The sequence below is a fragment of the Micropterus salmoides genome, unplaced genomic scaffold (genome assembly GCF_014851395.1).
Source record: "Micropterus salmoides isolate LMB-PRFRI ecotype aquatic unplaced genomic scaffold, ASM1485139v1 Ms_hic_scaffold_1, whole genome shotgun sequence".
Classification (NCBI taxonomy): domain Eukaryota; kingdom Metazoa; phylum Chordata; class Actinopteri; order Centrarchiformes; family Centrarchidae; genus Micropterus; species Micropterus salmoides.
This window is the reverse complement of record NW_024040040.1, coordinates 56,478,800-56,550,888: the sequence shown is the minus strand read 5'-3', so window position 1 is coordinate 56,550,888 and position 72,089 is coordinate 56,478,800. Positions and strand designations below refer to the sequence as shown.

At 42.3% G+C, this 72,089-nt stretch overlaps 2 protein-coding genes across 2 annotated transcripts in view; both read right to left on the bottom strand.

Moving 5' to 3' along the window:
• The window catches only part of LOC119897289 (NACHT, LRR and PYD domains-containing protein 12-like), a 118,428-nt gene extending 104,264 nt beyond the window's left edge, over positions 1–14,164 (bottom strand). The window contains exons 1-2 of the mRNA XM_038710895.1: positions 14,035–14,164; positions 10,434–10,722 (exon numbers count right to left, since the gene is read on the bottom strand). Of these exons, the coding sequence (XP_038566823.1) occupies positions 10,434–10,710 (277 nt within the window). The 5' untranslated portion in view covers positions 10,711–10,722; positions 14,035–14,164. The remainder of the gene's footprint in view (positions 1–10,433; positions 10,723–14,034) is intronic.
• Positions 14,165–28,024: 13,860 nt separating this feature from the next.
• On the bottom strand, positions 28,025–56,587 carry LOC119897296 (NLR family CARD domain-containing protein 3-like). The gene is made up of 11 exons (XM_038710909.1): positions 56,302–56,587; positions 56,077–56,214; positions 55,304–55,420; positions 54,900–55,001; positions 40,200–40,278; positions 39,815–40,043; positions 37,866–39,651; positions 37,276–37,449; positions 36,671–36,844; positions 30,659–30,705; positions 28,025–28,846 (listed from the first exon to the last, which is right to left on the bottom strand). The coding sequence occupies exons 1-11, from the start codon at positions 56,436–56,438 to the stop codon at positions 28,299–28,301; spliced, it is 3,531 nt and encodes a 1,176-aa protein (XP_038566837.1). The 5' UTR covers positions 56,439–56,587; the 3' UTR covers positions 28,025–28,298.
• Positions 56,588–72,089: the final 15,502 nt, after the last annotated feature.

The following is a 72,089-nucleotide window of genomic DNA, read 5'->3' as shown; positions in this document are numbered from 1 at the left end:
AGTGCTTTAACAAGTGTATAGACAATGTATGAGCAATTTTCATTCTGTATTATTTTATGTAATTCTTGTCTTGTGCCACTAGGGGGCTGTATGTGCTTTGCAGTTCAGCTGATCTCGAGTCATGGAGGGGTGGGTTATTTAACATAGAGGAAACCCAGACACAGGTGTTGCTGATTTGGGAAGCAAACTTTTTGACTGTGCTAACGTCTAGCCTGGGGGTGAGCAAGGCACGACGGTGTTTGGTTACATGTATTACGAGTTAAGATATTGCCACTGTAAGATATAAGGAGGAAAATAAACTTGCTAGATAATAGTAACATTACTGAAGTCCCCATTTGATATTTAAGACACTGCACGGGCACACGTCTAAACTTAATTCGCTGTATTAGCAACCAGTTACTAGACTATGTTTAGGACTTAGTCAGTACAGACAATAATACCCAAAAGACAATAATACAAAAACAATACAAGATAAAAGCATGAAAACATTGAAAAGACTAAAATATACATTTAAGATAAATATAAAATAAGTAAAATAGAATAAAATAAAAGGGATAAAATAAAGTCAAATAAGATCGGGAAAAGCTCTCCTATAAAAGTATGTTTTAAGAAGGGACTTAAAAGAGTTCACTGACTCAGCCGACCTGATTTCCTCGGGCAGGCTGTTCCAGAGCCTCGGGGCCCTGACAGCAAACGCTCTGTCCCCTTTAGTTTTCAGTCGAGACTCTGGAACAGACAACAGACCTCTGCCCGAGGATCTCAAGGTACGTGCTGGTGCGTATGGGACTAAAAGGTCAGAAATATAACAAGGCGAGAGGCCATGAAGAGCTTTAAAAGTGATCAATAGAATTTTAAAGTCAATTCTAAAACATACTGGGAGCCAGTGTAATGAAGCTAAAATAGGAGTGATGTGGTCATATTTCTTTGTTCTGGTTAAAAGCCTGGCAGCTGAGTTCTGGACAGTCTGGAATCGATCAGTAGATTTTTGGGTTAAACAAGTGAAAAGGCTGTTGCAATAATCCAGGCGTGATGAGATGAAGGCGTGTAAAATGGTCTTGGTGTCCTTAAAAGTTAACATAGGTCGAATTTTTGCTATATTTCTAAGTTGATATAAACATGATTGAACAAGCTTTGTGGTGTGCTGCTCGAAATTTAAATTACTATCAAACCAAACACCAAGGTTCTTTGCCACAGGCTTAATGTGATTTACTAGGGAACCAGCAGATGGCAGTATTTGATTGTTTGAAATACTGCCATCTGCAGGGACCCGATGACCAGGATTTCTGTTTTGTCTGAGTTCAGCTGGAGGAAATTATTTGACATCCATTTTTTAACTTCACAAAGGCAGTTGTTAAGTGAACTCAGCATTCCTGGGTCTGAGGAGCCGACGGGCAAGTACATTTGTGTGTCATCAGCATAAATATGAAAAGAAATACCATGTTTATGGATAATATGTCCAAGGGGAAGCAGATACGAGGAAAACAAAATGGGTCCTAAAACCGACCCCTGAGGGACACCATATTTAACTGGACAGAACGAACAGACATAGTTTAGACATAGTTTACAGACACGCAAAACTTCCCATTTGACAGGTAGGATGAAAACCATTCTAGGGCAGTACCAGAGATCCCCACCCAGTGCCTCAGTCTGTCTAACATGATGTTGTGATCAATGGTGTCAAAAGCAGCGCTAAGGTCCAGGAGTACCAGGACTGAGCACATGCCTTCATCAGCAGACATTAAAAGGTCATTGGTGACTTTAAGCAGGGCAGTCTCAGTGCTGTGGTACTTCCTAAAACCAGACTGAAACTTTTCAAATAAATTGTTATTTTCCAGTACAGTGAGCAGCTGTTTGGACACAATTCTTTCTAGAATCTTTGCAATAAAAGGCAGTTTTGAAATTGGTCTAAAATTATGTGGGAGGGAGGGATCTAAACCAGGTTTCTTTAAAAGTGGGTTCACGCAAGCCGTTTTAAAATAATCAGGGACACAACCAGTAGATAGGGAGCTGTTGAAAACAGAGATCAAATGGGGCCCAACAGAATCTATTACTTTCAGTAAAAACTTTGTAGGTATTACATCAAGTGGGCTGGAGGACACTCTCATTTGTGACACTGTTTTTAAAAGCTCAAACAAGTCGATGGGATAAAACTGGTTAAAACTCTCTTGTTGCTGGTGAGGAACCTCTGAGTAAGAGGCCGCGGGGGTAATAGAGGCTCTGATTGACACCACCTTATTGGTAAAATAAGATAAAAACAATTCACAGTCATCATTACTTCCAGCTGAGGCACAAGGAGGGGTTGGGTTTACCAGCTGATCCACAGTCTTAAACAGAAACCTGGGATTGTGTTTATGTGTAGTAATCAGTTCAGAGAAATAGTGTGTTCTCGCATCCCTAACCATGTTATTATAGTTAATTAATAAATCCTTCAGACTGAGGTAATGGACTTGGAGACTGGATTTTTTTCCATCTGCGCTCTGCTTTCCTGCATTCCCTTTTTAGGCTGCGAATGCTGTCATTTATCCAGGGTTGCTTACTAGCTTTAGACGTAGGCCTAACCTTTAGAGGAGCAGTAATATTTAGTGACGACAAGCAGATATGATTGAAGTGATCCACCAGATTGTTGGTGTTGGAATCAGACAGGTGTTGGCTTATTTAAAAGAAGTGGCCATATTTAAAAAGTCAGTTGCATTAACATTGGTGGGATCATCAACATGAATATTAAAATCGCCACAAAGAACAATTCTTTCATGGTTTTGGGGGGCAATAAATTATAAAAAATATGTATATATAACTTTAAGAGTGAGAACTTCAAAGGAGTTAAATTCATCACAGCGTACTTGATGACATTTAAAATCTTTCCTATACATGCTCACTATATTGTGTAGGCTGCCTCTCTCTCTCTCTCTCTCTCTCTCTCTCTCTCGGCCGCCCACGCCCATGGTTCTGCTCGAGGTTTCTGCCTCTTAAAGGAAGTTCTTCCTTGCCTCTGTCGCCTAGTGCTGCTCTTGGTGGGAACTGTTGGGCTCCTGTAAATAACATCATAGAGTACGGTCTAGACCTGCTCTTTATGAAAAGCGCTGTGAGATAACGGTTTCTGATTTGGTGCTATATAAATAAAATTGAATTGAATAAGCTACTGTTTCATACTGTAAATATCCACATTTATTATCATTTATTATTATAATCTTAGATTTGTATACTTTATTATATTCTCTACTCACTAACTTCAACTACCTAGTATTTCTATTCCTTTTATGCCTTGCGAGTACCTGCAACAAAGAATTCACCGTTGGATCAATAAAGCATTCAGATTCTGAACATTAATGAGTTGTCTCTATGGGGTAGTGGTTAAGACATATACCTTTGGTGTGAAAAACCTGGGTTCAATTCCCATTGTGATACATGTGTCCCTAAACACAACACTTAACTCCTAGTTGCTCCAAAGGTGTGCCCTCAGCAATTGCAATTGTAATTTGCTTTTGAGAAAAGTGTCACAGAAACAACACACAGATGTATTTTATTTAAACACACTTTTATTGCAATCTCTGCAGTCTCTGACATTTCTCCGAAATCCTGCTGGTCATGTATTGATAAGACGTTTAGAATTGTAAGCGCGGTTCAATCATTGTTTCAATGAAACCCCTACCAAGATGTGTCGATATCAAAAGTGACCAGTAGGTGTCATTGTGGAGACGGGTGTCGAAGTGTTTCGAAGCCTCGACCCAGTTCCGGCACAATTGCTTTAAACGTGTCAATGTACATTGCCGCATTCATCTTTTCCTAGATCCTGACTAGTCTCCCAGTTCCTGCTGCTGAAATACATCCCCTCAGCATGATGCTGCCACTACCTGGTTTCCTCCAGACATGACACTTGCAGTGTGTGGCCATGTGTTTTCCCAGTATGCTAAGCAGGCTGTGCAATCCCCGGCTGAGGATTGGCTGGTGTCGGTGAGGATCTGTCTGCTCCTGCCTATATCTATCCAGATTGGAGCAGTCCCAAGACCGTCCACCAATCTGTGAGCTGTGGTTGAGGCCTGCTGCAATAAAAGGCACCATACAGCCGTGCAAGAGGCGCTCACTGTCATTAACTGTTTTGCCTCTGTGCTCACTACTGTTTGTATTGAGCCTAACATATGTATATTGTTTGCTGGTTGCAGCAGCGTCACTTCTGTGGCCTGCTTGTGTTTATTACTGCTATTACTGAGAGTCAGTATTTATTTAGTTGAGAGTAGTCTTTGTGTTAGCTGTTTAGCTAAAGACTCTGTTGCAGCAGTTTATTTCACTACTGATAGTCAGTAAGTGTTTATTTTTGTTAAGAGACACACTTGAGTTAGTTTGTGTTTAACTGTGTGTCTGCAGAGCTGGGCTAGGCTTTGGAGTAAGTACTGACACCCACTCTACATATAGGATTTTCCCTTGTTTAGTACATTAGGTTTAGGGGTGCTGAGCTCCCTGTGTTTTGTTTTGAGACAGCCAAAATAGAGAGGTTTTGTTTTCACTTTGGTCTTTGAGTTAGTAATCCCTGTTTAAAGCCTTGTCAACTCTCTTGTATAAATAAATAACTTTTCCACCATACCAAGTACATTTGGTTTATGCGTACATCCCCTTTCCCCTAGTGAGCTGGGACGTAACAAGGCCAGATAGTTAAATCTATGTTTCATCAGACTAGAGAATGCGCCTCATGGCCTGAGAGTCCTTCGGGTGCCTTTTGGCAAACTCCAGATCGGCCGTCATGTGCCTTTTACTGAGGAGTGGCTTCCGTCTGGCCGCTATACTATACAGACCTGATTGGTGGAGTGCTGCAGAGATGTTTCTTCTTCTGGAAGGTTCTCTTCTCTCCACAGAGACAAGCTGGAGCTCTATCAGAGTGACCAACGGGTTCTTGGCCCTATGATTTGCTGGGCAGCCAGCTCTAGGAAGAGTCCTGGTGGTTCCAAACTTCTTTCATTTACAGATAATTAAGGCGACTGTGCTCATTGGGATCTTCAACGTGTTATACATTTTTCTGTACCCCTCCCCACATCTGTGCCTCAATACCATTCTGTCTACAGACAATTCCTTGGACTGCATGCACTGTTAACTGTGGGATCTTATATAGACAGGTGTGTAGCTTTCCACATCATGTCCAATCAACTGAATTTACCACAGGTGGACTCCAGTCGAGTTGTAGGATGATCCGTGGAAACGGGACTCACCTGAACTCAATTTTGAGGGTCATGGCAAAGGCTGTGAATACTTGTACATGTTTTTTAGGTTTTTAATTTTTAATAATTTTGGAAAGATTTCAAACAAACTTCTTTTATCTTGTCATGGTATTTTGTTTGTAGAATTTTGATGAACATAATAAATTTTGTACCCCGCCTTTTGCCACAATGTCAGCTGGGATTGGCTCCAGCCCCCCGCAACCCTGTATGCATGATAAGCAGTTGACGATGGATGGATGGATAATGAATTTCATCCATTTTGGAATAAGGCTGTAACATAACAAAATGTGGGAAAAGTAAAGAGCTGTGAATTCCTTCCGGATGCACAGTAACTTTTGTTAAGAATTTGTGCTAAATAAAAATGAATCGAAATGAATAAGTAGAGGACATTTATTTATTGACATAAATAAATGGTAAGTAGTGACTGTCAGTCCTTACCAGCTATGACAATAATTCCTTGTAATATAATTAATTACAATTAACATGACCTGGACCCAGATGAACTGCAAGGCAAGTTTATTTGTATAGCACATTTCAACAACAAGGTAATTCAAAGTGCTTTACATCAAACATAAAAGCAACAGGGAAATATAAAAAGGTTTAAAAGCAACATAAAATATAAAAAGTTACAGTGCAGTGTACAATCAGGGTTAAAAAGAGTTAAATGGAAAATAAAAACAGGCTGAGGGGTTGAGCAAATAATTGAGTTACAATAATTCTGAAAAAAAAGAGTAAACAGAGGAGTACACTTATTCCACTCTCTCTCTCTCTAGTCTGTACTTGGGTCCACAGCAATCTTTGGGTCCACTGAAACTCCAAAAACCCTCGGACACTACAGAGAAACCAGGACATGTCTGTCCGCAGGCCACTTTAATCCAGTTATACTCTAGACCTGCGCGTTAACAGGTGGACAGAGGTTCCTGCAAATCACTCGGGCGCGAGATTTAAGATCACTTCCTTCACTCTGTTCAATCTCACTCCCACAATTCCCCAACTCAATTAGCTACTAATTTCTCACTGTGTATATATTAATTAAAAGCAATGATAAAAAGCTAAAAAGAAAACAGGACAGTAAAAGTTACAGTGCAGTGTAAGTTATCAATAAAAAGACAAATCGTAAATATTTAATTAAAAGCAATGGTAAAAAGAACTGAATCAGCTGCAGCTGATAGTTTCTTAGGGAGCCCTGTAAGGACACTGTTACAGTAGTCAAGTCGACTGAAGATAAATGCATGGATAAGCTTTTCCAGGTCCTGCTGAGACATAAGTCCTTTAATCCTTGATATATTCTTCAGGTGATAGTAGGCTGACTTTGTAATTGTCTTAATGTGGCTCCTCAAATTCAGGTCTGAGTCCATGACTACACCAAGATTTCTGGCTTGATTTGTGGTTCTAAACACTACAGATTGAAGTCGAGCGCTGACTTTCAATCGTTCCTCCCTGGCTGGTGAAATGGTTATGTAAAGTCGAATGCAGCACTGAGATCCAATGAGACTGAAATTCTGCCACTGTCAGTGTTTAAGTGGATGTCATTGAAGACCTTAACAAGAGCCGTCTCAGTGCTGTGGTGTGGTCGAAAACCTGACTGGAAGACCTCAAAACAGTTATTTAGTGCCAAGAAAGCACTAAGCTGTTGAAAAAATAGCCTTTTCAATGATTTTACTTAAAAATGGGAGATTTGATATGGGCCTATAATTGCTCATTAGTGACCTGTCTAGATTGCTCTTTTTTAAGAGTGGCTGAATGACTGCAGTTTTCAGGGCCTGTGGGAAAAAACCTGAGAGGAGAGACAATTTGTAGTAGATCTGAGGCCATGCATTTAGACACATTTTTGAAAAAACCTGTTGGCAAAATATGATGGCAGCATGAGGAGGATTTCATGTTATGTTATGTCCTCCAGGTTTTTATGGTTAATATAATCAAATTGTCTCATGCTATATGAATTGTTTTTATGTGGACACAGGGACAAGACATATCCTGTTACTGACATGGAGGCACTGATTTCTTGTCTAATTGTTTGAATTTTGTCTGTGAAGAAGGAAGCAAATTCATTGCAGGCCCTGGTGGATAGAAGGTCAGAGGCTACAGACACAGGAGGGTTGGTTAGCCTGTCGACAGCAGCAAACAGGACACGTGCATTATTAGTGTTTTTGGTGATGATGTCAGAGAAGATTAACCACCAATTTCTCAGCTCTAAATTATAAATGCGAAGTCTCTCTTTATAGATGTCATAATGAACCTGAAGATTTGTTTTCCGCCACCTGCGTTCAGCTTTTCGACACTATCTTTTTTGAGTTCTAACCAGCGTGGCATTTCTCCATGGAGATCTTCTCTTACCAGAGACCACCTTCACCTTGGCTGGTGCAATGGCATCAATAACATTTGTAATTTTAGAACTGAAATTATCTACAAGCTCATTGACTGAGACCCGTGAGAGGGCGGGTGTTGAGGGCAAAGCCTCAATAAATTTTTCACTAGTGTTTTCAGTGATATGCCGTTATGTGATCACCTCTGTTTGTACATTTGCACTGTTATCTTGGTCCAACCAAGTTTCAGTTAAAAACATGAAATTAAGATTGTGAGTGATTATTAAAACATTGATTAAAAATGTTTTTTCCTGCCAAAGACCTAACATTTAACAAAGCTAATTTTAGTGTGTGAAAAACATTATCTGGCCCACTTTTTTCTACAGGCTGCGGCTGACGAGGAATTAATACTAAACTTGTAGGATATGTTGAGTCACCGTGCTTTTTCTGTTACCTGTGAAGACGGGGATGGAGAAGACTACCAGCACACTGGGCCCCGGCTTGTCCTGGGAAGAGTCATGAGTGCTATTTTCCTTGTAGCCTGGACCCAGCACATATCAGACAGAGCTTACTTGGCGTTTTCGCCATTGCAGAGCGGGATGGCGGGTTTCTACTGCCTCTATGGTGGGGATGCAGGTGAACAAAGAAGTCACGTCATAGGATACCATGGTTTTATCTGGATCCAGTTTTAGTCCTCGAACTTTGTTTACAAAGTCAATAGAGTTTTGGACGTGGTGAGGCGTGTTTCCCACCAATGGAGCTAAGATGGTGGAAATGTGTTTGGCAATGTTGTAGGTGACCGAGTTAATGCTGCTGATAATCGGCCTGAGTGGGGCTCCTTCTTTGTGTATCTTGGGTAGTCCATAAATGCATGGAATGGCTTCTCCAGGATACAAACGGTAATATTGTTCACGGGTGATGGTGTTGTCCTTCTGTAACTGTTGTAGACATTCTATGGCCTTTTTCTTGTATCCGCTGGTTGGGTCTCTGTGATGAGGTCTACTATCGGTAGTTGCTGTGGTGTAATGGCAAAGTTTAATCCTTTGGCCAGAACGTCTTTCTCTAGTTGGGTGAGTTCCCTATCTGACAAGTTTTTCACCCATCTGTTGTCTGGTTCTTGTCCTTTCTCCTCCAAGACAATTCTCCTGTTTTGTTAGTGCAGCTCGCTCTGGACTGTAGGTTTTGGAATTTCCGGGTCTGTCTTTCTTTGCTCTTGTTGTGCTGAGATAGCTGTGCTTTCTTGATGAAGTCCATGACCTTTCCCAGTGCTGTACTGGTCAGATATGTTTCTGTTTGTGGTGTATGTTGTCCATTTCTTTGTTCAGGGCTTCAATTGTGAAGTGTTTCTGTCTCACTCTCTCGTTCAGTAGCTGGTGTTGTGCTTTCTCCAGGATTATTCCGGCTCTGTGTCCTTTTACCGTGGAGCCTAAGTGTAGGCTGTTGGGAATGAGTTTGTGTTGTCTGCATCTCAGGTTGAATCGTAGATGGTTCCTGTAGTCTGCAATTTTCCTGGCTGTCCTTTCATACTCCCGTACCAATCTGAGGGTGTTCATCCCAAAATGATTAGCAAGATGTCTATGAAGATTCTCAGTCATCCAGGTCATAGTTATCCAACGAAGGATGTCTTCTTCTTGTTTAGATTCCTCTTGTATTTTGTCCTTGGAAGAGGGAACAGATGAGTGACGCAGAAAGTAAAACAGGTTTTACTCCTGACTTGTTAAGGCGAAGTCCATCTGCCTTAAAAAGATGTCTGCGGTCCCACAGAAAGTAAAAGTTTTCAATGAAATGCACTGAGTGGACAGTACATGCTGTTGAGAGCCACGTGTTCAAAGCCATCAATCTGCTGAATCTCTCAGCTCCTCTTCGGATTGGCGGTATAGGGCCACTGATAAACACCTGAGCATTCAAAGAGCTGACTGTGTTCAACAGATTATTAAAATCCTCTTTCAACACTTCAGACTGTTTATTCACAACATCATTGGTCCCGACTGCAGAAAATAAATGAATGGACTAACTGTTTTGAATAAATCCACTGTCACTACACTGCCCTTAGTTTATAGATGTGCAGCGTCTCCTAATAGCCACATACAAAAAATGTATAAAGGCAAAAATATTCAAGATCTGTGAATAAACTGAGTCTTTTTTGAGGGAACTAAATTCAAAGTTGATTCAGACTTTAAAACCAGCAGATACTCTGATGCTGATTTGACTAACTCTCATCAGGTTCTGCTGAATTTGCTTTTACTCAGTTATAATGAAGTCAGAATGTGTGTAAAACTTAATAACACTTACTGTATTTTAAGTTAAGAACAACACTGTCCTCCATATGTACCAGAGAATAAAGCAGCTTTACGTTCACACTGACAGGAGGAAGGTTCTCTGTTCTGGTTGCAGCTTCTTCTAGCCTGGCAAGAAAGCCATCACATAATAATGATCTTAAACATCCCGTAGCTAACATTTATCACCCTTTATTGCACGCTTTATTTTGATAGCAAATATTACCGCAATATTTAAGTAAGCTTATACATTTTGATAGCATTGATGAATTTCTGACGCAGGAAACTACTTCTTAATTTCACGTGCATCAACATGTCAACCTCATGTGCAGACTGCATAATGTCATCAGGACATCTCATTTGTTATTTACTCAAGGCATAAAATACCACACTAACAATAAAACCATCCACAATACTCAGTGACAATAATATCTCCCAGTGTCTCAAACCAAGGAGGAAGTAAGAGAATCAGGCAGCCTCTGTCTTCTCAAACACCAATGATTGATAACTTAAACCTTTTGTCATAATAACAAGGTCTCACATTTTATTATTTGGTGAATGCAGTGAGCTTCTGTACGGAGAGACCCTGTTCCTTTACAAGTATCATGTAGCCCGTGTCAACCACAAAATATAAAAAAACTGACCTTCTGGTCCTGAGCTGGTGTCTGGCAGACTCTGCACAAGGTCGTTCCTGGGTAGTTCCTCTAAAACCTTCTTGGTCACCTTCAGAGCTCCATGAAGATTATAGGCGTTCACCATCAGATCCACAGTGTCCTGCCTTTCTGCCTTCTCCAGCTCGAACACTTTAATGGTTCCCTTCCATCCTTCCAGGATGTCGGGCTGCTTCAGATACCATTTGAACTTTGTGAATTCCTCGTCACTTAAATCCTCCAGAGTCTTCAAAACGTCTTTCGCTGTCATCGTGGCTCCCTGCTAAAGTCAGGCAGTAATTTTAGACCTGAAGGAAAATTGTAACACAAATTTTTTAGAGCAGCAGCAAGAGTTCTGATTGGCTGTCACAGGATCTGTGTTTGTAGTTGGTAGTATTTGTGTGTAGAGTCTGGCCAGTCAGAGCTCCTGCTGCTGCTCTCTGTTACTGTCATTTAGATGTGGCAAACTTCTTTCAAAAGAAAAGCCATATTTGACAAAAGGAAAACTCAATGGAAAAGGAAATGTTAGCATAATGCTAATGTATCGTCAGATTACTTAATCCATTCATTCACAATCACATGTTTTAGATCTTGAAATAAAGCCTAGCTGTTGTTTTTAGCTATGCTGCACAGCTCACGACACCAAAAAATACTGAGCAACACGGCTGAGGCTGAATGTCATTAGTCATTAGCCTATACAACAACTCAAGAATACAATTCAAGCCTCTCCTCCAAGAGGGTCTGACATTACAACATAAAGTTTTCTGAATTTGTCTCATGGTAAAGAAAAAAGAACAGCTGGTGTTCTCTGATTGGCTGATTGGTGTGTGTAGTTTTGTACAATGAAAACCCAGCTGATCAGGATTCAGGCTCTTAAACCAGTTCTGACTCTCTCTCATGTCTCAGCACTGAAGTCAGCTCAGAATGAAATTGAACTTGTTTACTGCTGCTGTTTTAATTGGATTAAACTCATCATGAAAAGTCTAATTTTGGTCAAAAAGTCATAGATCATAGAATAATTAGTAACTGAATTTGTGAATATTCAGATCTACAAGTAGTAAATACCAGTGTAGAATACCAGAATGAAGATGTTTCTTCATGAAAGGTGTGTCAGAAGAAGAAAAACATCAGGTCAGTTACTAAGTGAGGGAGAACAAGCTTAGGACACTATGTAACAAACACAAACTGCATCAACAAAGAGATGAGAGATGACTAACCAACAGATATCTGACACATTTTCAGAAGACATTTCCTCTGTAGTGATTAAACAACACCACCATCACTGTTTGATGGCTGAATTTCAAGGATCAGATCACATTTCTTCAAGTCTTAATATCTTTATCCACATGTATGTTGACAGTGTAGGTGGCTATAATCATTCCACCTGTTCATATTGACTAAAGTGAAGCCTAAAGTGAAGCCTACAAACACAGAGGGAAGTTTGCAATAAAACAGACTTCAACATCATATTATCCTCAGTATTTGGACTGTTGAAGACCAGAGGAATTCACTACATGCTGCTTTGTCTTTCCCTGGCGATGAGGTCACTATTCATTTCTGACTGACTGAAAACATTCAAAATGTTCCTCTTTTTCCAAGTCAACTATATCTAGTCAGTGTGCTACTAGTCCGATAATCTGAAATTAATGATGTTACCATGGCAACTGCTATGGAATTCACATCCACATCAGCTTGCAGAGACTTTCTACCTTCATCTGTATAGTAAACACCGAGAGCTAAAAGGATCCGTCCAATCATTGATCAGCACTTAAAACTGAAAACTCATCATCACTCCATCATTTTCCCCATCATTTCTGCTGGAGAAATGACAAATATCAGCTGCTTCTCTCTGTTTCATATCAGGTCAGTTGAATCCCTTAGGCTTGTTGGATGCTGCTCTGACTAAAGAATCAGTTAGAAAACATTACTGGGCTTTTCTCAGCACTTTCTGCCCTCACACTATTCAATATGATTACTAGTGCTTTGTTATTGACAGAGATGCTGCTTGTTCTCATTGATCAGGAAGAATGAGAGTAGAAAGCTGCCATCAGCTGCTGACCACTAGATGGCCTCATGGAACTGATGAAGGGTTTTACTCTCTGCTTCCTGATACTTTATGTGGCAGCCATCTTTCATCCAGACATTTGGATGATTCAGGAGAAGAAACCAGTTTGTGTCAAACCAGGAGTGCCTTCGGCTCCAACAAAATGTTCAAACTGTTTATTTAATCGGAAACGGTGGCATGTTGAACACCCTGTTTTGCATACATAAGCACTGCACTGCCTTTTAAATATGGCAGGGTTTATTGAAATGTTGCTGCCGTTTGGGTAATGCCTCTGACCCACCAAAGAGACCAAAAGTACATCAAAGCCTGTTTCATACCGCTTCTAGGAAACATATTGTTTAACCTGGAAACTGTAATAGAATGGTGCGCTCAGTTTTCAGAGTGAACGTGCTCTGGAGGACTTGATGGGTATCGCGCTAGAGTTGTAGTTACTCACTATGACCACTGAAGGGCAGTGAAGAATCACCAGTTTATTCTACTCTTCCTCCTCTACTTCCTCCATTCCTCCTGTCCCCCACCTCCCTCCCCCTCTCCTCTAACAGTAGCTGGCAGCAAACAGACCTGAAAACTGGTTTCCTGCGTTCCACAGCTGACAACAAGATAACAGACCTTTAGTTGAAGCAGAGAGAGGCTTGATTTATTGGCACCACTTGAGTTTTTCCTCAAGTTGTTTTTACAGTGAAGGCGAATCAAATCACACAAGGAATACAAGGTCTGAAGAAACAACTACTAGAGACAGAATGGCTTCCACAGTTTTATTAAATTAATTAAATTAATTAAATTAATTAAAGGCTGACCTGTAAAAAGAATCTTCATAAATGGTTAAAAAAATTGTCTAGCAGTTCCCATTAACATACAGTAAAATATAAATTATTCTATAAAATTATGCTTTGACAGCCCAACTTTTGTAAAAATTGTAGCAAGATAATGCTGCACTAATACGTTTGAGATTCATTATTTGAATGGCTGCTGTCTTTAACTGTCAGTAAACTCATTCTGTATCTCCAACATCTGAGTGTCCAAGTGTAGATTCCTCATCTGAGTGTCATAAAGTGAGTGTAAAGCTGCTTATTGCTGTAAATAAAGGGCTTCATCAACAAAAAAGAATGAACCTAAGCTTACCAAGATATCAGGGATACTCTTACATAGGAGGCGTCAAACAACCCCGCATTTATTTTTAAATAGTGAACAGTCTGATTCTTTTCAAAAACTCTTTGGTACAAATGAAGGAACCGAGTGCCCAATTTCCCTGCCTGCCCTAAACCCACTCCCCTTTGTGTGATCAGTGAGAAGCAGCCAGTCACAGAGGCAGATGTGGCGGGAAAATGAGCCAAACTCTGCAGATCACGGACATTAGGTCTGGCAACGCGAGTCATTTAGTGCTGTTAAACCTCATCTACACATGCTAAATTAAATTATACTGGTTCTTTTGAGTGGTTCTCTAAAATGAACAGATCCATAAGATCCTGCTCCCTCCAAAGAGCTGTGATTCTTTTTCTCTATTTTCAAAGGTAAAAACATCAGACTCACTCAGCTTGTTCCTGTGGATGTCCATCCGATCAGCAGCTTGATGGAGTCTCGTCCAAGTTTGTCTGTAAAGAGAGAGCCCTGCTCATTTATATTATGGTGACTCCTCATCAGTCATGTATCTCCAGCTGCTGTCTCACCATCAGAACTGATTTCATCAGAACATGCAGTCTGACAAACAACGTCAGTTCCATAGAGACCAGTTCACGTGGTGTTGAAGTCTGGCAAGCTGTGACATGTAATGGATGGAACATTTCTGCAAACCTGTACTACTCTACATTAGGCTCAGTTTCATACTTTTCTTGTGTTGTCTCACTAACTGCTGGTTTTGTTTTCTGAGGTCACTGAGTCATATTCTCTCTGACTTTTCACATCTTGGCCAGGACATCCTTGTAAAAGAGATTAAAAATCTCAATGGATTTCTTTCCTGGTAAACTAAAGGTTAAATAAAAATAAATAACTTCAGTCAAAAAGCCACATTATAATAAAAATAATCTTTATTTATAGAGCACTTTTCAAAACAATGTTACAAAGTGATTCCACAAGAGCAAAGATAATAAAAAAATAAAGGTATACAGTAAAATCAGGAAGAAACTTATGAAATTAATATATAGTTAAAAGAAAAGTAGATAAATAATTAAAATCAACTAAAATCAGGAAAAGCTCTCATATGATAGTATAAGCCTCGAGGCCCTGACTAAAAACTGTACGTGTTATATATGTATAGTATATTAGGGCTGACCCCAAATAGTCAAAGATTCAATGCTTCAATGGGCGGAGCCTGATTCGACTGTCAATTTCACACTTGAAGCTTTGCAGCAAAACGAGGCCATATGGGGGTGCTCAGTGTCTGATTGTACATAGAACTACCAGTTTTCTGACAATAAGTTAATATACTGCCTATTACAATATATATTTCAACGTATAATGCTATAAATAAACATTAAAAAGAAAAACAACTTTCAAGAAAGGTTTTTAAAGTGCATAAATAAATCCAAATTTGTAACCCTAACCCTGGGTCGTCAGTGCGCATGTGTAGGCATAGCATGTATGTTTGTAGTGGCAGAAGATGAACACTCCCGCGGTGAATAAAAAGGTTTACAGTTTATGAACAATGTCTCTAAGTAAGGGCTGCATGATTTCTTCAACACTGTGACATCTGAGCACCAACCTTCATTTATGTACAGGCAGAGTCCGCCTCCCCTTGTTAGGGGTCATGTTTTTACTTTAGCGGTAGAACCCTTCTATGTTTGTTTGTTATTATTATTAGGGTTCATACCGCGTAAGTCCGATTTACTTAAAATTTCTCACACAGGTGCAGCTCAATGTGCTCTGCAAAAAAGCCTCTGGGACCATTAAGGTCCGCCTAGAGTTTTTTTCCGCCATTTTGAATTTTTTGAAAATCACATTTTTGACATCTCCTCCTAGACCGTAGTATTGCCAACAAATTTTCAGTGAATCATCATTGGATCAAGCTGATTAAAAAGCATGTCAATATCTCAACTACTTTTCAAGATATGGACCAATGAACTTTGAAAGGACGTGGCTCTGGACATAAATGACCACAAATCAGCAACCGTAGGGCCGATCATCACAAAACTCACCGAATATGTTCAGATAGGTGCCCCGGAAAAACCTGGACAGTTTGATGTACATACGTTACTAGGGGGCGCTACAAGTGCAGGAAAGGTGCTTAGCATTACAGACACAACACTATAAATCCCATATTCATTCTACAATCATCACAAATCTCTCAGGATATGTCCTCATAAGTAAATGAAACATGCCCTGAAAGTTTCATTCAAATCAAACACCCGGGGGCGCTATAAATGCAAACAAACTGCAGGGGATAAAACGCAAAATAGGCTACAAAATACATATTGTTTGTCCAATCAACACAAAACTTGCAGATATGTCTACTTAAGCACCTCACACATACACTGAAAGTCTCATTCAAATTGACCACTAGGAGGTGCTATAAATGCATAATAATTGGATGTGGAATGAAACAAATCAAGCTATAGATCAGAAAATGCTTGTCCAATCGTTAAAAAAACTTGAATGTGTTTCGTAACAATTTGCAACCATATGTGGGAAATTTTTTTGATGGCGATATTGCGAAAAAAGGTATGAACCCATGAATCGCTGCTTGTGGCTATATTTTTTCCAGTGAGCTCCATTACACGATCCGCCCGGGGAAGATTAAAACCCCGGTAGGCGAAGTGCGCTGTCCGGGATGTGCTCAGTGAGCAGGACTCGGTAAAACAGAGGAGGGCAGAAATTGAAGTTACTTTTGTTGAGGAGCAGCAGTTCATCCATTTTGTTGGCCACAATCATCATTACTTTTATTAATAACCAGCAGATGGTAGAATTTGTTTTGCCATTCAAGGGGACCCGATGACCAGGATCTCTGTTTTGTCTGAGTTCAGCAGGAGGAAATTATTTGACATGCAATTTTTGACATCTGAGAGACAGTTGGTAAAGTTAACTCACCATTCCAGGGTCTGTGGATCTGACGGGCAGGTACATCTGTGTGTCATCAGCATAAATATGAAAAGAGACACTATGTTTCTTGATAATGTATGAGTAAGGGGAAGCAAATACAAGGAAAATAAAATGGGTCCTAAGACCGACCCCTGAGGCACATCATATTTAACTGGACAGAACGAGGAGACATAGTTGTTTACAGACACGCAAAAAAATAGAAAGCAGACAGCGCCTTACAAAATCCATTACTTTTAGTTACAACTTTGTTTGTTATACATCAAGGGGGCTGGAAGACACTCACTTGTGATTCTGTTTTAGAAGCTCAGACAAATCAATAGGATAAAACTGGTAAAAACTATCTTGTTGTTGGTGAGTGATCTCTGAGTAAGATGCAGAGGAGGTAATAGAGGCTCTACTTGTCAACACTTTCAGCTGAGGTACAAGGAGGGGCTGGGTTGGATTATGTTGATGTGTAGAAATTAGTTCAGAAAATAGTGTGTTCTTACATGCATAACTGTTGGCGCACATTTAAGTTGTTTTGCACGCGTGTTTCGGGCGTGCTGTTTCCTTTGGCTTAAAATAATAAAATAAAATAATAAACTTTCAAAAGTCTGAACTTAACGTCGGATATGCCAATCCATTTATTAACATAACGAAAAATAAAACATTTATTCAAAAATAACTTAACTCAAGTCAGTCTCCATAATTACACGCCGTGCCTCACGGTCAAAAACCATGCACCTCGCAGTGCGCCACACCTGCACTAATTACCCAATGTCTTAAGTAGACTTGTGGCTGCACACAGCGCCAACCCATGGCTATACACAAAATGGCTCCAACACAACCGGCCCCTAATTGTTCATGGCAATACAAGACATAACAATTATAAACATATACACGTATGGAGACATAAATGCAACAAAAACATCTTACAATAAAAACAACAAACAAATAAACCCCTATTTGGTGTGTTTGTTCACTTTTACATTGACTGTTCTACCAATAGGCCTAATTTTGTCACTGGTCTCTCAATTATGTTTGTTCATGAACATTTTTAAGAATTAACATGGAGATGTACTGATCTTTACACAGGATGACTGGGTGTTTGCTCTCTTCGGGCATTGTAGTCCTGGACAATCTTCCACCTACTCTTAACAGTCCATCCTCTAGAACAGGATTCAGCTTGTAGATAGGGCTACACTTTGTTACAGGTTTTCCTGTCCTTAGTGCACAAATCTCTTTGTCAAATCTTTCCCTTTGACAGAACTGAAGGATAGCATTTTCTGCCGCTAATAGATCCTCAGTTGATATACTGTCTCGTCCTGATGACTTTCTGGCTTCCAACATTTTCTTGTCCACATAACAAAGATCAGCCATTTCAACCATCACAAGTTGCTTTCTTCTTTGACTCAACTCCAATAGAGTCTTCTTAACCTTGAGTAACCATGCAACTGCAACCTTCAACCTTTTCCAGTCAGAGAAATATGTGATGAGTTGATTGGTTGCATTATCCTCTTGAATAGTTATTGTGTTGGTAGAGATCTCCAGTTTTACCTCTGGATCATCCTCTTCTATTGTGGATTCTACTTCAAAATGTATCCACGTTTCTCTTGCTTTCCACAGGAATTCTGGACCTGATAACCACGTTTTGCTGTTCAGAAGCTTGTGGACTGTCAGTCCTCTAGATGCGTCATCTGCAGGATTTTGTTTTGTGTGAACATATCGCCACTGTGCTGGGTCTGAAGCTTTCCCAAGAAAGCTCGCGTATTCTTGGTGGAACTTCTCATTTCTTTCCATTTTCCTTCTTAATCCAGTGAGGCGCTGTTGAGCAATACAACGATTGTTTGGCAGTGTCACTTTCTGAGCTTTGAATGGCAATTTTAAACTGTAATGTCCGTCTTTTAAGTTTACAGATTGGTCCATTATTTCAATGAATCTTGCCTCCTGTCTTGACATTTCTTCTCTGTCGTCGGCGATTTTTTCATTGAAGTCACTTTGGTACTGCTTCTCCAATAGCAGCTGAAGTGATTCCACAGATAGTCGGTTAACAGCAACACTATGACCACCATTGTCATTCATGTCTTTGCAATCCTTTCCGAAGCCATTGACCACCCACCCCAATAGAGTTTTAACAGCAAAAGGACCCTCACCTTGACTATTCACAATTTCCCATGGTTCCAGCAACTTTGAAGCATTAGTCCCTATTAATAACTCCACATTAGCATCAATTTCAGGGATTTCAATGTGCTCAAGGTAAGGCCACTGTGTAAGGTCCTCTTGTTTGATCATGTTTGCTGTATTCACTGGCATCGATTTCTGTGTGTAAACATTTGGAAGACTGTAGTACCTTGTACCATTAAGGCTAGCTATTTCAAGTCCATTCACAATGTATGTTGACACTGATGTCTTTGGGCTCATCGTTAAACATATTTTTGACTTTGTCCCAGTGAGATTAAGCCTACGCATAAGAGCTTCAGAGCAGAATGTGGATGTTGAGCCATTGTCCAGAAAAGCATAGGTCTGAATCACCTTGTTGCCTTTTTGTGCTTTTACCTGAACTGGCAGGATGGAGAGCATTCCATTGCAACCGGCCCCGGTCTGGCTCCCAAATGTCTGAGCTGACACAAGCGTATAGTTTACAGCTGGTTTAGTTTCACTGGGGTTCATTGATTTGTCCAATTGTTTGACGTGAATGTGTAAAGCTGTTGGATGGCTCTGTTTGCACTTTGCACAGATTTTGCGCTTATCACAATTTTTGCTCAAATGCCCAGTGTTGAGACAACCAAAGCACACTCCTTTTTCCTTTAAGAAGTTGATCTTTTCATGATGTTTGTTATTGGCAAATCGTTGACATTCATCCAGACTGTGATTTTGTAAACAGAATAAACAATTGATGCTGATGTTGCTGTCCCTATGCTTACCTTCCTGTGTGTCCTTGTGTTGTACTTTGCGAACAGCGTAGACGTTTGTAGCAAAGTTGTCTCGCTTCAACTTAGACTTTGCTGTATACTCATCCCTTTTAACATGTACTCTTTCAGTAGTTTGAATATCACCAAAAATAGGATCAGACAAGATTTTGACTTGATATTCCACAAAGTGTACAACGTCATTAAAGTTTGGTCTGCGGTTGTGTCTCTCTTGAATATCACATGCAGAATTTCTAAATTTTTCCCTCAATTTAAAAGGAAGTTTCGAAACAACAATTTTGAGGTTAGCAGACATGTCCAGTTCTCTCATATCCCTTAAATCTGACATTGCATTATTGCAGCCACGTAAAAATAATGCATAGTCCTGTAGTAACGAAACATTTTCAGCCTTCACCACAGGCCAGTTGAGAACCTTTTCCATATAAGCTGCTGTGATCTTGGTTTCATTACCAAAGTGTTCCTGTAGGAGGGCTTTAGCGGTTTCAAATCCTCTGTCCGCACTCATATGTAAACAGCTTTGTACAAGGTCGTGTGGGCGCCCTCTGGTGTACCTTTCCAAAAATACATGCAATCACCTTTAGATGCAGCTTTCTCTTCCACACAGTGCTTAAAAGCTTGCATGAACGTTTTGAACTTCAGTGGGTCACCCCTCAAAAACAGGCATTTGTCTTGGTGGCAGTTGGCTTGCTCTGTGTTGTTGAATGAGCAGCTCGGATATTTCATTTTGCTTTTGCAGAATTTGTCGTGTAGAATTGTCATCAACTGCATGTACAACATTTTCAGCGGGTCTTGCAACTGCAACAGGTAAGGCTTTATTTTTCCTCAATCTTGTAGACTTCTCAAACCTTGCTTCAGGAATGTCAGGCATTTCTTTCGATCTTTGTTTCTCAAAATAAGATCCCATTTTATCCTGATCTGAAAATGCTTGCAGTACTGCCAACTCTGCATCCGAGGCTTCAATCTCAGCATCCATTTCCACTTGTTCCATTCTTTTGCGTAATGACTCCACCTCCTTCTCCATTTCATGTTTCTTTTTTAGCGCTGCTGCGCGTGCCAGAAGTGCAGCTTTCTTGGCTTCTGCAACTTCAAATGCAGCCTTGCTTGATCGACTTGATCTTTCACTGGTGCGGCTGTTAATGCATGATGATGTTCCAACATTTGATACACTGTCCGTTGGCTTTATTTCATCCTCAAGGTGAACCTCTTCTGCAGTACCATTATTTCCACACACTGGCAAAATCCATGCACACTTAAAAGCTTTGCTTTGAACCAGGTCTCATGCTTCTCTTTTTCCTCTACGGGTAACAACTCAAGCAGATTATTATGTGCAACTTTTGCGTCATTAATCAAAGCTTGATATTTGCTGAAGCTGCTTTTTTATTTCAGCTTCATAACCAGACTCACACATTAAACCTTGAACAGTTTTTTTTAGATTGGCGGCTTTACTTAATTTGGATTTTCTTAGTGTCTCCAAGTCATTTAGTTTAGAAAGCAATGCTTTTGCTGTAGGTTTTATAGATCTTTTTTTTTTTTACAGAGGCTTCTTCTTTATCATTTTGTGAGTCAGCCGACACCACATGTGTTACCTCGATACCTTGATCATTTTCATCCATTTTACATCACTTTTAACCAAGAAAAAGCAGACAAAAGAAAAACATTTCATTTAAATATGAAAACGAGATGCCAACTGCCGTTACCTCCTTTGTCCCAGTATCTGCATCAAAGTGCCCCTTCTTCACTGTCCAATGTGAAGCCGCACACAAACCTCCGTGACCGTCGCCTATGGTGTCCGTCCGTCCTTACCGCGTCCCATCCGGACCTCCTCACTGTTCACTGTGAGTCTCAAACCGTTTTATACCGACGTCCGCTACTGATCTCCGCCGTCCGTCACCGATCTCGATCTCCGCCGTCCGTCACCTCCATGATGGCCGCCTCACTGTCCAATGTGAGGCCCGCTGCGCCCACGGGCCTACTGCATCTGATGCGCCAGCGTTTTCCATTCAGCCGATCACCGTGATAGTGCACGAACAGCATAAGGACCGTGTCGTTTCAACTTGATCAGTCTTTTCCTCATACAGAGGCGGTTTTTGACTAATTGTTGGCGCACATTTAAGTTGTTTTGCACGCGTGTCTCAGGCGTGCTGTTTCCTTTGGCATAAAATAATAAACTTTCAAAAGTCTGAACTTAACGTCGGATATGCCAATCCATTTATTAACATAACGAAAAATAAAACATTTATTCAAAAATAACTTAACTCAAGTCAGTCTCCATAATTACACGCCGTGCCTCACGGTCAAAAACCATGCACCTCGCAGTGCGCCACACCTGCACTAATTACCCAATGTCTTAAGTAGACTTGTGGCTGCACACAGCGCCAACCCATGGCTATACACAAAATGGCTCCAACAATAACCATGTTACTGTAGTTTAATCATAAATCCTTCATACTGAGGTAATGGACTTGGAGACTAGATTTTTTCCATCTGTGCTCTGCTTTCCTGCATTCCCTTTTAAAGACGCAAATTGTTGTTTATCCAGGGCTGCTTACTAGCTGTAGGCTAGGTCTAACCTTTAGAGGTGCAATAAGGTTTAATGAGGACAAGCAAATATGATTGAACTAGTCAGCCAGATCATTGGTGTGGGAATCAGACAGGTGTTGGCTTTGACACTGAAACAATGTGCAAAACTTTAAAACGCTTTGTTCATTAAGGATGTGAGAACACAGGGAGCTTGGTGACGCAGTATGGTGTATGAGTAACAGGTGATTCACAGTTAAACACTATACATTTGTGGTCAAATATAGTCATATTCAGTAATTCCACAGAGGAAATGCTGACATCTAGGGAAAAAACCAACGGTTATGTTTGCCCATAGACATGTTGTTTAAAGTTAAAAGAAGTGGTTAAAAAGTTGCATGAACATTGGTGAGGTCATCAACCTTAATATTAAAATCGCCACAAAGAACAATGCTGTCATAATTTAAAACAAGAGTAGACAAAAGTTCAGGAAGTTCTGATAAAAATCCTCCAGGCAGTTTTGGGGGCAATAAATGATTCCAAATTCCTCATGGTGTACATGATGACATTTAAAGATTTTTCTATGCACACTCACTAGGCCAACAAACAAAATAATCATATTGAGGAGGTTCAGCTAGCAGGTTACGTTATTAGTTTGCAACCAGGATTCAGTTAAAAACATAAAATCTAGATAAATTAAAATAATTTAAAATGAAAGTGATCTCACATTGAAAGGTGTATTTGAACTGGGTGCTGAAATTGGTGCATTTGTCTTGGACTTTTCCATATTTTATGACTTATCTACAGTGTTACAATGACAGATGTTCATGTTAAACATGGCCAGAGCTTCAGATATCGAGGTTACGTAAAAGAAAAGCAAAAACCTCAGATTTCCTCCTGTTCTAATGGCTCTATTCTATCCCGACTCGTCACATATTAACGCTTGGTCAAGGCCCTTTGGTGTCGCTTTTAAAATGCCCTTTAAGTGCAATTTATACTTCTGTGTCAAATCGACGGCGTAGCCCCCTAACCTATGTCTTCAGCTACGGCATAGCCTGACATGCGCCTCCTCAAAAATGTAACTACACATCGAGGCAACGCGGACCATAAGCACTGCGATTGGTCGGCTGGATAGCTTTGCAATGCCTCCAAGCCGGCAGAAAGTGCCTGTGCTTTGGCCAAAACGGCAGCTGTAACACGGTGCATCAATATATGTGACCGTCACGACCCGAGTGAAATGACTCGTTTCCCTGTTGGAAAGTGATCCACTTGGTCGATAACATTTGAAAAGGCTACACCAGCCGCACGTATACAATTTTACCCCCATTCAGGTTAGCGGAGCGCTAAACCGGAAGTTAGCCTGCTTGGCAGGCAAAAGTCAACATAGTGGACACTGTAGCGCTACCGCCGACTAGTGTTTGGGGGTGTTATTGCAGACTGACTGGTTTAGGCAACAAAACTACTTGGTTAAGGTTAAGAAAAGGTCATGGTTTGGCAATTTACATAACTCGTGTAACTTAAATAAAAATATTTAATGTTGACTATAAATTTCATACAGAATAACAGACAGAGCCTGAAATGAGGGCCTCCATGAAAAACTAGTATAAGACAGAATATTTTTTTTAACTTTGAATCATGCAAGGCTGCCATACATGAGTCACAGAACCACAATATAGCGCTGATTTAACGTGATGCATAATTAGTCACACCCGTGGCTAACTGATACCATCCTTTGGTTCTGTACTGATCTCAGAGCCGCTGAAAGAAAATGGCAAAGGAAACAAAGACCCCGCCGACCTTAAGGGCTACCAATTGCTCCTACCCTCCTTCTCAACAAGCATCAGTGCTGCCAAAACTGCGTTCTATAATAACAGAATTAGCAGTGCCACTGACTCTAGGAAATTATTTTCCACTTTTAAAGCGCTACTAAATCCTCCTCCACCACCCACAAACTTGTCTGCTGATACCTTTGCTGCCTTCTTCACAGGCAAAGTGGAGGCTATAACTAGTCAACTCTCTAAAACACTCTCCCTCTCTGACTTCAAGAAACTCTTGAAAACTCATCTCTTCTGAGAATACTTCCTCTTATAACACCTCTAACTCCTAATCTCTAATATGCAGTTCCTGTCCATTTACCCATTGATGTGATTAGAACTATGAGCTCTTACTCAAAGCCCAAATCGTTTGCTGGACACCACCTCGACAACCAGCGGCGGAATGACGACATGCGGCTATACATGTCATCACTGGTCAGATTTGGCAGGGGTCCAGAGAAAACTACGGTGTCCGACATTGTTTTTGCATATGTACACACCGACTCAACATTAATCTTAGTGACCTCCGATTGGCGTAACCGGGAGTCATTACCGCCGACGTGAATAACAATCTTACTGTATTTATGTTTATCCTTAGCCAGCTGTTTCAAATAAGACTCAACGTCGCCCGCTCTGGCCCCAGGGATGCACTTAACTATGGCCGCTGGCTTCGCTAAATTCACGTTTCTCAAAATGGAGCTGCCAATGATCAGAGTTAGTTTCTCAGCGGCTGTGTCGCTGAGTGGGGAAAATCTGTTAGAGACGTGAACAGGTTGATGATGCCCCGTGGACTTTGAATGCTTACGACTATTGTTCAGTGACCGGCGGTGTGTCCAGGTGTGCTGCATGAGTGATAAGTCATTTACGTAAGTCATGTGGAGAAACAGAGAGGAGTAACCAGCCTGGAACATTTATTTAAGAACGGCCAGCTCATGAACTTTGACTTGTTAAATGATGGATACACCCGACCATTGTTTCTTTCAATATATTCAACTATAAGACATTGTTAGAGAGAAAAATTATCATTGCATTTCTTGTAACAAACCCCCTGCCTCTTCTTAAAACTCCATAAACTGAAACCAAAAAAACATTATCTCAAATATATAAGCTTTTATTTTCTCTTGATAATGCAATATCAATCCCAATAGATAAATGGTTGTCCAATCATAATTTACATGACACTTTAATAGACTTGGAAACTATATGCAATAATTCAATGACACAGAATGTCAATGCTCAACTAATTCAATACAAGATTTTACATAGAGCACACTTCATTACACATCAACAATATCGCACAGACTTCGAAAATGATAACACTTGCAGACACTGTTCAAAATCAATAGATGATTACATTCATTCACTCTGGTCATGTCCATTCATTCATTCCTTTTGGTTGGAAGTCCTGACCACTCTATCTCTGACAGCTCCTTAGTTGCTTTGTTAGGTGATTTGTCTTTAATTCATATTTCACTCATACAAAAACCTTTCCTTCTTGTATCCTTAACACTTGTTAAAAAAGGTAATCCTTTTAACTGGAAAGATAGAACAAAAATATCAATTAAATACTGGATCAATCTACTCAATAACATTTGTCACTGGAAAAAGCTACAGCAACAATAAAAGGACAACTTCCATCTTCTAAATTTTTTTTCTTATTTCATAGTCAATCTTGGTAATTTTTAATGTCTTTTAACCACATATTCTACTTCACAGAAGACATGATTCCATTAAAGTATCCTTGTCATAATTAATAGTGTGCAGTTTTGTCCCTCCCACTCCCCCAAAAGAACTTAGCACCCCCCCAACCCTTGTTTGTCTTTATTCAGAGTTTTTGTATAACATGTATGTATACGTATGTTGTTTTGTTGTTGATATATAGAAACATATATATTTATAACTTATATATACCCTATATACTTGTGTTATCGTTACCATGAATGTGCATGTGTGTAGATATTTGTTTGATGTGTATTGTCATTATAAAAGAATCTATTTTTTAAAAACGGAGAGTGAAATGCCAACAAGGAGAATTTCAGTTTTATCACTATCCAACGAAGGTTAAAATCAAGGGCCCTTGATTTTAACCTTCGTTGGATAACTATGACCTGGATGACTGAGAATCTTCACAGACATCAGTTTTATCACTGTTTAGTTTGAGGAAGTTTTGAGTGAACCAGGTTTTAACTTCATCTACGCAGTCAATTAGAGAAGACTGAGGGACGTTAGATGTAGGTTGGGTGGACAAGTGGAGCTGGGTGTCATCAGCGTAGCAGTGAAATTGTATATTATATTTCCTGAGAATAGAACCAAGGGGAAGTAAATAAATTATCAAAAGGAGGGGCCCCAGGACTGATCCCTTAGGAACACCACTGGTGACTGGGGAGGGTTGTGACTGAACATTTTAAGTTGCACAAACTGAGTGCAGCCAGGCAGGTATGATGTGAATAAGTCCAGGGATTAGTACTGTATAAGTATAAGTAATATTAGCACTGGTGCCCCCCATGGGTGTGTGCTCTCCCCACTGCTCTTCTCCCTCTACACCAACAACTGCACCTGAAGAGACCCATCTGTCAACTCCTGAAGTTTGCTGACGACACAACGGTCATCAGCCTCATCTGGGACAGTGACGAATTGGCCTACAGACGGGCGGTTGATCAGCTGGCTCTCTGGTGCACCTGGAGCTTAACACGCTCAAAACTGTGGAGATGACCGTGGACTTCAGGAGGAGCCCCCCCACTCTGCCCCTGTCACCATACTCATAAGCATGGCCAGCAGTATGCTGTGGAATCCTTCAGGTTTCTGGTATCCACGATTTCTCAGGACCTGAAGTGGGACCCCAACACAGACACCATCATCAAGAAGGCCCAGCAGAGGATGTACTCAGGAAGCTCAACCTGCCTAAGGACCTGCTGATCCACTTCTACACAGCCATCATCCAGTCTGTCCTCCGCACGTCCATCACTGTCTGGTTTGGATCTGCCACCAAAAAGGACAAGGACAGACTATAACAGACAGTCAGGACTCATCAGTGCCAACCTGCCCTCTATTCAGTACTTTTCCAAAGTCAGGAAACAGGCAGGAAACATCACTGCAGATCCATCTCATCCCGGACACAACCTGTTCCAGCTTCTTCCCTCTGGTTGGCGCTACAGAGCACTGTACGCCAAAACCAACAGACTTAGGAAGTTTCTTCCCACAAGCCATCACTCTGAACAGCTCATTTCTGACTCACAGTGTCAGAACCAATTCTTGTGCAATAACCCAGTAACTCTGTTTCTAATCAGCCACCTGTTTACTGGCTAATACTTATTATTTACTCACCATTCTCTATTTCAGTGCTGTTCATACTGTTATATTGTCATATTGTAGATACTGTATACCAAATCCACCTACCTCAAAATACTTATACTTATTTATTCCAGCATTCTTTGCACTATGCTTCATTGCACTGTGTACATGTGTGCATGTATATGCACCTGTATATCACATCCACCTCTGATATGTACATACTCCTGCATCCTTTGTGCTCTGCTTAAAAGGAAGTTTTTCCTTGTCTCTGTCGCCTAGTGCTGCTCTTGGTGGGAATTGTTGGGCTTCTGTAAATATCATCATAGAGTATGGTCTAGATCTGCTCTTTTATAAAAAGCGCTGTGAGATAACTGTTAAAACTGTATAAAATTGAGGCCAGTCTTGGACGTCATAAGGCCTATTTCCCAGCAAAAAATCTCTATATCCCTAATCTCTAACCCTAACCCTAAAATAAATAAAAAACATTAATCTAATCTAAATTAATCTCCTTTCCTTTATCTCAAGTAAACATCGCTTAAGTTCAGCAAGTAAGTCTCTAACAACAACTTACAGTTTCGCTGTATGTATATCACCATGTCTGTGTGTCTCTGTGTGCAGTAACTGTGCTCTGCTTGGCAGAGCAGCAATGAAAGGCAGCCTCCCTCGGGGTCCTAGTGCCCGACCACAGTAGGTAATTAAATTATGAAGCAGTGGAAACAACCAGAAGGATTATTTTAAGCCAATAAATACAAATTGTAATTTTTTATTTCTATAGTATTTATCAATATTCTTGCTTCTCTTTGTTGATTACATGCCTGCACTGTAAAAAAAAAAAAAAAAATCTAAATCTAATAAATAATTTTCTTATTACAGTTGTATAGGCCTAATGATGTCCATGCTATATCTTCCAGCTGAATCATGTCAGTAGTCCTGAGCTGAGAAAGACAACAAACACACTCACAGTAACATTCTGCTTTTATTGGAACAATAGCCAGAATTCAACACATGACAGAAGGTCCAAGTCACCGGCATTTGCACAATTTAATGATCAGAGCTTCCATCCAAGGACAGGAGTGGAAGAAGTTTACAATATAAATGAAGAATCTGTTCAATCACTTTGAATGACTTTGTACAAAGTTCATTGATGGATTTATTACAAGAAGCTAAAATATTTCTGTGATCCTGTACAGACTCAACTGATCTGTTCTCTACCAGGAGGAGACTCTCCCTCCTACAGAGAACACAGAGACACTGAGGAACCAGAACCAGACAACCAGAGCCCAAAGCCAGGAAAAAGTGGTTCAGTGAATGTGGTGTTGAAGGTGTGGAGGTGGATCAGTGTGTCAGAGGAGACTCTGTAGAAGGACAGAGAGCCAGCAGGACAGTCCATATACACTGCTACTCTACCAGAGACAGCGGAGGAGGAGGAGGAGGAGGAGGAGGAGGAGGAGAGGTTATTGTGTTGAACATAATAACCATCATCAGAGCAGCTCAGACTCCAGGACTGATCATTCCATCCAAACTCACAGTCATAACTGTCTCCTGTCCTTCTGATTCCTCTGTAACTCACTGATATATAAACTCCTCCTCTCCACTCGACCTCCCAGTAACAGCGACCAGTCAGACCATCTCTACACAGCAGCTGAGGGCAGCAGTCAAACCTGTCTGGATGATCGGGATATGACTGATCCTCCTCCACACGTGACGCCTTCCTGTTGTCGTCAGAAAGTTTGATTCTTCTGTTTACTGTGTTTGGGTCGAGTGTTAGTTCACAGGAATCTGATGGAGAGAACGAGACACAATACAGCTGCAGTTATTGATCCGTCATCTGTTCATTGATTGACACTTTGATGACATCAGAGCTTTGAATGAGTGATGTCACAGTCTGAAGATTTATTTATTTATTTATTGTTTATTTGAATAGGGACAGATACAAAAAACATAGATTATTACATAAAAAACAATCCGATGCCTGTATCACATTTTATAGCCGTGGCTAATTCGCAACACCTGTCCTTAGAAGGGCTTTTAACAGTTAAGATAATGAAAGAGTAAAAATTTACAGTGAATACAATAAAATGTCCAGAAACCAGTTAGCACCAATAAAAGTTAGTGTAGTAAACACATACACTCGAGCTCACACAGATGTACACCTCACATACACACAGATATACAGGTGCTGGAATATCAACAAAAAGTTGATTTATCTCAGTAATTCCATTCAAAAAGTGAAACTTGTGTAATGTATACATTCATTCCACACAGACTGATATATTGCAAGTGTTCATTCCTTTTATCATCATTTTGATGATTATAACTGACAACTAATGAAAACCCCAAAATCAGTATCTCAGAAAATTAGAATATTACGAAAAGGTTCAATATTGAAAACACCTGGTGCCACACTCTAATCAGCTAATTAACTCAAAACACCTGCAAAGGCCTTTAAATGGTCTCTCAGTCTAGTTCTGTAGGCTACACAATCATGGGGAAGACTGCTGACTTGACAGCTGTCCAAAAGACGACCATTGACACCTTGAACAAGGAGGGCAAGACACAAAAGGTCATTGCTAAAGAGGCTGGCTGTTCACAGAGCTCTGTGTCGAAGCACATTAATAGAGAGGTGAAGGGAAGGAAAAGATGTGGTAGAAAAAAGTGTACAAGTAATAGAGATAACCGCACCCTGGAGAGGATTGTGAAACAATGGGGGAGATTCACAAAGAGTGGACTGCAGCTGGAGTCAGTGCTTCAAGAACCACCACGCACAGACGTATGCAAGACATGGGTTTCAGCTGTCGCATTCCTTGTGTCAAGCCACTCTTGAACAAGACACAGCGTCAGAAGCGTCTCGCCTGGGCCAAAGACAAAAAGGACTGGACTGCTGCTGAGTGGTCCAAAGTTATGTTCTCTGATGAAAGTAAATTTTGCATTTCCTTTGGAAATCAAGGTCCCAGAGTCTGGAGGAAGAGAGGAGAGGCACAGAATCCACGTTGCTTGAAGTCCAGTGTAAAGTTTCCACAGTCAGTGATGGTTTGGGGTGCCATGTCATCTGCTGGTGTTGGTCCACTGTGTTTTCTGAGGTCCAAGGTCAACGCAGCCGTCTACCAGGAAGTTTTAGAGCACTTCATGCTTCCTGCTGCTGACAAACTTTATGGAGATGCAGATTTCATTTTCCAACAGGACTTGGCACCTGCACACAGTGCCAAAGCTACCAGGACCTGGTTTAAGGACCATGGTATCCCTTTTCTTAATTGGCCAGCAAACTCGCCTGACCTTAACCCTATAGAAAATCTATGGGGTACTGTGAAGAGGAAGATGCGATACGCCAGACCCAACAATGCAGAAGAGCTGAAGGCCACTATCAGAGCAACCTGGGCTCTCATAACACCTGAGCAGTGCCACAGATTGATGGACTCCACGCCGCATCGCTGCAGTAATTCAGGCAAAAGGGGCCTACTAAGTATTGAGTGCTGTACATGCTCATACTTTTCATGTTCATGTTCACAAATTTACAAAGTGGCTCAGGTGCAAGTTCAGTCAAACAAGATGGTTGAATGTGTGCTGCATTAATCAAATGAAAAACACACTTACACTTCCTCAGACCTGGTCTCAACCATCGGACTCTACCAGGCTCCACCCTGAAAGGAGGAGGGGGGTCAGAGCAGCACATCCTCTTTCGGCATCAAACATGGACATAACATTCCTCTTATAAACATATACTGTACACAATATGTGCATCAGGCCTGCTGCTCTAGACCGTACTCTTCTCATGTCATGAAAGGTTTTGAAAGGGTTATCCTAGGTCACCTATCCAGACAACTTTCAGCCTTTCAAGATCCTTTTCAATTTGCATATAGGAGGGGTGTAGGACTTGACGATGCTCTCACTTTTATGATGCATAGAATTTATAGTCATGTTATGTTTTTTGACTTTTCTAGTGCTTTTAACATCATACAACCACACATTTTTGCCCCAAAATGAATTAATTTTAATATAAATTTTAGATCTCTAAATTATTGTCATGTCCTGTTTATCAGATTTGTTTAAAAAAAAAAACATCTGACACAATTTTAACTAAAACATGGCATGGTTTTATACCCTTTTTTATTCACTCTCTACACTGCTGACTACAGTCATTGTGGGGTATCTTGCCACATCCAGAAATCTTCTGATGACACTGTCCTTCTTGGTCTTTTTTTTCAAGGTAATGACCAAGTTTATAAAAATGAAGTTGCCCCATTTGTGAATTGGTGTGAATCAAACCTCTTACAACTAAATGTTGGGAAGACAAAAGGAGGAAGAAGGAGAAGGTTTTTCCTGTGATCATTATTTGATGAACCAGCAAATTAAAATTGTGCCGTCCTATAAATAAAGTATTATACAGTAAATTAAACTAGAAGATGAACACAGACACTGTTTTCAAGAAGGCCCAGTTACTTTTTATCAAGGCATTTTAGCCAGTGTTCTTTTTATGATGTGCTTTGTTGGGGAGGCAGCATAACTGTGACGAAAAACTTCAGAAAAGGGGACAAGTGCCAATCTAAAGAATGTCATGGATCTTGTAGACCAGGGCTATTAAATTACAATTTCAATTGGATGGGATTTTAAATCCAGAGCAAAGAAATAGGCAGGACTTTTGCCCCATGTGTGCGTGCTCGTGTGTGTTTATGTGGAGTGGAGGTGCTCTGCAGAGATACAGAGAAGTGGAGAGGCTGGAGGTCAGACAGTTATGTTGAGTCTTGATTGGCGGTGATCAGTACAGTGTCACACTGCCAAAAACAGGGAGGTGACAGCTGGTGTGTTGTGTGGACGTGTTTGAGTTTATTTTGTCTCTTTTTGAGTGCATGAGAGATGCTTGGTGGGTTTTAGTTTTGTTTGTCGATGTATAGTGTTCCCCTCTCTCCCTCTCCCTCGCCTTTCCACCCCTCTCCTTCAAGGCGGAGTTGTCTCTGGAAGCTGGGCGGGTTCCTCCAGCTGCAGGCAATCGGCACTTCACACACCTCTCTCCTGTTATAATCTGGACTGGTTTATTGGGTGGCGATGGTGCAATGGATAAGACACATGCCTTTGGTGTGCGAGACCTTGTTGTAGGTAATGCTACGACTCGCCTAACTTGCCTTCTATACTTTGTATTGGCTTTGACCCTGTTTTCCCTGTGCCCTGTTCTAGTGTCCCTTGGAGACCCTGCTCTGTCTCGGAGAATGCCTGACTGGAGATCTCCCCACCGTAGACGCTCTTCCCAGTCAGCCCTGTTACTCTACCTGCCGGGCTTTGCTCTCACCTGCGCCGCCACACCGGAGGAACCCAACCCCCTGCATCAAGCCAATCCACTTTATCTTGTGTTCAATAAACCGAGTAAATATCCTTCAGAACTGAGTTCTTGTCTGCATTTTGGTTCGAGCCACAAAATCCTGACATACAGTGCATGTGAAACTTAAAGATGAGAAGGAAATGATAAAGCTCACTCTTTAGCTACTTCCAACCACTACACGTGTAGTTTACTTTTGTTGTCAGATTATGTGCTGGACCACGTGGAGTTTGCTTCGGGGCTGGATGTGGCCCGCGGGCCGCCAGTTGGATAGGGCTGTTGTACAGTATCTCACAAAAGTGAGTACACCATACACATTTATAAATATTTGAATCAGAATTAGAAGGAGCTTTATTGCCAAGTGTTTTACACATAGGAGGTATTTGCTTTGGTGATAAGATGCTACACGTAGACAAACAGTTGACATAAATAAATATAGAAATATAAAAATGGAATAAACAAATGCAAGTTATGTAAGAATAATAAAAGAATAGAGAAAATATAAGCGCAAACAGATGCTGACATCAAATTATTAGGCTGTAATATCAACCAGCACTGACCTGCTGTATTTCATCTTATAATAATGAGTGTTGGGAGTAATGAGTTACAAAAGTATTACTACAATAATGTATTGCTTTTTGCTGTAACGCAGTAATATGATGCATTACTAAAAATAAATTGTTATTATTATACCCATTACAATCTCAGTAACACGAGTTACAATGCATTTTGCCCCGAAATTAAGTGGTGTTTTTTTTTTTTTTTTTTAATTCACCAACACCAAGAAACATTTCATCAGCAGAAAACAAATCCAAGAGTAAAGGATAACATTATTTCCTGCAAATTACGGGGGAGCTCGGCTCCTCTTAAAAAGAAGGTAGTTCCCCTGATGGATCATACATACATACAGTAGATTTCTATGGGCTATGTGTTTGTGCTTTAACAAATAACTTTCAAGATTAGAGAGGCTGCTGTCAGTTCATCCTGAGTGATTCTGTAGGAGTGTTGGGGGATTCAAAGAATCAATGATGTTATACTGCTGTACCTCATGCGTAAATGTGGACAGCATCTTTGTTAGCGTGGAGACAATACATCCTATTTTTTATAACAAAGACCCAACTGATTGGATAACTCTGCACATCACTAGAACCCTATGCAGCACATCTTACTATCAGAACAATGCACCTATTAAATAGCAGTGAAAGTAACGCAAAATGAGTGTAAGGCATTACACTTCAGAGTCAGTAATATTGTAATATAACTAATTACTCTCAAATGACAGCAACTAGTAATCCATAATGTATTACAATTTGGAAGTAACTTGTCCAACACTGATAATAATAATAATAGTGCCCATAATGTAGACTAGCCTGTTGTAGTTCTGTGATGACAGTTGTAATTGGGGCTAAATGAGATAGCCCCCATTTTACTGTGTCATTTCATAGGGACTGACATAGGGACTAATGATAAAAATGCTTACCTCAACAAGCTGAGGCTTAAATTATCTCCTTTTTACAGATAAAAGGTCACTACCAAAAAAGTTAGGCTACTGGATTTCTGTGTAGAGCATGATACTGTATGCTGCTGTAATCTGACTGTTTTCAACATATGCCATAATGTTTATTGCAACCTTGAGATGTTTCAACATACGGTATCATAATGTTGACAGACATGTTTCTGGATTCTGAAGATATGATCTGTAGCCTTTATGCATTAGTGCCAACAGCTGGTCTGCTCAGCTGACAGAAATCACAACGGCAGGCTCCCTTCCCTGAGGTGAAGACATCTCATTTTGCTAAATGCCTGTTTCCTTAACTCCTCCAGCTCACATCTCGGGTGGGAGGGACTAAGACACAATGTGAGGAAATGAAAAGGGCCCCAAAAAGCCTCTCGTAGTGGAGTACAAGATTGCTGATATGGGACATGTCAAATACTACTTTGCACCAAAGATTGATGAAGAGGCATCCTAAGTTTTATAATCATTCCCAGACTTCATAAAGAAACTCCATTCATCAATGCCAAATTTACATTCTCATCATTTGATACTTGGTGGAGACATGAACATTTTGTTAGAGCTCCTCTTGGGCAAATCAAACCCCAAAGCACAAACCCCCTGAAAAATGGCACAGACTTTATCACAATTTATGAGCTGATGCGGATGTATCAATTCTTGGCAATTTCTACAATCAAAAGATAGACACTTCTCCTTCTTTTCAAATGTTCATTAGTCTCACTCTTGCATAGATTACTTTCTTAAAGATAAGTTGCTTCTTCCTTCTGTGGCCTCAATGAATACTTGTCAAGAGAGGCTGACTGGCCATCGGGAAGTTCTGTGATGATTCTGCCTGTCTGCTTTGTGTTAATTTATCTCTGCCTGTTCAGTTGTTTGATACACTCAACTGTTCAGGGATCCTGTTGTAGTCTGTTTAACTGTCTTGTTTGGTTGTGGTCAGTGTAGGGGTCATGACATAATTTACTGCAAATTTGGAATTATTTCTATATAGGTTAATTTGGTAGGTTATTTGTTGCTGTATTTTTATTGACCACTGTGTTCTTCATAGTTTTATTTTGAATATGTTGTTATTTTCATCAATAAACGTTATAGACTTTGTTGGGTTTTTTTAATCGGTGGAGGTGCTCCCGCCACTGTCCTCTGCCATCTCCCCCGGGGACGAGGGCATGCAGAAGTTCTGGAGGCACTCCGGAGAGGTCTCACCTTCATCACCGGCCTCCTATTCTGCCCTCAGGCCGCCCCCCTGTCCTCCCTTGTCCTGTCCCTGTCTGCTCCCTGAACTGTATCTTTTTGCTTTTTTTTGGCCCTCCTCCTCTCCCCCCCTTGGAAAGTTTTCGGTTCCATCTCATTCTGTGTTCCTATTTTAGTTCTTTTGTAATCAGGCTTCTGAGTAAGTTTTTTTTATCTTGGTCCTTAGATGTGCTTAGTAGTTCTTTCCATTTTGAGTCATGTGTGTTCTGTGTTTTGTTTTATTCGTCCTGGTACATTGTCGTTTGTGATTGTTTTTGTCCACTTGTTGGTCTGTCTTGTCGGTGTCCTCATCTTTGTATGTTTTTGAGAGTTGTATGTTCAGTGTTGGTGTCAAGGTACATATTTGTATATGGGTGCTCTCTGTTCAGTCCATGACTTGGTGTCATGCCCTGTTTCCTGTTTTGTTTTGGAGGTTGTCTGCATCTGTTTGTATCCAGCTTGTTTCCTGTCTTGCCTTGATTACACCTCATGTGTCTCACCTGTTGATTCCATCCCTGCCTGTTAGCCAGTGTTTTAATGTTTGTTATTCCTGTTCTGCTCTTGTTGGTCCATTGTTGCTTGTCATGCTCTGTCAGGTGTCCTTTCATGCTTGTTCCCTGTTTTTTTGTGTGGATATTTGGATTTTTATCTTTCTAATATGGACTCAAACACTATTTTGGTTTTTCTGCCCCAATTCTGATTAACCCCCTAACGTTTTTCACCTGCTTTTTACCCACCAGACTGGTGTGTGTTTCTGTATATATTGTCTTAAATCATTTTCAGTTTTGTCGCATCCTCATCGTAAGTCGAGTGTCTTTGTTCGTGCTCTGTGCTCTGTACCTTTACAGATGTATGTAACACTACCTTTATTTGGACTTTGACTGCCATGATATCATAAAAGCCCCCTGTGTTTAAATAAATTCTGACGTAATGTATCGACTCCAGCTAGTATATGTATTTGGGCGCACAGCTCAGTTTTTCCTGCCTTTGCACTCGGAAAGCCTGACAACAATATGTTTTCCTGACAGTTAAACATGTCATTATTCTTATATAATGCAAAAAAGGCCAAAATGCTGCATAACAGGAATAATCTGTGATTATTAATAATCAGTTTGACAGAATCTTGAATAAACAAACCAACATAGGTATAACCATTTATTTTTAGACATGTTCTCTTTGTCACATCCATGTGTGACATTATAAGTGTAAATATTTTGATATTCTATTCTATGAACAAATAACCAGATATCTGATAGAAGTTGTCAAACTTTTAATATCAGTCCCTTAAGTTCCCAAGAACTAGAAGAGCCACTTGTGTCTGCACATTTCATATTTACAAAACATTTTTCTGTTTCTCTGTGTTCACCTCAGTTCTACAATAGTAGAACCGTACATTTGGTCCTTGACAAATTATATTAGCAGAGACAATCCGAGGCAGGTTAGCCATTTATTCACCAATGTAAATCGGATTTTAAATGGTCATCAATTCATTAGGTTAATGAACGCTGACCTGAGAATTCCCAGATTAAGACAAAGTGTAACTTGATCTGACCTCAAGGTTTCCAGTGTACAATTTGGACTCTCCAGTCCAGCAGTCAGCAGCTTTAATCCTGAATCCTGCAGGTTGTTGTCACTCAGATCCAGCTCTCTCAGACTAGAGGACTGGGAGCTAAGAACTGAGGACAGAGCTTCACAGCTTCTCTCTGAGAGGTTACAGCCACTCAGTCTGGACAGAAAATAATCAACATGAAGACAATTAACATTTTTACAACTACAATTAATATTGTATTGTATTTTTTGCATCATTTGCTCATTCAGTGTGTTAAGAACGACTTCTCAGCACATGTTAAAATCATTGTTGTTTTATTCTAAAGATGTTGTAGATATGATGACAAATAATGACCAAATCAGTAATTAATAAAACATGTAATGTTAATATGTTGCATTGTATTAAACATCAATGAGGATTTCCATCTGAGCCAAAGTTCATATGTAATGTTGTATAATATGTGAAACTGAATTAGACCTAAAAAAATTTTAAAATTCAAAGATTTTCTATGCCGTAAAACAAGAGTGAGAGACTGTTTAAAATAAAAGGTCCATGATATTTAGAGAAATAATTTTAATGTTTTAAGACAAAATTTAACTTGAACTGACCTCAGGGTTTCCAGTGTACAATTTGGACTCTCCAGTCCAGAAGACAGCAGCTTCACTCCTGAATCCTGCAGGTTGTTGTTCCTTAGGTCCAGCTCTCTCACACTAGAGACCTGGGAGCTGAGAACTGACGACAGAGCTTCACAGCTTCTCTCTGAGAGGTTACAGCCACTCAGTCTGGAGAGGAAATAATAGATTTGACATTTCAAAAATGAATAATTAATCATTTAATTGTTAAAATATTGAAATCGATCCTATGCTGATACAATGTGTTTAGAAAGTCTGTTTGAACCAATGCTGCTTTATTCTAAAGACAAACATTACATTTAAAATACTGAGTCTGAGACTATTTAGTTAAAATGTCATGATATCAAAACATAAATGAGGTTATCCAAATCTGCCAAATTTCATATTTCATGCTAAACAAAATTTGAATCTCAATTAGAAAAAATACAGCCACACATGGTCCCAGCTTGTCTCTGTGAGATTACACAGATTCAGTCTGTAGAGACAACAGGAAGGAAACAAGTAATAACATGTTTTTTCTCCAGCTAAAAGATAAAAGTGTTTATTGATGAATAAATCCCACTTACACAGCTTTCTTGGAGACTTTGATCACTGGCAGCAACCTCAGAAGAGCCTCCTCTGAAGCAGAGTATTTCTTCAGGTCAAACACATCCAGGTCTTTCTCTGATGATAGTAAGATGAAGACCAGAGCTGACCACTGAGCAGGAGAGAGTTTATCTGTGGAGAGTCTTCCTGAACTCAGGGACTGTTGGATCTGATCCACTAGAGAACTATCCTTCAGTTCATTCAGACAGTGGAACAGATTGATGCTTTTCTCTGCAGAGGGAGTCTCTTCAATCTTCATCTTGATATACTCGACTGTTACCAGATTGGTTTCTGAGCCTCTTCCTGTCTGTGTCAGCAGGCCTCGTAGCAGAGTCTGATTTGTCTGCAGTGAAAGTCCCAGGAGGAAGCGGAGGAACAAGTCCAGGTGTCCATTTGGACTCTGTAAGGCCTTGTCCACAGCACTCTGGTAGAACTTTGTTGATTTCTCTCCAAACATTTTAGACCACCAGGATGATGACAGCAAATTGACACCAGAGTTGATGAATGTCAGATGGACATGAAGAGCAGCCAGAAACTCCTGAATGCTCAGATGGACGAAGCAGAACACCCTGTCCTGGTACAGCCCTCTCTGTTCTTTAAATATCTGTGTGAACACTCCTGAGTACACTGAGGCTGCTGTGATATCGATGCCACACTCTGTCAGGTCTGATTCATAGAAGATCAGGTTTCCTTTCTGCAGCTGCTCAAAAGCCAGTTTTCCCAGAGACTCAATCATCTTCCTGCTCTCTGGACTCCAGTGTGGATCTGTCTCAGCTCCTCCATCATACTTGACATTCTTCAGTTTGGACTGAACCACCAGGAAGTGGATGTACATCTCAGTCAGGGTCTTGGGTAGCTCTCCTCCCTCTCTGGTCTTCAACAGATCCTCCAGAACTGTAGCAGTGATCCAGCAGAAGACTGGGATGTGGCACATAATGTGGAGGCTTCGTGATGTCTTGATGTGGGAGATGACTCTGCTGGCCTGCTCTTCATCTCTGAATTTCTTCCAGAAGTACTCCTCCTTCTGTGGGTCATTGAACCCTCTGACCTCTGTCACAATGTCAACACACTCAGGAGGGATCTGATTGGCTGCTGCAGGTCGTGTGGTTATCCAGAGGCGAGCAGAGGGAAGCAGGTTCCCCCTGATGAGGTTTGTCAGCAGCACATCCACTGAGGTGGACTCTGTAACATCAGTCAGGACCTCATTGTTGTGGAAGTCCAGAGGAAGTCGACACTCATCCAGACCGTCAAAGATGAACACAACCTGGAACTCTTCAAAGCTGCAGATTCCTGCTTCTTTGGTTTCAGTAAAGAAGTGATGAACAAGTTCCACCAAGCTGTACTTTTCCTCTTTCAGCACATTTAGCTCTCTGAAAGTGAATGGAAATGTGAACTGTATGTCCTGGTTGGCTTTGTCTTCAGCCCAGTCCAGAGTGAACTTCTGTGTTAAGACTGTTTTCCCAATGCCAGCCACTCCCTTTGTCATCACTGTTCTGATTGGTTCATCTCTTCCAGGTGAGGCTTTAAAGATGTCTTCTTGTCTGATGGTTGTTTCTGGTCTGTCTGGTTTCCTGGATGCTGTTTCAATCTGTCTGACCTCATGTTCATTATTGACCTCTGCAGTCCCTCCCTCTGCGATGTAGAGCTCTGTGTAGATCTGGTTCAGAAGGGTTGGGTTTCCTGCTTTAGCAATCCCCTCAAACACACACTGGAACTTCTTCTTCAGTTTAGATTTTAGTTTATGTTGACAAACTGTAGCAAGAAGTTCTGAAGTAAGATGCAACAAAACAGATCAATCAGTGATTGATAAAGTCCATATGACAGTTTATTTTCCTTAAATAAACATGTTTCCCTCCATCTGTTTAGTCATCAGTAAATGTATCCAATTTATCTGTATATCCAGCAGGTTAAATCTTTAGATTAATCTTACTGCTCTGCAGACACTCAGCCAGCTCCTCTTGCTTCATTCTCCTCAGGAAGTGAAGTGTGATCTTCAGAAATGCCTCTCTGCTGCTCCTCCTCTGCTCTTCCTCCTCACCGTTCAACACCTCCTCATCCTCCCTGTGACTCTCTAAGCATTCTGGGTGATCTGAACTCAGATACTTCTGGATCTTCTTCAGCTCGTTCTTCACAAAAGTGACAATGTTCTCCTCCAGCAGCTGGAACAGAATATTATATGAAGGATCAAAGTCAAATCATGGAACCAAACATCAGATCCATGTTGGACAGTCTGACAATCCACTGGTCTAAAAAGTGCAGCGTGGAGATTATTGTAAACAGAATAGAGGAAAAGTAGTTGTTGTACATGTACAGACCATAAATATGGAGTCCAGGTGTGTTTGATGCTGCTGGGCAGACTGACCACTGGGAACCTCTGAGCTCTCCTGGTGGACTCTGTGGAGGAATCATGAAGAGTAAGCTTACATTATGTCCACACAAAGACAGACACAAGGTAAAGGCCCTGTAATTTAAAGTGTTGATTACAACATTGAACTGGACTTTTAATTATCTGTTCTCCTTAACCATGATAGAATTGTAAATTAAAAGTATTTAACATCCACGTATATTACTTCATAAATATGACTTCAATCTGGCTCAGCTGAATATAAACTCCTTTTCATTGATAGACCCTGTTTCAGATGACAAATGTTTTCTATTTGATCCCTCCATCCCTGAAACTTCTCCAATTTTGAAATGAACAGTATGTTTCTGCATTTTAAATAATCTGTCTGTGAGACCATAGACGGAAATCATGGGGTGGACGGGGGGGTCAGGTCCCCACCTATCTGAGGCGTGTCCCCCCTTAAAAACCATCAAATAATATAATGATAATGAACATACTTAAAATAATTGTGTAAATAGTAAAACAATACAAGCACAAACAGTGCAATTAAAGTGCTTTTTAAGTTTAGAAAAATTTTGAGTTCCGTCAGTAGTTGAGGAGCTCCAGTAATGTTAAGCAGGCTGTTAGGGCTGTTTTATGTATGTTAAACATTGGATGAACTGATTCTTTTGTCTTTAATACAGAAGATGCTGAGACATTAATAAATTAATAATGACAAAGTTATGATAACCGATTATTTTTCTATGAGCCCACACTGTTATTATAACATTACCTAGCTTATTTGGTAGCTTCTTCAACAGCTTATTGGACTGGAACTCATCTTCTACAGCTAGAGATGCGCAGATTGATCAGCTAGGGACTGAAATAGGCCAGTGTTTTTTCACTTACTCGGTTCTGACCAGTAACCGGGCCGAGCAGTGTCAAATCCAATTTTCTACTGGTCACATTGGAAGTTACAAACAGGCTGCGCTGCGCTGTGTTTCGGACAATAAAGAATGAATCTGAATCTTAGCTGTTCCTAGGACTGCACTCCGGTGACCTCTGATGTTTTCCTTGAGATCTGCTTTTGCGACTCTCCCAGTTTGGGGGTCACGGCCCCCAGTGCTCGGAACACCACTGGCACCACTGTTGCTCTTACTTTCCTTTGTTTTCTAGCTCCTCTTTCTTGGTATTTCTCAAGCTTCTTGTGTTCCTTCTTCTTGATGTTGCTGTCGCTTGGGATTGCCACATCTATCACTACTGCCTTCTTCTGCTGTTTGTCGATCAACACGATGTCTGGTTGGTTAGCCATCACCAGTTTGTCAGTCTGGATCTTGAAGTCCCACAGGATCTTAGCTCGGTCATTCTCAACTACCTTAGGAGGTGTCTTCCATTTTGACCTTGGGACTTCCAGCCCATACTCATGGCAGATGTTCCTGTACACTATGACAGCTACCTGCTTATGGCGTTCCATGTACGCACTTCCTGCCAGCATCTTACACTCTGCTGTTATGTGCTGTACTGTCTCAGGGGCGTCCTTGCACAGTCTGTACCTGGGTCCTGCCTGGTGTGGTAGACCCCAGCCTCTATTGATCTTGTACTGAATGCCTGTTCTTGTGCCGCCATGATTTAGTGCTTCTGTGCTGTCCTTCAGTCCAGCCTCTTCCAGCCACTGGTAGGATTTCTTGATATCAGCCACTTCTTCTATGTGTCTGTGGTACATGCCGTGCAGCTGCTTGTCCCTTCATGAAGGTTCTTCATCTTCCTTGTCCTCACCTTCGGGTTTCTGCTGCCTGAAGTATTCACTAAGCCCTTCATCTTTGGGGGCCATCTTCCTGATGTGCTCCTGGATATTTGTCGTGTCATCCTGGACAGTGGTCTTGACACTCACTAGCCCTCGGCCTCCCTCGCTACACTTGGTGTACAGTCTCAGGGTGCTGGATTTGGGGTGAAACCCTCCATGCACTGTGAGTAGCTTTCTCATCTTGATGTCAGTAGCCTCTATCTCCTCCTTTGGCCAGTTTATTATACCAGCTGGGTATCTGATGACTGGCAGGGCGTATGTGTTGATGGCTCGGATCTTGTTTTTCCCCATTCAGCTGACTTTTAATGACCTGTCTTACTCTCTGTAGGTATTTGGCTGTGTCGGACTTCCTTTCTGCCTCCTCATGGTTTCCGTTAGCCTGCGGCACCCAAAGGTATTTGTAGCTGTCCTGAACATCTGCAATGTGGCCTTCTGGTAGTTCAATCCCCTTGTTTCTGATCATCTTCCCTCTTTTTGATACCATGCGACCACACTTGTCCAGTCCGAACAACATTCCAATGTCGTTGCTGTAGATCCTGGTAGTGTGGATCAGTGAGTCGATGTCTCGCTCATTTCTGGCATACAGCTTGATTTCATCCATGTAGAGGAGGTGACTGATTGTTGTTCCACTTCGGAACCGGTATCCGTAGCCAGTCTTTGTGATGATCTGGCTGAGGGGGTTCAGGCCTATGCAGAATAGCAGCGGGGGTAGTGCATCACCTTGGTATATGCCGCACTTGATGGTGACTTGTGACTTGTGCAATTGGCTTTGAGTTGGCTTCCACACTTATTTTCTACAGCCCCATTGAGTTCTTGACGAAGGCTATTAGTGTTTTGTTGATCTTGTACATATCCAAGCATTCCAGTATGCATGTATGTGGCATTGAGTCACAGGCTTTCTTGTTGTCAATCCAGACAGTGCACAGATTGGTCTGCCTGGTCTTGCAGTCTCGAGTGACTGCTCTAGTCTAGTCTGATACTGGCAATTCTGTTTTTTATTGTTATTGTTGACGAGTCTGATACTGCTTTGGCTACTCCTGTTTAAAGCTGTTCTTAACTTTGCTGTACTTTTCTATGCTGTGCTGTTATGCATGGTATTATTGTCTTTTAATTCTGTAAAGCACTTTGGTCAGTCAGTGGCTGCTATAAAACGTGCTATATAAATAAAATGAACTTGAACTTGAACTCTATCAACCTTGGCTCCCCTGGTATTACTACCCATTCCCTTCTGGGCTCTGTCCATGTATTGAGCCATGTGCCTACTCATCTTAGCCACTCTGAGGCAGAGGCAGGTTTTTGGCCGGTAGTTGGATGGGATTGTTCCCTTCTGTTGGTCCTTCATGATAAGGACTGTCCGTCCTTGGGTTAACCATTCTGGGTGCATCCCATCCATCAGCAGTTGGTTCATTTGTGCTGCCAGGCGTTCATGGAGTGCAGTTAGTTTCTTCAGCCAGTAGGTGTGGATCATATCAGGGCCTGGTGCTGTCCAGCTCTTCATACCTGCCACTCTTTCTTGGATGGATCTGCCATTGTAATGGTTACTGGTTCTTGTTCTGGGAGATTGCTGTGATCTGTTCTTAGATCCACTAGCCACTGAGCATTGGTGTTGTGGGATGCCTCTTTCTCCCATATGTTCTTCCAGTACTGTTCAGTCTCAGCCCTGGGTGGATCTTATCTTGTGTTATTACCCTGCCACTGAGAGTACACTTTGGATGGTTCGGTGGAGAACATCCAGTTTATTCTCCTGGCTTCTGCTTCTCCCTTGTACCTCTTTAGGTGTGTAACCAGAGCGGTGAGTCTTTGTTTGGCAGACTCCAGAGCCTCAGGTATTGACAGCTTGTTGTATTTCTTAGGTAGGCCCTTCGTTGCACCTTTCTGTAGCTCTGAGAGCTGACTAACCTCTCTTTGTGTTGCCTTGATCATGACCTCTAGCCTTCTCCTCCATGGGGGGTAATGCTCTTTGTGGCTTGTGGTGTTCATCTTATAGCCAAGCATCTCTAGGATCACTTTTACTGTGGCGTATATCAGCTCATTGGTTTTGGTTATGGCTTTAGTAGGGATAGTATGTAGTGCTGCATTCACATCTTCTAGCAGACTAAGAAATTTTATGTTTATGTTTTCCCCCCTCTACTGTGAGATGAAATTGTGTGAGAATTAATTTTTCACCCATCTTTTCCTTTTATATCATTAATAATCTGGTCAATGATTTAAATATCTTTTGTTCCTTGGCTATTGATGCTACTGCACCTATTACGACTATATCAGCTGAAGCAATCAAATCATTCCTGTGGATAAATGATGCTGTGGGAGGACTGTGCCATATTCATGTCCATTTTCTTTACATGAAAGAATGTTGCCTGGAAAATGAGCTGAACCAGTTCTACTGCCGCTCTGAGAGTCAATCGTACACCATCCCCCGTGACACCTCTGCTCAGCTTCAGCCCCAGTCCACCATCTCCTCCTCCATCTCAGAGAAGGATGTCAACAGACTATTCAGGAGGCAGAAACCCCACAATGCAGTTGGGCCGGACTCTGTCTCCCCATCCACCCTGAAGTACTGTACAGACATTTTTAACAACTCACTGGAGTCATGCCATGTGCCAGCCTGCTTCCATCATCCCTGTCCTCAAAAAACCAAGAACCACAGGACTAAATTACTACAGACCCATCGCACCTGACCTCTGTGGTTATGAAGTCCTTTGAACGCCTTGTGTTGTCCCACCTAAAATCCACTACAGAGCCAACAGGTCTGTAGATGATGCAGTAAACATGTAAAACTCACCCTTCTTTCCCCTTTGCTCTTCTCCTTGTACACCAACAGCTCCAATATCTTGGAGTAGAAATTACCAGGGAGGATGAGGAGTGTGATACCCTTGTAAGTGGCACACACCCTCTGCTCCTCTGTTTTGAACAGGGCAATGACCACACCGGTTTGCCACTGCTTGAGCACAGTCCCCAATTTTCACGCAATGTTGAAGAGGCGTGTCATCCAAGACATCCCCTCCACATCCAAAGCTGGACGGATTTCTGCATTTCTGGATGGATTTCATCAATCCCCGGCTTTACTGGGAGTGATTTGAATAGCTCAGTGACTTCCACCAGGGAAATTGACAATGAACCCCCATCAGCCTCCAGCTCTGAACCTAAATCTTAAACCAAAATGTTTAACTAAGGAAAAGTGAGTTTGTCGTGCTCAGGAGAAAATATACAGAATTATTAGGCAACTAAATTACAAAATTTATGTCTATTAAATTACTTGTTATCTCTTGCCATTCCATGCCATCAGAGCAGGGGTGTCCCTCTCAAACTTCAAGCTCTTGAAAACTCATATATTCAGACAACACTTTGCACTTCCGGTGGTCTTCTTATTCTATCCCCTTACAATTCTCTTGTATGTATTGTATCTTACTTCTTTCCCTAGGTATTTACCCCATTGATGTCAAGTATTTATTGCTGCTCTTACTAGTATGTATTGTCACTTGTAGCTCTCTTACTGTATTGATGCTTTGTTGATGCTTGTATGTTGTTCCTCAAATGTAAGTCGGTATGGATTAAAGGAATCTGCCAAATAATTAAATATGAATGTAATTCTTAATTTTTAAAGTGTAACAAAACAAAATGACAATTAAATAAAATGTCTGGCCTTTCAAAAATATTTAGTGCCAGTAAAATGCCTTTTTTGTGCATAAAACATTTACATTTACTCATTTGGCAGACACTTTAATCCAATGCGACTTACATTTGAGGAACATACAATCATTAACAGAGCATAAAATACAGCACAAGATCTACAACTTACAATACATATTAATAAAAGCAGCAATAAATGCTAGTAAGCGCTAATGGCACATATCGCATCAATAGGGTAAATACCTAGGGATTAGGGAGTTAGAGTTAACAAAAAGTGCAATCAATACATAGTAATTGTAGGGGATAGAAGAAGAAGAGCACAGGAAGTGCATATTAGAGGTTAGGAGTTAGAGGTGTTATCAGAGGAAGTGTTCTCGGAAGAGAGAGTTTTCAAGAGCTTCTTGAAATTAGGAAGGGACGCCCCTGTTCTGATGGCGTGTGATAGCTTGTTCTACCATCGTGGTTTCACAGATGCGAACAGCCGGGACTGGGATTGCTTTGTGTGAAGGAATGGCAGAGCCAGGCGGCGTTTGTTGGAGGAGCGTAGTGGTCGAGAAGGAACATAAACTTGTATTATGGAGTTTAGGTAGATGGGTCCAGACCCTGTAGTCACTGGTGACATATTGAGTGGGGTAGGGCCTTTCTGATGTTGTATAAAGCAAAGCGGCATGACCGAGAGACAGCAGCAACATGGTCTGAAAAGGACAGCTGGTCATCAATCATGACACCCAAGTTTCTCACCACCCTGGTTGGAGTCATGGTTGAGGAGTCAATTTGTAGTTTGATCTTATGGTGGATAGATTGCTTGGCTGGAATGACCAAGAGTTCTCCAGTCTTAGAGAGGTTTAGCTGAAGGTGGTAAGCCTTCATCCATGCAGATATGTCCGAGAGACAGTCTGTGATCCACGCCGAGACGGTGTTCACCCCCGCTGTCTCTCTGCCTGCCTTCTTCTTCTTTGTTGTTTAACGGCAGTTGGCATCCAACATTATTGGTGCATTACTGCCACCTACTGTACTGGAGTGTGGGCCAGAGATAAATAAATAAATCATCAAAACAAAACTGAAACAAACAAACAAAACAAAAATTTAAACTATATCCTTTCTGCCAGTTTCCTTTAAGAATTGAAAAAACAGTGTACTCATATCATTCAATTACTTCCCCAGCACTTCCCTAAGTGAATTCCCTTGCCCCCTAATCTTCTTATCCCCTCTTTCATCTTTGCCCTTTCCTCTCAAAACACTAAAAAATCACATGTTCCACAGATTCAATATTATCACAAAATTCACACCTACATGGTTTGTGCTTGCCCATAATATGTAAGTACTTATTTAACCCACAGTGTCCTATTCTTAACCTAATGAAGATGATTTCCTCCCTTCATTTCCTTTCAGTAATCCTCTCTGTCCCAACCTTTTGTTGAATGTTATATAAATGTCTCCCTTTCTCCCCTGCATCCCAGTGTACCTGCCACTTTTTATTAATTTTTGACCTGATTTGTGCTTTGGCTTCTGCTTTACTTATTGAAATTGCTATTTCAACAGCTTCCCGTTTACTGGCTTTTGTTTTGCCAGTTTCATTACCCTTCACCCCCACGTGTGCTGGAACCCATGTAAACTTTACCCTTAACCCCATCTGACAAATCTGTGAGTAAAGTTCCAGTACTTCATTTACTATGTCCTGTCTTGCTTGTGACTTAAACGATTTCACACTCTTCAGAACTGCACTAGAGTCTGAGCATATGACAACTTTTGCTGGTTTACCCACTGCAATGCCAACCAAACAGCCACCAACTCCACGGTGAATACTGATAAATTATCAGAGAGTCTCTTCTGCATCTTTACTCCCATCTTTGGTACACTGAAAGCAGATCCAGCTTGTCCAGATTCGGGGTCTTTAGACCCATCAGTGAATATGACCAAATAGTCACTATACTTGTCATTCATCCTATCACAAAATATCTGGCATACATCCACCCTTGCTCTACTCCTTGAGTGGCTATTTAAAACCTCCAGGTCTGCACTAGTCTGCAAAAGGAGCAAAGGTGGTCTGACTGGCAGCGGAACTGTTGGGCAAAATTCCTTTCTCTCAAGTCCCATCTCTTTCCCAATTGCATCTCCCACCCATTCAAAAATTTTTAACCCTTTCATGCTCCCAGTATACCTGCATAACTGCTCTTGTGGGGTGAGACCTCCCCTGTCCTTGGAGATTTGCCCAATAGTTGGCTGCCAGCTGTTCCCTCCTTCTTAACTGCAGAGGCATCTCACCCATTTCTACCTGCATTGCCACTGCTGGTGACGTATGAAACGCTCCAGTGCATATTCTCAGCGCTTGTGTTTGTACAACATCCAAATTGGCCAATGTGATTCTAGCTGCATCTCTGTATGCTATGCAACCATGATCTATTACCAATTTAATCAGTGCATCATATATCCCCTTCAGTGCTTTCCTACTCGCCCCCTAGTCCACTCCTGCCAAACACATCACATTTAATACCTTGGTAGAAAAAAAAGTGTACAAGCAATAGGTTTCAGCTGTCGCATTCCTTGTGTCAAGCAAATCTTGAACATCCCAGTTAAAAGCCCTACCTCCTATTCCCAATTTATCCAGATTTATCATCAGTCCCTCTTCCACATCATGTCATACGCTTTCTCAACATCAAAGAAGACTGCTACCACTGTTTCCTTATTGACCTGGGCTTTCCTTATTTCATCTTCCAGGCATAAAACTGGATCCATTGTCCCCCTCCCCTTCCTGAATCCACTTTGATCTGATGCAATTAATTCCCTCTTTTCCAAAAAATAAACCATTCTGTCCGTTATCATTCGTTCCATAACTTTACACACATGAGATTTTAGATAAGATGAGTCTTATTTGAAACTGCTGGCTAAGGATAAACGTAAACGTTATTCACAATACAGTAAGATTGTTATTCACGTCGGCGGTAATGACTCCCGGTTACGCCAATCGGAGGTCACTAAGATTAATGTTGAGTCGGTGTGTACATATGCAAAAACAATGTCAGACACCGTAGTTTTCTCTGGACCCCTGCCAAATCTGACCAGTGATGACATGTATAGCCGCATGTTGTCATTCCGCCGCTGGTTGTCGAGGTGGTGTCCAGCAAACGATGTAGGCTTTGTAGATCATTGGCAAACCTTCTGGGGAAGACCTGGTCTGATTCGGAGAGACGGCATCCATCCCACTTGGGAAGGAGCAGCTCTCATTTCTAGAAATCTGGTTTAGAAATCCAAGTTTATTAGTGGACCAAATCCGTGACAAGCCAGAGTTGAGACCAGGAGGCAGAGTCGCAGTTTAACACACTTCTCTGCCCTTCTGTTTCAGCAGTTACCCACCCAAAACCCTACGCAGAGTCGCAGTCTAACACACTTCTCTGCTCCTCCATTTCAGGAGTTACTTAGTGAAAATCCTATAGTGACGGTGTCTGTCCCCCGACCATCGAAATTATAACTCATTTGAAAGCCTTGTTCTTAGTCTTTCACACCCAAGTTGGAAATCACTGCAACCAATAATTTTTGTTTGTACCGAGCACCTGGTCCGTACTCTTTCCGGACTCCGAATTCTTATCTGAATTTGCAGAGTTTTTGTCAACTTTAGTCCTTAAAATGGACAACGTTATTATTGTAGGGGATTTTAATATTCATGTGGACGATGAGAATGACAGCTTCAGTACTGCGTTTATCTGTTAAATTCCATTGGCTTCTCTCAGTGTTCATGAACCGACTCACTGTTTTAACCACACCCTCAACCTTGTTTTGGTGTATGGTATTGAAATTGAACATTTAATAGTGTTCCCACCGAATCCCTCTTTATCCGACCACTGTTTGATAACTTTTGAGTTTGTATTGCTGAACTACATGCCTATCTGATAGTACTGTAGCTAAATTAAAGGATGCGATTCCATCAGCTCTAAATTCATTATCAAGTCACAAAGTAACAGAGGACTCCTATGCTAATCTCAGTCCCTCCCAAATCGATCATCTTGTTGATCATCTTGCTGCAGGCTCGCTGCGAATGACACTCGACTCTGTAGCCCCTCTAAAAAAGAAAATAATAAAACAAAGACGGTTAGCTCCATGGTATAATACTGAAACTCGCAAATTAAAGCAAATATCGTGGAAACTTGAGAGGAATTGGCGTTCCACCAAACTGGAAAATTCTGGTTTAATTTGGCAAGATAGTCTTAAAACTTATAAGAAGGTCCTCTGTAATGCCAGAGCAGCGTACTACTCATCATTAATAGAGGAAAATAGGAACAACCCCAGTCTTTTCAGCACTGTAGCCAGGCTGACAGAGACTCGCAGCTCTATTGTGTAAGTATTCCCATAGCTCTCATTAGTTACGACTTCATGAGCTTCATTAATGATAAAATTCTAACTATTAGAAACAAAATTCACCAAGACCTGCCCTCAACTGGCACCAAATTATCTCTAAACTCAGGAACCTTAGAAACAGCTGTAGAAACAGATATATGTTTAGACTGTTTTGCTTCCCTCAATCTTTACCAACTAACTTCAATAATTTCTTCATCTAAACCATCAACCTGCCTCTTAGACCCCATCCCGACTAGGTTGCTTAAAGATGTTTTACCCTTAGTCAGCACTTCTATACTAGATATGATCAATCTATCTATATCAACAGGCTATGTACCACAGTACTTTAAAGTAGCTGTAATTAAACCTCTTCTGAAAAAGCCCAAACTTGATCCTGATGTTTTAGCCAACTATAGACCTATATCTAACCTTCCATTTCTCTCTGTGCTGTGTGATGTTCTACAGAGCAATAGTTTATTTGAGGATTTTCAGTCAGGATTTAGAGCTCATCATAGCACAGAGACAGCACTGGTGAAAATTACTAACGACCTCCTTATTGCATCAGACAAAGGACTTGTCTCTGTACTGGTTTTACTAGATCTTAGTGCTGCATTTGATACCATTGACCATCAGATCCTATTGCAGAGACTGGAATATTTCATTGATATTAAAGGAACCGCTCATGCATGCCAAAGTTAGTCATGGAGTTCCTCAAGGATCTGTCCTCGGACCAATCCTTTTCACTTTATATATGCTTCCTTTAGGCAATATTATCAGGAAATATTCCATAAACTTTCATTGTTATGCAGATGATACTCAGTTATATCTATCGATCGAGCCAGATGAAACTCATCAGTTAGCTAAACTTCAATTGTGCCTTCAGGATGTTAAAACCTGGATGACCTGTAATTTTCTAATGTTAAACTCAGATAAAACTGAAGTTATTGCTCTGGGGCCCAAGCACCTCCGTGACGCATTATCTAAAAATATAGTTTGCCATGATGGTATCGCCCTGGCGTCCAGCACCACTGTGAGAAATCTTGGAGTTATCTTTAATCAGGACATGTCGTTTAAGTCTCACATTAAGCAAATTTCAAGGACCGCCTTTTTTCACCTACATAATATTGTGCAATAAGGAACATCCTGTCTAAAAATGATGCAGAAAAACTAGTCCATGCGTTTGTTACTTCTAGGCTGGATTACTGCAATTCCTTATTATCAGGCTGCTCGAAAAAGTCCATTAAGACTCTTCAGCTGATCCAGAATGCTGCAGCACGTGTTCTGACAGGAACCAGGAAAAGAGATCACATTTCTCCTGTTTTAGCTTCTTTGCATTGGCTTCCAGTAAAATCCAGAATAGAATTTAAAATCATTCTTCTTACCTACAAAGCTCTTAATGGTCAGGCACCATCTTATCTTAAAGAGCTCATAGTACCTTACTACCCCACCAGAGCACTGCGCTCCCAGAATGCAGGGTTACTTGTGGTTCCTAGAGTCTCCAAAAAGTAGACTAGGAGCCAGAGCATTCAGCTATCAAGCTCCTCTCCTGTGGAACCAGGTTCCAGTTTGGGTTCAGGAGGCAGACACCATCTCCACTTTTAAGAGTAGGCTTAAGACTTTCCTCTTTGATAAAGCTTATAGTTAGGGCTGGCTCAGGTGAGTCCTGAACCATCCCTTAGTTATGCTGCTATAGGCCTATACTGCCGGGGGATTTCCCATGATGCACTGAGCTCCTCTCTCCTCTACTTTCTCTCCCTCTGTATGCAACCTCATCCCATTATTGCATGTTACTAACACAACTTCTCCCCTTTCTGGTAGTCTTGTGCTTTCTCGTCCCTCTCCTCTCTCCTCCTATCACTTCTTGCAGGTGTTTCTGGCTCTGGAGCTGTGGAGTCTGGATCTGTGGTTGCGGGTCACCTGCTGCCCCCGTGTTCCTGCTCGACACCCTCTGCTACAACAACTATTGTTACTAGTCCTATTGTTATTATTGTTATTATGATCATTAACATTACGATTGTTATCATTAACACTACTATAAATATCTGTACCATTTTTCATTTAGTCTATAGCAACATCACCTTTACTGTCTGTACGTCTGTGTGTATATTGTGTAGGCTCTCTCTCTCACTCTCTCTCAAGGAAGTTTTTCCTTGCCTCTGTCGCCTAGTGCTGCTCTTGGTGGGAATTGTTGGGCTTCTTTAAATAACATCAGAGTATGGTCTAGACCTGCTCTTTTATGAAAAGCGCTGTGAGATAACTGTGTAGTGATTTGGCGCTATATAAATAAAATTGAATTGAACTGGCGACCTGTCCAGGGTGTACCCCGCCTATCGCCCGATGTCAGCTGGGATTGGCTTCAGCCCCCCCGCAACCCTGTACGCAGGATAAGTGGTTGACGATGGATGGATGGATGGATGGATGAATTGAATTGAATAGAATAGATGTTAAAGCAATTGGCCTATAGCTTGTAGGTTTTGTCGGATCCTTCCCTGGTTTCCTAATTGGGACTACCACTGCTTCCTTCCAACTCTTTGGAAGCTGCCCTTCTTCCCACACTCTGTTGTATAGCCTAAGCAGTCTTCCTAAAGCTACCTCCCCCCTATATACAAAAACATAACATAACCTGTTCTTGCAATCTGCCTTAGATAATGGAGCACTCAGTGCATCATCCACTTCCTCCCTTTTTTCCAAGACCCCAGGATACGCCTTCAATGTCATTTCCCTTTGTTTCTTCCACTCACCTTCCAGGTTGTCAGAGCTATGTATTGCCACAAAGGTTTTAGCCATTATCTTTGCCTTCTCTTTGTCAGTGACTGCCTTCTCCTCCCCACTAACCAGTACAGGTTAGTCCCACTCCCTCCTTATTCCACTCAGCTTCTTAATCATCCCCCACACTTCTCCCACCGGTGTCATTCTTCCTATTGAGCTGCAGAACCCGCGCCAATATTTCCTCTTTGCATGGCGTATCGTCTTTCTTACAACTGCTTGAGTCCTTTTATATTGGAGTAAATGCTCAAAATTATGAGTACGTCTCAACAACCTGAAAGCCCTGTTTCTACTTCTTATTACTTGCATTACTACCGTGCATTCTTGTGTCCACCATGGAACCACTTTCCTTCTCCTTATCCCAGAACTCTTAGGAATAGTTTCATCCACCACTTCTTTAATAATTTTTTGGAAAGTACTATAATCTCTGTCAGTCTCCATATCTCTACCCTCCCTAGCTAACCTTTCCTCACATAACTCCTTGAATTTGCCCCAATTAGCCTTACTAAAGACCCATCTCCCTCTTCCCTCTCCAGACTGTTTTTCCACCCTCATTCTAATTGTGCATAACATAGGAAAATGATCACTCCCTACTGTCGACTCCTCCCATTGATTGTAGAAGTTGATTATCACTACATTCTCCATTCCTACCCACACCTCCACCACCACATACTCCAGCTCCTTCCCTAATCCCAGAATCCTATATGGCATCCCCTGTTTAATAAATGTAGCACATCCTCCCCCACCTCCAGTGCTTCTATCTCGACAGACATCCACATAACCCTGTATCACAAAATCCAGATTTGGCCTTAGCCAGGTCTCTTGAATACAAATAACATCTGGCTTCTGCACCATTTCATCAATAACTCGTTTAAACTCTTGTCCATTTGCAACCTGCCTTTGGGCATTCCAATGTATTAATAACAACATGATATATATTAACCAACCCATGATTCCTGGCTAGACTGATGTTTGAGATCATCTCTCACTGTTTCCCATGTCAGCCATGTTACACCCAAATGCCGTACTGCTGCCATCACTATCAGCTGTATTCTTTCTGTCTTTGACTTTACATCTGCAGTACCATTAATCACATCAGCAATAAATGTCACTAACTTTCTGACATCCACTTGTATCATATTTCCCTCATTCTGCTTCACTTGCCTTGCTTCATGTCTTACATTATCCTCAATGCTACCCCCTGCTGTCTGGTTCTGAACCTTTTTAACCGCTTCTGCGTATGACACTTTCTGTCCCACTCTCACTTGTTGCTCTTGCACCTCTTCCTTCATCATTGCGCACCCTCCTTAAGCCACGCTATGTGCACCCCCACAATTACAACATTTAGGTGGGACACCTTACCTTCTATTCCCACAATATTGAATTGAAAATTACCAGCAGATATACTTAGGAAAACAGAAATGTGAGTGACTCTCCCTCAGAGTGCATTGCTAAAGAACACCTCTGCAACGCTCCTCCAGTGGAACTGCTCAGTGTCTGGTTGGATCAGACTGGCTGTACTTGACGGCTCCCACTGTGAATGTGTCAGACTGTAGTAGACACTAGTATTAGACAGCATGAGTGCTTAGAGAACATCCATATTGAGAGTGACGGAAAAACACACTTGTCCTAATCCCTTGCCATTTATTTTTTTTTAGTGCTGGTTAACTATTGCAAAATATCGCAATTAATCACATGATTTTCTGTGATTTGGTATTCAGAGCCAGTGAGCAACAGACTTTCAAAATAGTATAATAATAAAAACTGCATTAACATGCAATAAAATAATTACCTTCCATCCATCGTCAAACAAACTTATCCTGCATACAGTGTTGCGGGGGGCTGGAGCCAATCCCAGCTGACGAATAGTGGGGTACACCCTGGACAGGTCGCCAACCCATCGCAAGGATGATAAAAATAATTGTTGGAGTTAATTAATTAATGTGTTAATGCGATAGTAATGCGTGCACAGCCCTAATATTTTTGTTTTTATTAAACTAGACTTCCTGTCCTGCCCTGTGGGATGGCAGTGAGAATCCCTTTACCCACAGGATTCTCAAAAATATGTCAGCCTCTACTTCCATGTACGTCTGTAAAGTTTTAAAAACGGGAAAACTGTGAATCTAATACTAAAACATTGTTTTTCAGTTAAATCCTCACCTTTGATCAACAGAGGTAAGTCCATCTCTAAAGGTTGGCTGAAGCACAGATGAGTCACTCCTCATGGACACAACGCTGGCTTCCGGTTTTTCCAGCTTCCTCCTGATTGAAACGCATAAAAATGGGATATAATGTGCTGCACTCAGAAGACTGTAAAACTATGGAGAAATTTGACAGTTTGCTTTTGTTTTTTATCTATCTCTGGACAACCGTGCCGCCCACTCTATCCAGCAGAACTGAGTTTTCCACCACTGAAAACAAAACTTTTCTTAAACTTTGGGTAGGTTATGTATTTCAGAAGCAGTATTTGTAAAAATTAGCTTTGCATGCCGACAGCAATCAATCTGTTATATGCATAACAAACTATTAAAACATGAATTTGTCCTAAATTATTAACAGCTGACCTCTTTGCTGCAGTGGGATGTCGTCCTTGAAAATCAATGAAGCGATTATTTGACCGCTCACTCTTAAAGGACACACAGCTGGATCCAGGTCCAGCACAGGCTAGGCTCTCATGGATCCTGTTAGACAGAAAGGAAGACTTTTAGTCTCCAGCCACAGAAGCTGCTGGAGAAACTAGCAGCTATCAAGAAAAGGATTAAAGTTCAATAAAATTGGAAGCTGAATGATTTCAGTCTGTGTATTATCGGTTCATTTCCATCAAATATTGGACCAAACCAGGACTAAATGTACTGATCTCTGAACAGATCTTACTGTTACTGACAGATAAAAAAACTTAACTTAAAAGAAGCGCCGAATGCAAAATAGGTTAGTAACCTGAGGTTAGTAAACATGTTTTGCTCAGCATTGGCCATTTAACGTAAGCTTTCTTCTTGCTTTAGCTACGACCTACAGAAGGTAAAGTCCGACTGTTTTTTGTTATGAAAAGATGAATGAGCGTTTGTTTGCTTGCCAAACTTGTGGTGGAGACTTGACTTGGACGCTCAAAGACTAGTGAGCATTTCTGAGGGACAGACTGGAAAACATGTGGACCTGTCCTTTAATCCTAATCTGGCTCTGACCTTCATCATCATTCTAGGAGAACATGGACATTAGAAGGACAACTGGTCAGACTGGATTTAATGAGGACAAACATCAGCAGGGAGCAACATGAGGAGGGAGACATGAACATTTAGCTCTGTTTGGCCAACACTGTTTAATACTGACACATACTCACTGTCTGTCAGACACATGTCCTCGCTTAAACTCAATGGGGCGATTCACTGACTGGTCACTGTTGAAGGACACACAGCTGGGCTCAGGTCCAGGTTCAGGTCCAGGTCCAGCAGAGTCTGGTCCCTGCTGCTGCTCTGGGCTTCAACACAACACACACAGAGCTTTGAGAGTGAATAATGATGGTGGAGTGATTTGAGTCCTGGACAGTTAGAGATCCTCATCTCACCTCTGAGCTTTGGTCTGGCTGTCATGTTCCCCACACAGAGTGCTTTTAGAGGGAGGGACTCCCTCCTCTCTGTCCTCACACTGACTCATGCTGCTCAACTCACATCCACTTTCACCTGGAGAGGAAACACAAATCATTCATCTGCACATCAACTCAAATCCTCCTTTCCATCATTTCTCCTGGAAAAAGATCAGCTGCTCCTCCATTGATTGGCTGCTAGTTTCTGTTTCATATCAGTGGCAGCTGAATGCAGTCAGACAGCAGCGTGAGGCAGAGGAAGCTGCCATCAGCTGACTTCTATTATCAGTCCACTAGATGGAGGCATGAAGCTGCAGCCCAGCACACACACCATGCATGGAGGAGCGACTACATTCACTGACTCACTGATATGAAACATGAGCAAACTCTAAAAATGCACTCCAGGAAGTGTATGAGGTCATCAGGAGTCACATGACAAAACAACCAGATGGTGTTTTTATTGAAGCTGCTGATTTGAATCAAACAGGTCTCTAAGTTGTTTTACCTGAACTCCAGCAGCATCCCCACCCCCACCAAAGACAGAAGAAGCTTTCCTTTCAGGTCAGCCAGGAAACGTCAGTATCCTGCTGTGTCTGACTTTACGTTGGTTTTCTTCTAGCTGAAGAAAGGAAAGAAACATCAGCTGCTCATTAGAAGTTTGATTCCAGTAAATCAATAATCCAACAACATGGAGATTTCTCTTCAAACACAAGAGTTCTCCAAACTCTCTACTGAAATAAGAAGTGAACAACTACTACAAACATTAGACAGCAAGAAACAAATCCTGAAGGGACTAAAGACAAACTTGGTGTTAAACTATCAAACAAAGCAATTTACAGTTTCTTCAAAGTGTTGAAGAAGAAGACTCTCACTGGACGCTTGCAGAGAAAAGGCATCCACACAGGTGAGCTGTTTCCTGGAATGGAAGCCGGACAGGCAGGAAGCAGCAAGAGCAGATTTTCACAATAAGAGGACATTTAGCTGTGCTGTTATTCTCAAACACAGGCTCTTGTATGGAGATTGTCAGGAATCATTCATCATTTGAAGAAATGTAGAGATCATACCTCTGTTGATGGAGATCCTAACTTTGATCTGCGTTTCTTATGAAGCAGGTAAGTTGCTCAGCAGCAGCAGACCCACGGGCTTCTGAGGGGATGTGAGATTCAGCATTCATCTGATTAAAAGCTGATTCTTGAAGGAATGCATTTTCACATTTCCTGTTTCAATAGCTGTTCAAAGAGTCTAAACACACTACAATAATTCATATTAAGGTGAGAAAACAAGAAACCACTTTACACTATGGACCACATCCACAACTCTCTCCCTGCTCCCCTCTTTCCCTCCTCCTCATCCAACAGCAACTGGCAGCAAACAGAGACCTGAAAACTGGTTTTCCTTCATTCCACAGCTGACAACAAGTTAAACCTTTAGTTGGAGCAGAGAGAGACTTGGTTTGTTGGCTCTACTTCAGTTTTGACCTCAGTTGTTTTTACAGTGAAGGTGACTCAAAGTACACAAGGAGCCAGTGAGAATGACTAGGCTTACAGGCTTTCATGGAGACAACTGGCATGATGCCAAATAAGACCCAGAGACGCCTGAAGACAAAACAAGCTTCCGTAGCCAGAACACATATGGAGTACTTCAAGTGACCATATAAAAACTAATGCCATGATTTTTGCCATCTGAAAAGCTAAAATTTGCTGATTTTACTTTAGAAAAGAACAAAAGCTGCATTTAAGCAGTCAGCAAAGAAGAGAAGCAGCGCTGGAGAAAGCTAAAGTCTACTTCCTGCTTTCTTACAGTGCAGACGCTTTGCTGCTTGCTCTTGCCTCTCCTTGTATTCTTTTGCTTAAACTCTCTTTTTTCCCCCTGCTAGAAGTCAGCAGCTCTTCGATACTTTTAAATCACTGGGACTGTCAGATAAAGAAGGCTCTTGCCATACTTTAAAAACTTTTATGATCTTAGTGCTATGCGAGTGTTGCCTATCAATAGCTGTACTGCAGTGACTGGAGCTATAGCTAATGCTAATTAGCAACAAGATGCCCCCCTTCTCCACGGACGACTTCTACAAACTTCTACAGAAAATGACTGTGCTGGAAACCAAGATCCACAGGTTAGAAGTGAATGGACTATGTGGGAATGACACCACTTTACGGTGGACCCAAAACAGTGGACAAGAGCATGCTAACACACGGCTAATTAGCACCAACAAGAATACCAAGAAGCAGGAGGCCTGTGTACTGGGTAATAAATCTGAAAGTGGGAGTCCTCACTGAAACGCTCTTGGTGCAAAGCCTCAGAGTAAATCATTTCCTGGGGAAATGGGAGGACGAGTAACAGGCAGAACCCAGCGCCCTGAGATTTGTGATGCGACTGGCTGGCCTGCATTATCATCCAGGCAGAGCGCCTCTTCAACCCCTGTTCTTGGAGGACACAGCCGTTGACAGCTGCAAAAGGGAGAGTTAGCAACAAACCTCCCCAGCAACCAAGTGTGCAACAGCAGAACAGATTTTCACCACTATTGCAGGACCCTGGATCTCCGTCTGATGACCTGGATAACCTCCCGTCCTCACACAGAAGGGTAAGGACTGAGAGTAAAATCAGAAAGTAAAAGGCTGCAGGGAAAGCTAACGACTGGGCCTCAAACTCTGATTGTGGGTGACTCTGCTGTAAACGATGTAAGAAGCATGTGCAGTAAGAACTACAATATACTCTGCTTTCCGAAGGATACGGTGTCTGACTTGGCAGAAATAATCCTGCATATCGTGGCTGAACATCCTGCTGTGAAAAACATCATATTCGGGACCAATGATGTTGTGAAGCAACAGTCTGAATCTGTTGAACACAGTCGGCTCTTTGAATGCTGAAGTGTTTATCAGTGGCCCTATACCGCCAATCCGAAGAGGAGCTGAGAGATTCAGCAGACTGATGGCATTGAACAAGTGGCTCTCAACGGCATGTACTGTCCATTCAGTGCATTTCATCAAAAAACTTTTACTTTCTGTGGGACCGCAGACATCTTTTTAAGGCAGATGGACTTCGCCTTAACAAGTCAGGAGTAAAACCTGTCAGAAGTAAAACCTGTTTTACTTTCTGCGTCACTCATCTGTTCCCTCTGCCAAGGACAAGAGACAAGAGGAATCAAAACAAGAAGAAGACATAACACAACACACCAGAAACCTTGAAGGAGAGCCACCCCAGCCCCTGCTGGAAGAGAGCTCTGATCACAGGAGACATCTGAGCCAAGAGGAAGAGCCTCCACCTCTCTCACTGAAAACCAACAGTGAGGATTCAACATCTCAACCCCCCCCCCAATCCCCATCTCCAGACACACTTTCTCCCCTCTCCCTGCTGTTGGAGCTGGGACCAAATTTACTCCCCGCACCTTCCCTCGCTCCACTCCCATTTTCTCTACCCTAAACCCCCCTCACCGTCCACCTCCACCACTGGTTCTAAGTCCTCCAGGTTTGACAGGTGTCACAAATACAGCACACAACCCGCTCCGCAATGGCGAAAAAAGCCCAGTAAGCTCTGTCTGATATGTGCTGGGTCCAGGCTACAAGGAAAATAGCACTCATGACTCTTCCCAGGACAAGCCGGGGCCCAGTGTGCTGGTAGTCTTCTCCATCCCTGTCTTGATAGGTAACAGAAAAAGCATGGTGTATGTGTTAAAAAACTGGAAGCACTCAAAACATTGTAGTATCCAATACTTGCATTTGACTCATAACAGTTCAAAATAGCACTGTAGCAGCAAGACAGAGGGTCAGTGACCTTTTGGAGAGGTGTTCTACGGGGAGAGCAGTGATTGGTGGTTATGTAGCTTGAAGGGACTGAACCCTTCTATAGAATTTGACCTCTAACCCCTTGTTTTGTTACCTCAAAATAGTACTGTACCCTTCTATGGGTTTGACCTTTTACTTTGCAGACTTCTTCTATGGTACCTAACAGCTACCCAAACATATCCTATATAAGCTGTGTTTGATGTACAGAGAGACAGAGTGGCCATCGGGCTGGGTCACTCTCCAAGCTGCTGCAGAGCTTGTAATTGATGCTGAACTCTTTGATTTAATAAACTTTTATGATCAAGAACAGTGTCAAGCAGATTTCTTCTCAACACATCATCGCAGCTTTATTGTTCGGACACCACAGAAATTGGCACCCCAGATAGGACCGTGTTGTGCCTAAATTCATCGTTCCATCACGGGCTACATCGAGCTGACTCCCGCTGCAGAAGCTAGCATATATGGTGAGTTTTCTGATAAACTGTGGGCGCCGGTCAGTTTGTGTGTCTGTGTGTGCGTTACAGGGTACACCGGTTCGCAATAAGGGGTGTGTGTGAAAATAATGAAGAAAGATAGATAGATATAAAAGGTAGAAAAAGGAATAGCCTACGAGTAACGGAAAAGTTTAAACTTTGCAAAAATTAAGAATATGGGCCCTCAGATTCTTATAAACGGAAGTCATGTGGGATGGAAACTACTGTCGCGCGGAACTAGGCTTTAAAGAATAGTCAAATTGGATTAAGGGAAAAAGAGAGTGTAACCCTGGCCAGGGTCATTTGGTTTGAATAAAATTATTAAAATTAAAATTAAGTATATTATAAGGATTAGGACGCCGCAGATCAGGACAAAAGAATTGTAATTGCAATTGATGGACATTGATTTTCAATATGTCCCAGAAACAGCAGGGCCTATTTCAGTGGAATGTGAAACCACAGAGGTCACCAAGGGCTGCACCTCTGTTACAGGAGAAGCCAGTGTTCCAATTAGACAAAACAGCCCCAGACCAGTTCGGAAAAGTGTCCAACCAAAACGTTACGAAAACTAGGATTGAAGTACCTCTAGGGGAGTCAGCTAAGCTCCCATGTCAGTGTATGAGAGAAAATAGTGGTGAAGGGAATTTTAGAGTTCAGTGGGAAGATAGCCATGGCAGAGTTTTAGATTTGGTAGGAGCATTAACATCAAGAAAGTATGCGTTGCTGAATGATATGAGAAGACTGGAGATGGAAGGTGATTGCAGTCTTTATGTGTATCATTTCCAGCAGGAGGATCAAGGGGATTATAAATGTACGTTTTATAAGCCACAGTTTGAAAGCGAGGGATTAGAGCCGGGACTTGGAGGTCATGTAGTGACCCTGGTGGTGACAGATGTGAATAACAGTAAAGAGATCCAAGATGTAAAAAAAAAATAGGAAAATCAACAACAGTAACATCAACACTTCAGCCTAATGCAAGAGCAGTAAGAAGCAGTTCTACTCTTGTGTCAACAGTCCCTAAAAGTATAAATGTAACACTTTGTTTCACAATCCTCTCCAGGGTGCGGTTATCTCTATTGCTTGTACACTTTTTTCTACCACATCTTTTCTTTCCCTTCACCTCTCTATTAATGTGCTTTGACACAGAGCTCTGTGAACAGCCAGCCTCTTTAGCAATGACCTTTTGTGTCTTGCCCTCCTTGTGCAAGGTGTCAATGGTCGTCTTTTGGACAGCTGTCAAGTCAGCAGTCTTCCCCATGATTGTGTAGCCTACAGAACTAGACTGAGATACCATTTGCAGGTGTTTTGAGTTAATTAGCTGATTAGAATGTGGCACCAGGTGTTTTCAGTATTGAACCTTTTCACAATATTCTAATTTTCTGAGATGTTGATTTTGGGGTTTTCATTAGTTTTCAGTTATAATCATCAAAATTAAAAGGAATGAACACTTGAAATATATCACTCTGTGTGGAATGAATGTATACATTATACAAGTTTTACTTTTTGAATGGAATTACTGAGATAAATCAACTTTTTGATGATATTCTAATTATATGACTGGCACCTCCGGTCATCTCATTTACAATATATGTTCATCCTGAGACTGTGGGAGGGTTGGAAAGCAGCCAACATCTTGTAAATGCTTTTTTGCAGGCAGATGTAAGAATGGCAAATAAATACTTATTAACGGATCTGGACCAGAAATCCTAATTCCCCCAAAACAACGAGGAAAACTGTAAAGGTACTTTATTATTGAGTATAGTAGTTCTTTTTACATCTTGTGAAATGGTTTAATCGTTGGGCATTCCCAAAACACATGCCAGTGATCAAGTTGCCGAGTGCCACACAGCCTCCAGCATTGGTTGAAGAACGTCTCAGTATCTTCAACCAAGTCCAGTTGCCCTTGATTTTAACCTTCGTTGGATTACTTTGTAAAGCAACATTTTTATGAGCAATCAAAATTTAGTTTTTAATATTGGTTCATTAAGGTCTGTTTTTGGTTTAATATGTTCAAAATAATTGCGTAATTGATCAAGATGGTATACATTTTTCAGACCCTCAAAGTCCCTTAATTTTCCATTTGCTGTGAGTGAATAGAAAGTTGTTATTCCTTTGGAAATCCATTATTGGACTGATGCATTACTACTACTTATTACTACTAATACTAGTCGCTACTAAAAGCGACACATAAGAGGCTTTATGTCTATGAAGATTCTCAGTCATCCAGGTCATAGTTATCCAACGAAGGTTAAAGTCAAGGGCAACTGGACTTGGTTGAAGATACTGGAAGACGTTTCGTCCTTCATCCAAAGGACTTCTTCAGTTCTGACTGACTGGCAGGGAAACTCAGCTATTTAACCTCAGTGGGGTCGTTGGCCCGGGTCATCGATACTGCTGGTTAGTGTTCCTGGTTGCTGTAACGACAGTCCTTACAGTCGTTGAGACTACCGGTGGCCAAGACTGAACGACCATCGTTGGTATCTTCACCTGAGGCCAATAGGTTACGTTTGTTGAGTTTTCTGGGAAGTGATGAAAGGACAACATTGTAAGTGGGGGATAAGTGGTGGCGTAGACCCCCTCCCCTGTTCAATGACGGCTTCTCCACCCAGGTGTAGATGGCTTCCTTGACACCTCTTTCAAACCATCCATCTTCTCTGTCTGTTCACCTGGTGGTCCTCAAACGAGTGTCCTCTGTCCTTCAGATGTAAGTAGACTGCAGAGTCTTGACCTGAGGAGTTGGCCCTTCTGTGTTGAGCCATGCGTTTGTGTAGTGGTTGTTTAGTCTCCCCAATATACAGGTCTGTGCATTCCTCACTGCATTGGACCGCATACACTAGATTGCTTTTCATGTGTTTGGGTGTGCGGTCTTTGGGGTGTACCAGCATCTGTGTTAGTGTGTTCTTGGGTTTAAAAAACACAGGGATGTTGTGTTTAGTATGTCCGGGCAGTACGTAGTTCTATAACTTTGTTATTGTACAAGCTTTATGTGGTGAATTTCTGTTAAGAAACTCCAAGGGATATTTAAAGATCGCTGTGTTTTCCATGCTATGCACGTGTTTGTGTCCAGTACCACCCGCTCTGCTGTGACTGCTTTGTTCCTATTACTGCGTGAAAACGTATCAGTATTTTTATCAAGCCAAGGAACACGCTTGCTGAATGCAAGTTCACTACCATTCCTCTCATTGATAAAGTTGTAGCTGAGTGTGTTCAACAGTAATCAGGATTTTTGGTGTTGGCTTCTGTTGTCTGGGAACAGATACAATTACACATTCTGTCCAATCCAGCAGTGTATCCAATCCAATCCTGCTGAATGAACATTCACTGCTGGTGGCTATAGATAGACTGCTTTATTGTATATAGTTTTATCTATGCCTTTCTCTCCTCCTTCTGCTTACTGACCCCACATGCACACACCACGTGATCTCTGAAGCTAACCAGACATTTGACCCACAGCAGGCTAGCATCAAAGGTTTCCAATATTTTTTAGTTAAGGGATTGTTAAGAGAGCTATTTTCCGCCATCTTGATCTTGAAATCACATGTTCAAAAGTGCCATCTTGATTCCAAAATCAACTGGCCTCTAGCCCACTCTGAACTGGATCTGCGAGCACCCACGTGGTTGGATCCACCCCCTCTCTTAGTCTCTCCCTCCTTTGTCTCTCTCTCTCTCTCTCACACACACACACACACACACGCACACACACACACAAACATCACACATACACACACACACACACACACACACACAAACATCACACACACACATGCTTGCTGGATTGTTGTATGTTTTGTATTGATTTGTTTATTGACTTTATTACATTTGCTTAGAATAGTTAATAGTGATTTACTTGCTAGAGTTGTTGGTCATTGATCTACGCTTGAGTTGAATAAATCCTATTATAATTTTAAGAAGTCGTTGCCTGTGATTATTTGTGTATAATGTTGTAGTAGGAGTTGGTTACCATGGCCAGTGTACAAATTCACCTATAGGTATAGGTGGGAAAAGTCACTTTTGACAGACTCGAGTCATCAAATCTCGTGCAATAAAATATACTAATCTTTTTTTGTGTAATTTTGTTAATTTCGTTAATTTTAACTAGGCTGGTTATTGCGGCGCTGCAGCCCTTTAGTGGGCGATTTAAAAAAAACAGCGCAGTTCTCAACACAGAAGGCTGCCTGGCTTTCTCTAATTGACAATATATAATGTATAATGCACAAATTCACCTCTTGATCTTTCTCTATCATGGTTCTATAAAGCCCCATGGAGCCACAACCAAATTCAAACCATGGAAAAACCACAGAAATATATTGTCAATATTCAATTAAGCCACTACTCCGGCTATATCCGACCATTTTCACAATCTTTCCTTGAGTATACTACCAGATCAGCCATATATATAATTATAATTACTATCTTTATATCTCTAAAGTGCTCATTCCTAACGCCTATCCATGAGTAAAATCTATATATTAACATCAGATTTGCAGGGAATATATTGAAGTAATAAGCTTGACACACAATGAATAAACACACTCTTATTTAAATTTTATAAAATTAATAAGAATCTGGATAAAGACACCAAGTTCTTAAAAGAACTCCAGCACAGAGAAAGGAACAAAGAAATATTAACACATAATATAAACGCAGCAGTTTGGCAGGTCTGGACGCAGAATGGGCCACATCAGGTCCAGATTCTGCAGACAGTGTTGTGGTGGCAGCCCGGCTGACGGTGAGTGTCCTGGTTTTTTCTCCTTTTTATCAGTTTTTCTGCTTTTTTCCTTGGTTTTCTGTTCCCCTTCGAGGGAACTCGAACTGCGTCGGTTACGACACTATGGGAACGCCTCTAGGCGAAGCAGGTCTGAACGTGAATGAAATCACTCCAATCCTATTGGCTTGTTGCTAGAACGGTAAGGTGTGACAGAATAACCGGAGGAGTATAAAGCACACCTGTACACACTCATCATTAGCTTTTTTCTATTCAGCAGGCGCTCTGTATGTTGTTTGAAGAAAGCTCCAGTCCTACAAGCAGTATGTCTTACCTGAAGAAGAAGTCTACCAGCGTATCCGGCAACCAGATGTACAGAAGGTGTGTTTTTTTTTCTTGCCCTCGGTACATCACGGATGGAGATTCTCATGAGATGTGTGTCTCATGTTTGGGGATGGAGCACGCCCGGGCAGCTCTCGAGGGGGCTGCCTGGACCCGTTGCGAAGCCCTTTCCGTGCGGGTACTGAGGTACAGCATGGCTCTCTTTTCCGAGGATGGCCGGATGTGTTTTCCCCGTGGTGTGGGCCCGGCGGCCTCACTCATGGGGTTCACAGCGTGATCTATCGGAGGATTTCAGGACGGCTGAGGCTTTTTCCCGACCATCATCCGCTGGCTCCAACGCTTCCTTTCCTCGTTCGGGAGCCCGTTCTCCACGCCACCTCCACGCCGGTCTCTGCCATACTTTCCTGATTTACATGATGAACTGAGTAAATCATGGGGCAGACCCTTCTCTACATGGCTTTCCACACCCCGATCACTGAACTACAGTAATGTGATGGGGGTTAGGGACCGTGGTTATGGGAGGATGCCTCGGGTGGAGGATGCGCTTGCGAGCTATCTCTCCCCTCGACTTGCGTCCTCCCTGGAGAAGCCGGCGTTACCATCCAAACCATGTCGCACCACATCCACGCTCGTGTGGAAGGCGTACATGGTAGCGGGCCAGGCAGGTGAGAGCTTGCACACCATGGCGGTGCTTCAAGCCTACCAAGCCGACCTGCTACAGGAGATGGTTCAGAGCTTCGCAGAACCACGGAGCGTTAGACGCAGGACGAAGCGTTCCGCCAGTACCTCCCTCGCCGGTCTGGACCCAAGGCAGCTGAGGCTGCCAGGCGTAGGTCCCTTCCCTCTACAAGCTCCTACGGAGAGGAGAGGAAGCAGAGTGTCGCTTCTCGGGGGCCCCCCCCGAGGAGCTGGGGCAGCGAGACGGCGCTCTCACCCTCAGCCGTCTGAGAGACGCGATCTGAGGACCGTCATCCAGTCCCAACGGAGCTCAGGGAAGACCGGGGTAGGGGAGTCTTTCTCCCCTCCTGCACCTTCGGCGGCTCCCCCCTGCCGTTCTGGGGCTTCAGGGGTCCACCAGAAGATCACACGAGACACCGACCACCAGCCCCGAGGGGCTGGTTCCGTTGGCAGACTTTGCAGAGGCTTGGCGGAGCCTGACGAACATTTCTCCGTGGGTCCTGCGCACTGCCATAGATGGGTATCGACTACAGTTCAAAACCCGCCCTCCAAATTCAACAGAAGAGAGGGGGGACTGTGGTCCGCCGGGAGCAAGGTCCGTTGTTGGGACAGGAAGTTCGTACTCTGCTGAGGAAAGGGGCCGTGGAACGTGTCTCCCCCCCAGACAGGGAAACTTCCCTTGGTTGTACGTTTCCTCCGTGGTGCCCGGAGGATGAGACCTGCGACTCGGTCCAAGGTTCCCACTTGGGATCTGGCAGTGGTTCTTGGGGCGTTGGCTGAGGCCCCCTTCAAACCCCTGGAGTCAGCTGAGGCTAAGCACTTGACCCTCAAGATGGCCTTTCTCTTTGCTATCACCTCTCTGAGGAGGGTGGGGGATCTCCAAGCGCATTCGGTTCCCCGCAAAGCCTGGAGTTTGCCCCGGGGAATATTAGGGCTATCCTGCACCCTCATTCAGGATACATCCCTAAAGTGCCTTCTTGTGCGGCAGGGTCCACAGTGCTGCAGGCATTTCATCCTCCACCTCATGTGACGGCGGAGGACAGGAGACTTCATCTGCTCTGCCCTGTCAGAGCACTGAGTATTTACACTCTGAGGTCCTCCCGTTGGAGGAAGGCTGACCAGCTGCTAGTGTGTTTTGGGTCTCCCAGGGCCGGGCTCCCTGCATCCAAACATACTATTAGCAACTGGATTGTTCAGAATATTTCCCTGGCCTATCAGGTGCGCGGTTTGCCTTCACCTGTGGCTGTGAGGGCTCATTCTACCAGAGGCAGGGCGGCCTCTCGAGCCCTCCTTTCCAGGGCCTCTTTGCAGGATGTTTATTTAGCGGCTGGCTGGGCCACTCCGCACACATTCATTCGGTTTTACAGTCTTGACCTTCCTTCGGCACCTGGCACTCGTGCGCTCTCCTCTTAGTCGTGCCACTTTATTGCACAAAGGGGCAGGCGGGGTTTTCGGCACGGTTTAGTGGGTATCTCGTTCCCATAGTGTCGTAACCGACGCAGTTCGAGTTCCCTCGAAGGGGAACGTCTCGGGTTACGTATGTAACCCTGGTTCCCCGAGAAGGGGAACGAGACACTGCGTCGGCCCGCCGCACCTCTCTCCCCGCCTGAAGCGCCTGCTTCATAGTTTAAGCTAATGATGAGTGTGTACAGGTGTGCTTTATACTCCTCCGGTTATTCCGTCACACCTTACCGTTCTAGCAACAAGCCAATAGGATTAGAGTGATTTCGTTCACGTTCAGACCTGCTTCGCCTAGAGGCGTTCCCATAGTGTCGTAACCGACGCAGTGTCTCGTTCCCCTTCTCGGGGAACCAGGGTTACATACGTAACCCGAGACGTTCTCTGCCTGCCTCCCTGTGTTTTCTCCCCTGTGTGCTCTCTCTCCCTCTGCTCCTGAGCCCAGCCAGCTACCTACACCTGCACCTCATCAGCCACCTCGTCAGCCTGCCACACCTGCCAGTAATCAACCTCATCCCAGCCTGTATTTCAACCCTGGTTCTCCACACCATCCTCGCTTGATCGTCGTTGCTCCATACCCGGTGCCACCCCCACGTTCAGGCTTTCATGTTTCTTGTTTTTTTCACATTTTCCCTGTGCCTTGTCGCTGTCTTCCCTAACCCTGTCTCTCTGTCTGTTTCCCTCCCAGGTACACTCACCCTCGTCCTCCGTTCAGTCGGCTGGGCTCATCCACTGGCCCACTCCTCCTCGGACTTCCCTCACGGCGTCCTCCCTGTTCCCCCGCCTCTCCTCGCTTCCTCGGCCCCTGTGTTCCCCGGCTCCCTGACCCCCTGTCTCCTTGGTTCCCCATGCCTGTGCTTTCCCGACATCCACCTCTTCCTCCACTCCAGTCCCTTTACCCCCTTCTCCCTCAATAAACCTCCTTCCCTCCGAACTTTGCATTTGGGTCCTCTCTGTCCCCGCACCACGCAATCCCACAACAGACAGAGAAACAAACATGAGCACATCACACTCAAACATAAAAAGTAAAAGTTACGTTGCGGGTCCACTTGATCTGGAGAGGAGACGACCTCTGTGGTAATTCAGCTCCCAGCAGAACCCTGTCAGGGCTCTGAAGTGGAGCGGACCCAGAACAACTCTCATCAGTTGTTAGCTGTAAACACTAGCAGGACTAAAGTTACAGTATGGCTGTGTTAAATCTACAGCACAAAATCACTGCTCTTTTTTATAAGGTTATGCTTTATTAAATGTCACAATTAACAAAATAGATATATAATGTCAGTCCAGTGACTGTTACCTGACAACCGACTTGCCTCTCATTCTCCAGCGCTGGCAGGAACTCAGCCTGCCGAGTGAAGATAGACTCTGAGGAGGACCCATGTGAGCGCTGAACGATTAGTTCATTCCTGTTCCACAGTAGCCGAGCTGTCACGTGACAAATGAACGACTCAAACCCAGAGAACCACAGTTGAGTCTTGAACTAATCAATACTGTTTCCTGTGCTGAAGGAGACCATGCAGCTGCTGTGTAACGAGAGAACATAAGAGTTAAAGACTATTCATGCATGCGTGAAAATGAACAAATTACTCCCTCAAGCTACCTGTTCCTCCTGAGTCACATACAAGATTAGGTCAAATGAACGAAACGTTCGTTGAATGACAACACTAGACAAGAGTTGGATCTTCTCATGATCTGGGACTGCTGCAGATGATACGACGGTGACAGGGAACCCGCAAGCTGCCATATCTCTCGTCTCCTGGTAGAGATGAGTGCCATCATCATAAATCACCCGCATATTTGCTGGATACGGGGTCTGAAAGCTGATGCATTCATTTTTCAGTATTTTTTTGGCACTCATGTTTTACCGTTTTTTAAGCACTTCAATTGGAAAGTCAACAAAGAAACGTGTTTCATCACAGAATATTTATTCTTCTCTTTAGTACGGTAGCTCCAAAACTTTACCACGATAGAGTGGGGCTTCTCCTAGCATTTACCCTCTTTACCTACAGGACTGTAGATTTTACAGAAGCAAGCAAAAAGCTGTAGAAACTGAATTAAGATTTAAACAGAGGAAGAACTGAATCAATGCTAATTAGACCAAAAAAGTCAATGAGCCAACAACCATTTACTGGACACCAATTAAATGTTCTAAAAGAAGCAAACATATGAAGCAGACAGCAGCTTTACTCTGAGGGAATAAATAATCAGCAATTACTGACTCCCTACTGGTTAAATGCTTCAAACTCATTTGCTCCTGAACAACTGAACAACTGAATTTTAAATAAAGTGAAGCATTACGACTCAGTCTGTCCCTTTGCTGACCTTTAATCTGTCTATACTCAAAACCCCCGAAGCTGATAGGAGTTTGATTCTTCAGGTTTCAGCTTTTGGATTATTTAGACAATAACAATCAAATCTTTCTATGTGGTTCTCTCCATTAGATTTCTGTGAACTCAACCTGGAACCAAACACAACACATCACTTCCTCTAACTGTCTGAAAGTAACAGGTGAGCGGTCTGAGAGAGGAGCACCCAGATCCTAATCCTAAAGGTCTGACTGCTGGCCTCAGCTGCTGTGTGAAAACTGTTACTGGGAGGTGGAATGGAAAGGAAAGATTTCTATGGTACTAGGTTACTGTCACGTTCCCCTTCGAGGAACTTGAACTGCGTCGTTGGCGACACTATGGGAATGCCTCTGGGCGTGGCAGGGCTGAAATCATGAATGAAACTACTCTAATCCTACTGGCGTTGCTAGAACAGTAGCGTGTGACGGCGTAAGCATGCCGGCACACCGGACACATTAGCTTTTTCTATTCAGCAGGCACTCTGGCATGTTTGAGACTACGAAAGAAGTACAACGACTTTTCCCATGCCCGCGCTACATCACGCTGGGGACACTCATGCCGTGTGTGTCTTGTCTGGGGATGCTGCATGCCCAGGCAGCTCTCAAGGGTGCTGAGGTCCCGTGCGGCGCTCTCCCCATGGTTCGGGCCCTGCAGTTGCTGAGGCGGCACGGTGGCTTCGCTCCTGGGGCTCCCAGCGCGACATCTCCGAGGGCATCGGTACTGCCGAGGCTTTTTCCCGTTCCTCGTCTGCTGGCTCCGACTCCTCTCTTCCCCATTCGGGAGCCTGCTTCTTGGCTTCTCCCGCTCGAGGTATGAGTCCGGAGAGGCTTGCACGGTCTGATTCTACGAATTAGACGTGCTTAGCGTCATTGAGGATGACGTCATCAGTCTGCGCCCAGCTATGACGAAGGCGGGCCGGCAGTAAACTAAATGGGCGTTTTCTGCGGCACCATGCACCGCTGGAGGCGGGCCTGACGGCAGGAGCGTTTGAGACACTACTCAGCTCTAGAGTCCCATCCACAAGAAGGATGTACGGCCTGAAGTGGAATGTGTTCGCCACCTGGTGTAGAGAACGGGCGGTAGACCCAGTTACCTGTGCGGTAATTATGATACTGGAGTTACTGGAGGAGACTTCATCTGCTCTGCCCTGTCAGAGCGCTGAGTATTCATACTCTGAGGTCTTCCCGGTGGAGGAAAGCAGACCAGTTGCTGGTGTGTTTGGGGTCCCCCAAGGCTGGGTTCCCCCCTTCTAAACACACCATCAGCAACTGGATCGTTAGTGTCCCATAGTGTCGTCACCGACGCAGTGTCTCGTTCCCCTTCTCGGGGAACAAGGGTTACATACGTAACCCGAGACGTTCCCTTTCCCCTCCTACTCCCCCCCCCTAAAATTTCTAATACCATGAAAAACCTTAATACCACCTTAAAAACCTTAAAACCCCTTTTTAAAAAACCTAGCTCCACCTTAAAACCCCATGTTAAAACCTTAGTACCACCTTAAACCCGGCTGTAAAAAGCCTCTGCCTGTTTTAATGTTGGTGACTGCAGCTCACAGCTGATGGAAATCTCTAAATATTAGAATCTCAAAATAAAGATGCACCTGTATGCAATGCTTCATTTTCATCTTTTCCTTCATCTCCTTTCATGGAAAAGACATTAAAAACACTGACACTGGTTCACCTGGAAAGAGAACAAACACACAACACTGCATGTTAGAAAGGCCAAAGTCAAACACTAGGTCAATGGTGGAAAATAAGCTTTACATTTCGATATTGTAGTTTTTACTCTTACTGTATATGCAGATGATGCTGCTGAACAGTCACAGAACTGAAGCAAATGAAGCAAATGAGCCAAAGTACCTGGGTCAGTATTTATTAAGCTTCTCAGAATTACTGACTTCTTAAATTCTTGTCTCAAAGATTTCCTTATCTAAGAATATTCTAAGATAAATTCACATTGAATGGTGAAATTCCTAAGAGGGGTTCAC

Bases quoted from the DNA above. Each gene is read 5' to 3' on its own strand.
- LOC119897296 (XM_038710909.1), bottom strand. From the start codon at position 56,438: ATGATTTGTGTTTCCTCTCCAGGTGAAAGTGGATGTGAGTTGAGCAGC. The intron at 55,421-56,076 runs GTGAGTATGTGT...TCTGTCTAACAG, and splicing joins GGACATGTGTCTGACAGACA to GATCCATGAGAGCCTAGCCT. The intron at 28,847-30,658 runs GTAAGTGTGTTT...TCTCTCCATCAG, and splicing joins GAGACCAGGTCTGAGGAAGT to ATTCCTGTGAACTAACACTC.